Raw genomic sequence first — 61,620 nt, forward strand, 5'->3', positions numbered from 1 at the left:
TCATTGGACTAGGCGACAACTTCATCAAACCTGACGGAGTAATATCCCTACCGATCTCGGTAGGACAAACCCAAGGTCGAAGGTCGACAATGGCCGAGTTCGTGATCCTCCGAGATTCCACCGCCTATAACATTATCTTGGGAAGGAAGACGATAAATGATGTTGAAGCGGTAATCAACACAAAGCTGCTACTCATGAAGTTCGTTACTGATGATGGGTCTATAGGGTCCATAAGAGGGGATCTCGAGACGGCGGTCGCCTGCGACAATGCCAGCCTCTCCCTGAGAAAGAGATCAAAGGAGGCGTCTGGTGTGTTCCTGGCTGACCTGGACGTCAGGGTAGACGACAAACCCAGGCCGGAACCAGAAGGGGACCTGGAAAAGTTCAGAATCGGTGACACGGAGGAGAAATTCACGTTCATCAACAAGAACCTCCCACAAGAGTTAAAGGAGCCCTTGATCGAGATGATAAGGACCCACAAGGACTTGTTTGCATGGACGCCTGCCGACATGCAGGGTATAGACCCGAAAATCATGTCGCACTATCTGGCCGTCAGGCCGGGAACACTCCCGGTAACACAACGCAGAAGAAAAATGTCAACAGAAAGGGCGGAGGAAGTGGCCAGGCAGACGGCCAGCCTCCTAGAAGCAGGTTTCATACGAGAAGTGGACTACTCGACATAGCTATCAAATGTCGTTCTAGTAAAAAAGCACAACGGCAAATGGAGAATGTGTGTAGACTACTCTGACCTTAACAAGGCATGCTCTAAGGATTGTTTCCCCCTCCCCAACATAGATGCACTCGTCGACGCTGCGGCGGGCTACCGTTACCTGAGCTTCATGGACGCCTACTCCGGATATAACCAAATACCGATGCACCGTCCAGACGAAGACAAAACGGCGTTCATAACACCAGGGGGAACCTTCTGCTACAAGGTGATGCCGTTCGGCCTAAAAAACGCAGGAGCGACATACCAGAGGCTGATGAGCAAGATATTCCGGGATCTTATAGGCAAAACGGTGGAAGTCTACGTCGACGATGTCCTCGCGAAAACAGCGCGATCAGACGACCTCTTGAAGGATCTGGAGAACGTATTCGCATCTCTCCGGTAACACGGCATGAGGTTGAACCCCCTCAAATGTGCCTTCGCCATGGAAGCTGGCAAGTTCTTAGGATTTATGATAACTCAGAGAGGGGTAGAGGCCAACCCGGAGAAATGCCAGGCGGTACTCCAGATGAAGAGCCCAGGTTGCATTAAGGACGTCCAAAGATTGGCGGGGCGGCTGACCTCGTTATCCCGGTTTCTCGGAGCGTCGGCAGCAAAGGCCTTGCCATTCTTTAACCTCATGAAAAAGGGGATGGCGTTCAAGTGGACACCTGCATGTGAGGAAGCCTTTCAACACTTCAAGGAAATCCTGGCGGCACCACCTGTACTGGGGAAGCCAAAGGACGGAGAGCCGCTATACATGTACCTCGCCATAACGGGAGAAGCCCTGGCCGCAGTTCTGGTGCGGGGAGAAGGGAGGGCCCAACAGCTGGTTTATTTCATAAGCAGAGCCCTGCAAGGGGCAGAACTAAGATACAGCAAGCTAGAAAAGCTAGCTCTGGCGCTCTTGACTTCCTCACGAAGGTTGAAGCAATATTTCCAAAGTCACCAGGTTGTCGTAAGGACGGACCAAGGGATCCGGCAAGTGCTTCAAAAACCCGACTTAGCGGGGAGAATGATGACTTGGTCCATCGAACTCTCCCAATACGACATACGGTACGAACCCCGGCAAGCCATCAAGGCGCAGGCGATGGCGGATTTTCTGGTGGAAGTAACTGGGGACCCAACCGAAGAAACGAGCACACGGTGGAAGCTCCATGTGGACGGAGCTTCCAACCAGACGTCTGGAGGCGCCGGGATCATCCTGGAAAGCCCGGTTGGAGTCGTATACGAACAGTCGATCAGGTTCGAATTCCCCGTTTCGAACAACCAGGCAGAATACGAAGCCCTTATAGGGGGCTTGACCCTAGCAGCAGAAGTCGGGGCAACAAGGCTGGAAATATGCAGCGATTCTCAGGTCGTCACCTCCCAGGTAAACGGGAGCTACCAAGCCAAGGACTCGCTATTACAAAAGTACTTGGAAAAAGTCAAAAGCTTAAGCCAAAAGTTTGAGGAGGTCACGGTCCACCACGTGCCTAGAGAAAGGAACACACGGGCAGACCTCCTATCAAAGTTGGCCAGCACTAAACCGGGAGAAGGCAACCGATCTCTTATCCAAGGTATGGCGAGAGAGCCGGCAGTCACCCTGTACGTGACAAGACTGAGCCCTTCATGGCTAGATCCCATCACCGGTTTCCTGGAAAACGGCAAACTCCCTGACGACGAAAAGGACGCGGCGAAACTGAGAAGGGAAGCAGCCAAGTACGCCGTCATCCAGGGACAGCTGTTTAGGAAAGGGCTCAACCAACCCCTATTAAAGTGCTTACACCCCGACCAAACGGACTACGTCCTTAGGGAAGTCCATGAAGGTTGCTGCGGACACCACATAGGAGGCAAGGCCCTGGCAAGAAAATTAGTTCGAGCCGGATATTATTGGCCGTCAATGATGGCAGACTCCAAAGAGTTCGTCAAAAGATGCGTCAAGTGCCAAGAAAACGCCAATTTTCACAGGGCACCGGCCTCCGAGTTAAGCTTGTTAACGTCCTCCCGGCCATTCTCTCAATGGGGAATCGACCACTTGGGACCCTTCCCTGTTGGTCCTGGGCAGGTCAAGTACCTCATAGTTGCCATTGATTACTACACCAAATGGATAGAAGCTGAACCACTAGCTAGCATATCCTCATCCAATTGCAGGAAATTCTTATGGAGGCAGGTAATAACGCGATTCGGGGTCCCGGAGGTCGTCATCTCAGACAACGGCACGCAATTTACCGATAAAAAATTCATGGAATTCCTCACCGGCCTGGGTATAAGACAGAGGTTCTCCTCGGTGGAACACCCCCAGACAAACGGACAGGTGGAGTCCGCAAACAAGATCATCCTTTTAGGGCTGAAGAAGCGTTTGGATAATAAGAAGGGCGCTTGGGCCGACGAGCTAGCCTCGGTACTTTGGTCCTACCGAACAACCGAACAATCCTCCACTAAGGAGACTCCTTTCCGGCTAACGTACGGGTTGGACGCGGTAATACCCGTAGAGATCGGGGAACCGAGTCCCCGGCTACTTTTGAAGGGAGTAGAGGAAGCCGTGGAAAAGGACTTGATAGATGAAGTCAGAGAAATGGCCCATTTGACAGAAACCGCACTGAAACAAAGAATGGCCCTACGCTACAACACCAAAGTGCTCAAAAGGGAATTCGGACCAAACAACCTCGTTCTGAGGCGAAACGACATCGGCCCACCGACCCCCGGAGCGGGCAAGCTGGCGGCAAACTGGGAAGGCCCCTATAGAATCAAAGGAGAGATGGGTAGGGGCGCTTTCAAGTTGGAAAGGCTCGATGGCAAGGAAATCCCAAGGACATGGAACGCAAACAACTTGAGAAGGTTCTATTTCTGACATCCGGGGCGACGCGCCGGCCAACTAAGCTAAGTGGTTAGATCGTGAATTTAAAATTTCCGGTATAACCTGTGAGTCCTTTATGCAATTACCGAATAAGATATACTTGTGCAAATTTTCTCTCGTGTATTGTTCCCTTTCCTTTTTCCCAGGCAAATCACCCGGTCACAACCCAACAACGATGCGCGGCCCCGGGACTGATCACCCCGGGAGCCCGTCAACTATCGCGGTAAAAAACGGCCACGCCAAAGGCCACGACCTGTTAATATAAGCGACAGCTATAAACCAATAACGGTTAATAGAGACGATAACACGACCGGACGAATAAGAAAAAGTTAATTACATTAAAGCGGACAAACGACTAAGAAGTCAAATTGTTCACAAGCCAAAACAAAACGGCCACACTACAAAATTTTAATCATAAAGTTCATTTCTTGGGGACGTCAACAATCTTGCCGTCCTTAATGACCTTGAAAACACTGATTGCCGACGTGTCGAACTCGGGGGCAACAATTTTAACTTGAGCTTTGAGGGCCTCCTCGGTCGCCAAGATCGCACCCTTCCCTTGTTTGACGACGTCCTTATACTTGGCTTTCCATGTTGCTAGTTCGGCCTCCACAGCCTGCTTCTCTTGCTCGACTTCGGCCACCCGCTTCTGCGCCGCGCCGACCTGACTCTCCAAAGCCATTTCGCGCTCGACCAGACGTGAAACCGTCGCGTCCGACTCCTCCAGCTTTTTCTCAGCAGACATGGCCTTCTGCTCGGCAGCAGTAGCCTTCTATTCGGCAGCAGTAGCTTTCTTCTCGGTGGCGTCAAGCTTTTCCTGAGATTGGGCCAATTGCTCACGAAGGGTCTCAACTTCACTTTTTAGCCCGTTATTAGCCTTCCCGGCAGACTCCAACCTCCGGCGGAGGGACTCCATCTCAGACAGCTCGAACTCGGCCTTCCGAGCTATCACAGCGCCACGTAGGAGGGTACGGTACATCCACCTCGCCTGCCCGGCAAGGGATGACTCATGAAAGTACTCTTCAGTACCGGGAATTAGCTGGGAGTCTATAAAGTTCCCGGCGTCAAAGTTCCTCTCCATGACAGTAAGGACCCCCTCGGGACTAGACGACGCCTTCCTCTTCCTCTTGAAGCTGGGAACTTCCTCCACCTCTTCATCAACATCCGGGTTAGGCGTGGAACCCCCAGTGCCGATAACCTCCCGAAAAGGAGAAGCATGAACCGCTTGGTCACCTTCGGTCGCAGTGCCTTGAGCCGAGGTACCGGTCCCGTCAACCGATGCCCTCTGCTCGGGAGCAGCCTTGTCCTCCGGAGGAGCAGCCGGCTCCCCAGCGGCGGACTTCTCGTTCCCCTCCTCTTCGTCGCTACCACATAGGAAGGTTTGGAACAAGTCAGGAAGACCCGTCACCTCGGCAGACATCCCCACTGTAAAAAAGAGAGGGAGACAGAAGGAGAAGTCGGTTAGTCGCAACAAACTATTAACATAGGCAAGAAAAAATGAGGCGAAATGAGCTGAGGCTTCTCACAAATATAGTTACGACCGGCCTCCCGATCACCCATGAGAAGGTGGGGATTCACGTGATTCCTCCCGAAGACCGCCATCAACACGTCGGCGATCTTTCTATCCACCGCCGACATGCCCTTATAGGCTACCTTGACAAAAGCATTGGATCCCGCCCCGAAACTCCAATAGGTCGGGATGAGCCGTACCCCCTCCAATGACAACCAAAAGGGATGACGACCTTTGACAGGACGGACCTTGAAATATTTGTCCTTAAACCCATGGTAGGAGTCATCAAACAAACCAAAAATCCTCCGACCCTGGGCAGACCGGAAGGACATGAACCCCTTTTTGTGTTTCCCCTCCTTTGAAGGGTTTGTAAGGTTGAAGAAGAAAAGAAAAACATCTACGGACACCGGCAGCTCGAGGTATTCGCAAACCATCTCGAAACAGCGGATCGAGGCCCAACTGTTCGGATGCAACTACGACGGCGCCACGGAAATTCGACTTAAAAGCGCCATTTGGAAGGCTGAGAATGGAATACGAACCCCGACTTGGGTGAACATGGACTTGTAGAACCAAATCCAGTCGGCAACTCGGGGGTGTTGGAAGTTGATCTCATACAATCGTTCGTGAGGAGCCGGGACAAAAACGTCATAATTGGCTTCCTCATCAGTCCCTCCACACAAGTACTCGGCTTGTCGGAACTCTATGAGCTCCTTCTCGCCCATTTGGTTAGGCGAATCCTTCACGTCGGAAACGACCCAAGCATAGGGATCGTACACCGCGGGATTAGGGGAAGCCCGGGAAACCGTGCGAGCCATACCTACATGGGGGGACCATCCAGTCAGTCTAAGAGATCAGTTGCTCTGGCCGAATACAGACACTACCCCCCACGACTCCCCGACTAAGGCCAAACGAGACTAAAGCACGAAAAGAACAAGAAAAAACCCTACCCTGGAATGGTACTTCCCCCTAACACATCTAGACGCAATTAAAAGGCTACGCAACAACGACAAAAACCAAACAACAAACATGCAAGAACAATGCATAAAAGGGAGAATAGTTCGAAAATTACCTGAACTAGCGGAAGAAGGACGGAACAGTTGATAAGGAAAGATGCGAAGGGAGAGACGCGCAAGGGCACCACAAAGAGATGATGAGGTTTGGGAACAAGAAGAAGGCAGAAAAAGGGAGGTATGAAAGAAAGAAAAGAGTACCAAAACTGGCTGTTTAAAAACTACCTCCCAGGAAGCGCGAAACATCTGAGGGCAGAATGGTTTTTTCAGTCAGGGTTTTCCACCCCATTATGAGCATTTAATGCTCGGCGCTAGGAACGATGCGATCAAACGGTTGCTTGTGCAACCAAAGGACACACGCGTTGGGGGCATATCCTTCCCACGAACAGCCGATCAGACGAGCCCAAAAGAGAGGCAAGACGACGCACCATTGATAGCTCCCACGACTACCATTGGCGCGTGGGGACACTGTTGCGGCCTGGCCCAAGGAACCGACAGGTCGACCCGGCCCGAGCTCCACCCGGCCCGGCTCTGCGTCCTTCAAACGACCCGGACACGTGTCCTGTGCGGCTCACACACGGCTGCAGGACAGCGTCCTTGAGAATATGGGCCTGTCCCCATGAGGGGCCCACTACTGACATGTATATAAAGGGAAGATTGGCTCTTCCCCCGAGGTACGTCACCTTTCCATATCATTTTCCCCCGCCTGCGCACTGGCTGACTAGAGCGTCGGAGTGTCTTTGCAGGTGGCACCCCCTCCTTTCCCTCCAGAACGTGAGTTCGGCTACGTGGCAAATCCGGGCTTAGCACAACCGCGAACCAGGCATCCTCCCCCGATCTCATAACTACCCGACCTGTCCGGCAACCGACATCGAACAGATGCTATCCAAGAAGTGTTGATGAGAGAAGAGCAATTTTTATTTTATTTTATTTTAAGATTTTTAATGCAATATTATTTGATGAGAAGGAAATATGGTTTCAGATTGAGTAATTATAAAACCTCGGTGCTAAATTATTTTTTATAATTTTCTAGCACGTCGAAAAATTTAAGGGTTCCATAGTAGTTTGTTCTAGGTAGGCTGTTGGATAATCATTAGGCAAAGTCTTTGGTATAGATACCAAGAAAGTATCTACATGTGTAGATAATGGGTGGCAAGCTGTGGCGATGACATGTGGCATATGGAGGAGACAAAGTGATCAGGCATTAACAGGAGTTGCAGGAAAAGCTGATGGGAGCACGTGAGGGAAGGGGTTTGGTTAGATGGGGTAATTAGGTGTTAAAACTGATAATCACTTTTTGCTGATTAGGGGCCCAAGCATTGTGGCCCGTTTGGTGTTGTTGGACAAAAATATTTTGATCTATTGTGAATCTGCAAAAAAAAAAAGGATCCAGGTAAACCTGAAACCTCCCCGGTGACCCAACCCCGTAACCTTGTTCCCTGAAACAACAATTCATACACGTACAGGAGACAGACGATCCAAGAAAAACCCGACGGTGATGACCTCCGCCCAGCCCTGCATGGTCGCCGACTGACAGAGATCGTCCGCGCCGACGCCGTCCAACCTCGCAACCACTGCAGCTTCTTCCTCCATCCTCGCCGCGTAACCCAGATCCTCCATCGTCACCGCCTGACCCAGTAAGTCGGCAGGTCCTCGCCCGGTCATCATCTTTGCTGGCTTCTCGGCACGGACCCAGGTTAGTGGCTTATCGTCCTCATCTTCACTGTGGGTGTGGTCTTCTTCTTCGCTTTTGCCTTGCGTTTTTGTTCTTAAGTTCGGTTCTTGGATTCTTCTGCTTGGACCTTGGTTTGGGTCTTGGTTTGAAGATTGATTCCGTCTGTTATTTGAAATATTAGTACTGTGGAACTTTATATGTATGGTTGCTATGGGTGAAAACTGTGTTAGGCGGAGTTTACACTGTGAGGTTGCTGGAGGCAGAACCTTAGTCTTATACTAATGGTGGAAATTTGTATATTGTTGAATGCTATTAGCAGAATTTGAATGTCTCTAAAGTGCCTGGATCATTGGATTTGAATGTCTCTGATTCATTGAGTATTGAGTTGTGTTTTTCATATGAAATTCGGGATAAAAGATAACTGAGTTCTCGTGATAATGAAATTTGTGTTTTCCCTCTAGTTAATTTTGGTTAATGTGATTTAATTGCGGTTTAGGGCAGGAACCGAAGAGGTATTTTTAATTGGATTTGGAAGGTGAAATTTGGTTGACTTTTGGTTTAATTCGGTAACAGTGTTTATGATTGGGTTTATCTGGTTTTCATTCTCTTTGAAGTTGGTAATAGTGTGACTTCCCTTTGCTGTCTTGTAGTGTATGTTGTCGAATGATGGTTGTTCTCGCTTGCCTCTGTTTAGTAATGTTTATTGAAATTATGTACATGTTCAATGCATAGAGGTTAAGGCTGTTGTGGTTCTCTGTTTGTTAAATTGCTGTTGTGTAGAGGCTAAGGCTGTGTATGAATATAGCAACTTAAAAGTTTTCATTTAAAAAACCAAGTATTACAACTTAATAGATGGAGTGCTATGGTGGGATGGGCAAGGCAAACGGTGTGTCTCCAGATGAAAGTGAAAACGAGTTAGACTTTTCAAACAACAACGTTGTTGACGAGAATGAGTTAAGAAAGGCTAAGTTGTTGTCGGATGAAGATGGTCGTGAATATGGTTACATGACTGGGTTGACTACAGAGGACATAATGAAAAAGGTGTTTCGAAGTGAAGAGCATGCATATGAGTTTTATGGTAGGTTAGGGAAATGCAACGGATTTGGGGTCCGTAAGGGAGACTATGCAAAGGATGAAGATGGGAGTGTAGTGAGAAGGAGGTTCTTCTGTAATCGGGCTGGCCTAAGGGATGGAAAACACTACAACATGCTAGATACCAATGACGATTTAAGTGCATCGGTACAAATATCTGCGGGGAAAAAATATTTTTACTTTTGGCAGGGACATCTATAGATGGATGAAACCACAACTCAATAGTCATTTGGAATACAGGGGTATACCTTGGTGAGATCATCAGCCCAGCCCATGTAGTGTTCTCTGATGAAGGACAATGTCTCCTGACAGAATGCAACTGGGTTCAGGGCCACCTGCTGCAATATGAATGTTGTCCGTTATTTTCGATATTGGCACTCATGATTACAATATACACAAGAGAAGTTGAAGTTGTTGGTTAAGGGTTGCTAAAACATCGTTTAAAAACTTAATGTAGTCTAGCATGGTTAAAATAAATTCGGTCAGACAGATCCCATGTTTCGGGGCTGAGGCAACATACTGCAAATGTCGTTGGAAGCCACCAGATGCGCCTATCTGCTCGCTCAGCAGTCAACATAGTAGCCAGCAGAGTCAGCACCTGCACATAGCGTCACAGGTGACGTTAAAACTGATTTTTAAAACAAAGCTTATGAATACAACTGCTTAAACTAAGACAGGTAACACTGAGCATACTAAATAGTAGTTCAGAATACTTTACATCGTCCACTACTTCCTCTCCAGGTCGCAACGTCCACAAAGCCTGCCTGTCTCCCTGGCAGTGTTCATTGGGGATCAGGACCTCCCTGCAAGGTTCCATCAAGTGAAATCGGAATCAAGGAAACCAAACCGTAGGGTCGAATTGTTGGAAAATATAGCAGCAAAGTAAAGGGAATAAATTTATTCACACTTCAACGTAAAACTAGGATTGTTCTGAAACACATTAGAACGAATTACTCATGCTGGTTATTTATAATGCATGGTTTTGGTAATTATTATATGGCAAGTAGTTTTCTGTTGGACTTGATGAGTCTCTTAAGTTTTAATGGACTTGGGAATTTGAATGGACTGGATCAATCAAAAATCTAACTTTCTTGGGCTGCAGTATATGTAGTTTGGAAACGGGCCTAAGGCCTTTCTTTAATTTTCCATTTCTTACATAACTTGAATTTTTGGTGGGCTAAACATGCATGCTTCTTTGAGTTTGCCACTAATCGGAAAAAAAAAAGGGGAGCAGCATCACTAAACCATTTGGATTGAGCATAATACGGAAATATTTGGTTAGTAGCCATGGACAACGACCCAAACGTTACGAACTAATAAAACCTTCATGTAGTTTGCCAATAAGAAATACACAGTGCTAAACAGATGGCTTATTATGATACTTCATGAAAGACTCAAATTAATGACCAGCTTGAGGAATGAAGTCACCAAGTTAACATGCATACGGTGATGGCTAAAGCACCTTTACAAACCACAAGGACATGCAAGTAACAAGTTTTTTAAATCAAACTTTTAAGGTAAGTTGAAGAATGAAGGAACGTACTTCATTGACAACTTCCGACCGAAGACGTACGCTGCAACCGCTAACTCAACAGTCATAAACTTGACACCGGCGGGAGGGCGGAAGACGACCTCAATACACTGCACACGTTTCGGAAATGATATTATATTTCTGCCACTGACAAATGTGGTGTAAAGAACACAAACGCGAAACCAACGAAGGTTAAACGAATTACGTGTGGGAGGTCTCCACCGTCCATGAAGCCCGGTGCATCAACTCGATAAAAGAGAGGGACTTCGTTACGAGCATTGCCGCGAATGGGGAATGGACTGGAATCATTGCCAGAAACGAAGTCTAGCCGCCGCTACAAAAAAAAATTTTCAAACGATTCAAGGAAACAAATAAGCATTAGGTCGTCATAAAAAAAAATACATGTAAAGAACCTCCAAATAATACAGTGTTCATGTGAGAGACCATCCGTGAAGAGTATGCAGCATTGGTACCTTGAGTGGTTGTTGCTTCACAGTGCTAGACTGTGCGACTGGCCTTGTTCCGTTGTTGATGTCAGTATTTTCTGGAAGGTTGGGATTTGTTTCTACAGCATTCATCCCCGCACCGATCTTCGCTATTATAGCATCGACATCGTTGGTTAAATCCACCTCCTGCACATCGTCTGAGGTGAGATTCAGCTTTCGGTGCCGCTCCATCTTTTGCTTCTTTGAATCGTGAACACCAACACCTTTAGTTGCGCCATACCTCTCCTGGTGCGTTAGCGGCCTTTCTCGTCCTTTTGCATATTCCGACCACAGTATCTCCAGTAGGGTTCCGTGACCGTCAACCGTACGCTTAAGCTTCTTAATCTCCTCTGCCTGGGTCTCAACTACAGACCTAGTTGCTCCATCAGATCTGAGCAAAATCTGTTGACCCAACGAAAACAAATGTCATACAAACAAAATATACACACGGTTTAAATATAAAATCAACAAGATAGGACCATTTGGAACTGATCCTCATGCAACCCACCTCACGAACTTTGTTGAAGACGTCGACTACAAGATCATCTGATGTGGAAAATGCCTCCTCGGTCACAGCCGGCATCTGCTTTGCGTCTTCCACACCGGAGTCATCTTTTGAGGTCACAGGAGGAGCCCCAACCTTCCGCAAAGGAGCCTTCCCCTTGTTTTTCATGTCTGCCTCGAACGACCCAGAGCAAAGAAGATTGCAACAACGTACTTGGCGCCAAGTTTGCACGGTCCAAATAATGAGATTCTCAGTTGCAGTATTTTGGAGATATCAAATACCTCTTAACGAAAACGTTGATGTAATGGGCTTGTATATGATAGGGCCCATTTGTTGTAGGTTCAAGAAAATATTGGCTTCGACTACGACAGAGAAGTCACAGTCTAAAAGAAGCACATGGTAGGAGCAAAAAGCACTAAAGCAGGTCCATTTTAGAGAGAGAGGGTTTCAGAAATTGGATTATTGCTTCGCACACATTCCTAGGTATTCATTATGTGATGTTGCTTCCAAAACACCCTCTCATACTGCAACACTCAACCCTTCAAAAGATTGATTGATTGAATGGAAATGTCATTCATGAGGCCCACCTTGCAGGGCGGAGTAAAAACCTATATTTGTAAAGTAGTCAACAGAACCACAACCTTATGGCATTGTGATTTCTGCCCTCTGAGTTTAACGTTGATGTAAATATGAAACAAGTTGGACCCACGGATCTAGTAGACATTAACATATCTTAGGTTGGAAAAAATGTTGAGGCTGAAGCAACCTCTTAGAAAATACTAATTCCTTTTCAGCAAACAATTTTTCATTAGTATACCAATATGAAAGAGTTAAGTGGTCAGAATGGAATAAATTGTTATTAGGCCAAAAATTCAGAGATCCTCTTTTGTTCCACTCCTTTGGATATTACTTGTGCAACGACTTCAACATAAATTATCATGAAAACACAGTTCTATCTAACCCCAAAATCAAATGGCATAACATTGACGACTAGATTCAATATAAGTCATTACGCAAAACATGAACAACACAGCATTGGCCATAGTAATATTAGTCCCAATCGGATATTTACCAGCCACCCAGTAAGTCTAGCCAGCAACACAACTTTAACAAAATACAGCCAAATTACTAGTCATAAAATACACTAACATAGAAATCCTAAATACTAGAATACCTGCATCCAAAACATGCATTACATCCTCGAGCATGCAACCTATTCCTCTAACATCTCCCGAAACATTTCAATTTGTCCAGAAAGTTCCTGATTTTCTTTTTCTAGTATACGAATTCGCTCCCATAATCTACCCACTTCTTCAGCCCTCGACTTATTCAAACTTTCTTTGACCCAGGTCAGGATACGATAGTTGTAATCATGAATGGTATAACCAGTAGCAACAAGAAGTCTATTTAGCATTGTGAAGGAAACTTCTTGACGAGCAACACGTTCGTCATAACACAGAGGACCATGAGCCACGACATCTATACCTCTGCTGTTGTGAGGCAGGACCACGGTAAATCCGAACAGCACACGCTCATCGTTCGTGTTGATCTCCTCAGGAACAAATACCGGAGAACCGATTTGAAGAAAGGAACACGCCCTCATCAACATCAACTCCATATCTTCCAGATACACAAAACGGTCATCTGTCCCGGTATCCTTAACTGCACGAGCCAAACCAATTAGTTCATTTTACAGTAAATTAAAATCTACATCATTACCAAAACTCTGCATTTACAGGAGTGCTACATGAAAAAACCGATTCAAAATTGAAAATTATAAAATTAACGTCGTCCTCACCAGTCACTCCAGAGGGGTTGCTTCCACCACTACCATCTCCACGGTCCAAATTCTCAGCAGCCATGACGACGGATGAAGTTTTCTGAGACGATCGGAGTTCACAGAAAGCACCTTCTAGCAATTTTGACGGTTTCCTTGTCACCGATTGAGCATGTGGTGTTGGCCGACGAGCAGGAGGAGATTTCGCACTACGCAGCCAAGCCAAGGCTTCCGACAGATAATGGAAGCCACGGTGTTCATTGTTCCGGAACCCGTTCACCTGAAGCTCGCAATCCTCCCATGACTTGTAAATGCCTGGAACACGTCCTCTTCGAACAGCATAGAAGGGAAAATGACCACCTTCGGTCGCCATGAGCATTAACACATGCAACGGTTGACGTAACTTCCAGGATTGCAGAGGAAACCAAGAGTCCTGACACCACTACGAAAAGTAAGATGATGGCCTTTTATACTTCATAAAGTATGACGAAAGTATATTACACTTCTTCTTATCCATTACCACCCCCTCCCCCTCCCACCGGCCCAACCAAAATAAAAGTGAATCCAAATGCACATGTAACTTTAAACGAGTTATATAAAAAATAAAATGAAAAACCGATTTCTTCTTAAAATGTCTCCTAACTCACAATTAAAAATAGGCGTTATAAAAGATAAACTAATAATAAATTATAGATTATAAATACGACGACTTAATCAGCAAGTAAATTAAGAAATTAATTTTTAACTTCACAAAAAACGGAAATATTTTAAAAATATTAGACAAACACTCAATCCAGTAAAATTTATTACATTATCAATACACAAAAGTTTTAAAATGACAGCGACATAAAAACAAGAACATAATATTTTGTATTAATAACTAATAATGAAAATAAGAAAAAATAAACAAAAACATATAAATATATGTTCTTATATTTGTATACTTTTATTTCAGTTAATTAACAATAGGATAATAAGAATTTAACAGAAAACAAATGTGTGAAACTCTCTATATTCACTTGCATTTAATTTCATTAAAATTGCGAAGCATTTTTTTAGAGAAATATGTCACTTTGCATTCATTTTTTGGCCTTTCCTGTGTGCAAGAAAATTATACTTGTCTCTAGAATTGTCAACCAATCACACCTTAATCGTTTGGTTATTATTTTATGATATAAAATCATACAAAAAATACAACGTAGTGACTAACTCATGTAATTTTAACCAATTATTAATGTCACTTAGATACATGATTCAACTACTACTCAATTGAATAGGATAAATAGATATTTGCTTTCTTTTCCATCATATTTGTTTCTTTTTTCTTTATAAAAACCAATATATATGAATTAAAAACTGTATCAAGGACCATGATGACATGTTACTCTTCTCAAACAGTAACCAAAAGAAATTAAGAATTCTGAACTTTATTCATTAGGTATTCACCCAAAGAAATTAAGAATTCTGAACTTTATTCATTACGTATTCACCCCCAAAAATGTCCCCTCTAAACTTTCATCCTCATTTGTGCAACTAAAATTCTTCTGATGTCCTGTTTGACTCTTTTCATAACCCATCCAAATCTCCTCATATCTTTTCTGAGACCTAATCTCATGTATTTGAACTCACACTATAGATGCATCATTATAACAACCCAAAAACTCCCACAACTAATAATAATAATAATAATAATAATAATAATAATAATAATAATAATAATAATAATAATAATAAGAATGAAATTAATAATAACATCGTAATTAAATTAATAAATACTTGATTTCACCATAAATAGTTGACATGCTAACAATGTAATAATAACTATGGTTTTATAAGTGAACTGTTGTTACACTACTGAGTATCTAGTCCACCTACTTAGGTTGCTAGAGTAGTGACTCTGTTGTCCTACCACAAGTCGGCGATTAAACGATAACACTGCCACTCATGCTCAGAATTAGCTTAAAAACCACAACAATTACAGTTATTTATACAATTATTACATTACGTTTTACATGCGACCCATGCATGCAAAAGCAATACAAAACTTTGCAACAACGACACCAACCGATCCTCCTCCCTAATTGACTGCTTCTCCAGATAGTCTGTGCGTGACACCATTGCGTTTCACCGTCAGGGCTAATCATACTTAACAGCCATTGATTCCTTCATGACAAAGTGAACATCATCAATCGGAGCAAGCCAACCTTCGTGATACCACCTCACAAGCAACAACGATGAGCTGCTTCAGAATGCGCGACGATGAAGTTTTGAAAGCAGCAGCACCAACCAAATTTACAAAGTCACGTGTAACTGTCCTCACAACAGCGGCCTGGGATATTTACCTAATTGAAGAGAACAGCCATTACTACAAATCTCATACTAACTTTCACACCTACTTCCACACATAGTTTAAGAAAGAAATGATACCATGCAAAGAGGCTGCTTTCAATCGTACTCTTCTGACACAGCCAGATTCTGAATCCCCCAGTAACCAGTTCAATGGTAGCCATTCTTAGCCGGACATGTTCCACTATTCTTTGCAGCGTCCACAGCAGATGTTGTTGTTCCTCTGCCGCTACATGCAACACCAAGTAATTACCACACAGCATGACGTTGCCTCGTCCTCCTCGGTGTCCTCGTCAACAGTTAATGTCAGAAATTAACATAACTCATTTCAGATATTCTGTTAAAAAATTCGATATAACAGTTTTTTGCCGAGTAAAAATTAATTTACTATTCCACATTCAAAGAGAAAACGAGGTTCATCATCCATCCACTTAATAATCATTCTTCTTTCTCGCTTGTTAATATGTAGTTTACGACGTGTTGCCAGCTGCGTCAATTTTTCGGAGTTTTTTTTTTCATAATAACTGGAAAGGAATATCAAATCCGATATAGTCGTATTTTTTCTGCCGCGAATGGACTAAAAGCAAAATGGATCAACCAAGAACTCGATAATGTTTATTAGAATGCAGATTGGCATGGACTTGTGGAGCTATACAGCTTAAAGCACCAGTATTTTGTGATTTCTAAGTATAACGGTGAACCTAAATTTAATCTCCTCGCGATCTATTCAACTGCTTCAGATATTGATTACTCAAGTGTGATAGGTTTCCATAATGCTCGCCCCCTTATGATTCGGAAAATTATTTCCCACAAGTTGGTGAGCGTCATGGGAACCTGTCACACTCGAGTAATCGATATCCGAGTCACTCAAATGGATCACCGGGAAATTAAATTTAGGTCCTCCGGTACACTATAAAATCACAAAATACCAATGCCCTAGACCCAATAGCTTTACAATTCTGTACCAACATTCATTAAACCAAACACTAACATATCCTTCTTACTCCATTTTACCTTTATTCCTTCCCCGCCTGATGCCTTCACCTATATCGGATCCGACACCCCTCTCCAAAAATCCTTTAAAAATATACCTGACTTTACGGCAGCACGTACTCAACTAATTACTAACAACAGGTACAGAAATCTTAACCACACACCAGTATTGTCTGTTCTAACGACTTCTAATTTATGCAGTAATTTTCACTTTGATGAATGCAATCTATACAAGTCATGAGTGATTATTTCGCTTTTCTTTTTTTCCACAATACAAATGATCGTTTCGAACACAAAAATCTTTTCTACATCCAGGAAAGCTTTATACCCATGAAAACTAACTACATTACTAACCGATAGGTCTAGAGGTATAGAAGGAGGGAACCACGAGCCAGCAAAACAAATTTTTGTCTGCTCCTCTGTGTTGAAATTCTCGTTCCGTTCTCCTCTCGGGGCTGAGGCGAGGCATTCCAATGCGGGGGAACCGAGTAAGCAATCAAAAAATAGAAAATGAAATTAGATAGGACTATCAATAATCAGTCAGCCGATAAACATGGACATAAAATCCAACATCAACAGCAATCATGGTTCGTAAAAAAATCCTTCCATAATGCAATTCCCCCGACACAGATACCCTCCTTTAATGTTCGATTCCGTCACCCACGACTATCCTAACATTAATTAATTGTAGATGTTCGACTACACTCTTTATATATTTTATAAACAGATCTCTTGCTTTCTCAACTGGACAACATGCAAGCATCATCCAAACTGATTGCAAATCATAGATGCAAAAAAGTATGGTCACTCTTTTGAAAACACAGTTTCTACGTAAATTTAGGTTTACATTTGATTCTCTAACTCATACATAACATACTCACAAGAACAGTATGGAGTTGGTCACTTTAGTTGGATTCATCAACACTAACCTTTCAGTTGGTATCCGGTTGAAGTTAAAAAGCACCACCAACACAAACTCGATCGCGGTCTTCATCAGTCATAACCCCCGGAACAACAACATCCTATAATAAAGATAACTTATATAAAATAGGATAACTACATCAACTCGACAAACCTTTCACCTCCTTCGTTACCAAAATTCAGATATCAGAAAAAACATTGGTAATTCAACGTACCTTTTTTTTCGACATGTAGTTGACGCCACCTACACAAATCCCTCCTCATCGAACATACCAACGGTAATCGCCCCCGTGATAGCTCCGGATCTCTTCCTCCTTATCCCACGTTGTCTTTCTTTCAAGGTTATCCAGATCTCCCCCCCCCCCCACTCATAGCCCCACCTCACAATTAATCAAACACTGAATCAGAGCGACACACAGTGGCGTTACAATATATATAATTCAGAAATTCACACTTGTGAAATACCAAACGACAAGACCGACGACTTACCTTACAGACCTAACCGTTACATCCGTAACAATGGGTCGACGTTTCTGCTGCTAGGTTTCATTACCTGGGGTTAGGTTTCTCCTTCTTATAGAACGGCAGCTGCTGCACTCTCTTTAAACCTATCAAGTCTTACCCGTCTTGGCCTAAGCCCAAACAAAATTACCCCAACCCAATACCCTTTCAGCCCAATCCAAATCCAGCCTCATAGTCCGCGGATACTATACACGTCTCACACAGCCACTACTTTCCATTGTTGCTGGCACCAACGATGACCCCAAACCAAAAACCAAAGTACCACGGCCCAGCCCATTTTCATAATCCAATTCGGGTTCCATTAACTTTCTTGTCATTCTACCTTGTTTTCATTAGCCGGCTACAACCTCCGCAACCAAGGGAGTCAGGCTTACAGAGCTCTGCGGAGCCTGTTACCTCCAACCAACCTTCTTGCCACTTGTCATCAACTTATTCAATCTGCATCCATAATTCCGTTCCATATAATTGGCCATAACCAAATCATCATTCATTCAAAAATTCAAAACACAACATTCGAATTATTTGAGATGAAAACTTTTAAGTTGCTATATTCATACACAGCCTTAGCCTCTACACAACAGCAATTTAACAAACAGAGAACCACAACAGCCTTAACCTCTATGCATTGAACATGTACATAATTTCAATAAACATTACTAAACAGAGGCAAGCGAGAACAACCATCATTCGACAACATACACTACAAGACAGCAAAGGGAAGTCACACTATTACCAACTTCAAAGAGAATGAAAACCAGATAAACCCAATCATAAACACTGTTACCGAATTAAACCAAAAGTCAACCAAATTTCACCTTCCAAATCCAATTAAAAATACCTCTTCGGTTCCTGCCCTAAACCGCAATTAAATCACATTAACCAAAATTAACTAGAGGGAAAACACAAATTTCATTATCACGAGAACTCAGTTATCTTTTATCCCGAATTTCATATGAAAAACACAACTCAATACTCAATGAATCAGAGACATTCAAATCCAATGATCCAGGCACTTCAGAGACATTCAAATTCTGCTAATAGCATTCAACAATATACAAATTTCCACCATTAGCATAAGACTAAGGTTCTGCCTCCAGCAACCTCACAGTGTAAACTCCGCCTAACACTGTCAGTTTTCACCCATAGCAACCATACATATAAAGTTCCACAGTACTAATATTTCAAATAACAGACGGAATCAATCTTCAAACCAAGACCCAAACCAAGGTCCAAGCAGAAGAATCCAAGAACCGAACTTAAGAACAAAAACGCAAGGCAAAAGCGAAGAAGAAGACCACACCCACAGTGAAGATGAGGACGATAAGCCACTAACCTGGGTCCGTGCCGAGAAGCCAGCAAAGATGATGACCGGGCGAGGACCTGCCGACTTACTGGGTCAAGCGGTGACGATGGAGGATCTGGGTTACGCGGCGAGGATGGAGGAAGAAGCTGCAGTGGTTGCGAGGTTGGACGGCGTCGGCGCGGACGATCTCTGTCAGTCGGCGACCATGCAGGGCTGGGCGGAGGTCATCACCGTCGGGTTTTTCTTGGATCGTCTGTCTCCTGTACGTGTATGAATTGTTGTTTCAGGGAACAAGGTTACGGGGTTGGGTCACCGGGGAGGTTTCAGGTTTACCTGGATCCTTTTTTTTTTTTTGCAGATTCACAATAGATCAAAATATTTTTGTCCAACAACACCAAACGGGCCACAATGCTTGGGCCCCTAATCAGCAAAAAGTGATTACCAGTTTTAACACCTAATTACCCCATCTAACCAAACCCCTTCCCTCACGTGCTCCCATCAGCTTTTCCTGCAACTCCTGTTAATGCCTGATCACTTTGTCTCCTCCATATGCCACATGTCATCGCCACAGCTTGCCACCCATTATCTACACATGTAGATACTTTCTTGGTATCTATACCAAAGACTTTGCCTATAATGGGAAAAGATTGTCATAAATTTGAGACAAGTCTATGTCTATGTTGACAGTGATATATAACTTTGTTGAGGAAAAGCTTAAGCTTAATATTGTTTGGTCGAGAAAGAATGAGATATCACCAATGTTGAAGTTAGTTTGGGAGATATGTATTTATAAGTATGTTTGGTTGGCAGATAATAATGATGGAAAAAGATTATATATGTAGTTTTAAGATGGTTTGAGAAAATGGTTTGAAAAAACACTTCATCCGTAAAATATTGAACTCATAATACTTTATTTAAATTAGTTTTTTTTAAAGAAAATTGCATTTTTATTTTTTATTTTTTTGTTATTAATCATAATGTAACACAGATACGCTCAATTTTTTTTCTTTTTGTGTCTCTATATTTCTCAACCCAATAGATCAAAGACTAATTCATCGTGGATCAAAACTTTAATTTGTCGCATGCACAATACCGAATTCAAACTCTCGACACTTGTTTAAGCGGACTAATGAGCTAACCACTACTAATCCAACTTGGTTAAAGATATGCTCGGCTACGTTTGTTTACAGAGATATAACACTAAGACAGCAATACAAAGATACAAAATCGTGTTTGACAGATGAGATATAGACAAAGATATTGTATTTAAACTCTAAAAATACTGAATTAGTGTATTTTGTATTTATCCTGACAGAAAAAATGCATAGACATTAACAAAAAAAACAATATATTTTTTATTTTTTCTTTTATTATCCTTGTTAATTCTTTATAATTATATTTTTATTATTGTATTTTTCGTCTCAATTTTTTAAAATAAAAATAAAATAAATTAAATTTTTATAATTTATTATAATTTATTATCAAATAAAACATAAATTTTATTTTTAATATTTTGTCTTATTGTCAAGGACAAACGCAATCTTACACATGCTACTAAGGACCAAGAAGGACCCAATATCAAAAATTTATAATCAAAGTGGGCCTCGCAGGTCGGCAAGAGCAACAGTATCAATTTTACCTACAGAAGACCATTATGGCCCAAATGGCCCAATCATGACAGTTTTTAATGTAAAAAACAGTATTTCGTCCAAAAAGATAAAAAAAAATTAAATTTTTAATAATAATTTTATACTTATAGTATTGCACCAAAATAACAAATGAGTTTATAACTTAAATAATATATTTTTTTATATTTACCTAAAAAAGTCACAGAATTCGAATCACTGTATCTTCGAAAAAAAAAATATTGCACCAAAATAATAAGTTCGTAGTATTTGGATGCTCATGCTCAGTTTGTCAGTTTGATTTTGATGATCACACATTTGGGTCACTAGAGAGTCAGTGAAAGGATAAATGCATCATGATTGATTAATATCATAATCAACCATGTTACGTTTTTACGCTCAAAATTAATCACTAAAATAATTATTTGTATAAAATATATATTAAATATTAAATAATATATATATATATATATATATATATATATATTTAGTCACCAACAAAAAAAATATATATATTTATATACAAAACAAAATTAATAATTAATTTTTATTGTGTATATAAATTTTTTGATAAAATAAATACATATTATATTAGTTAATTTAGTTTAATTATCTAATTCAATTATATTTTTTGTAGAAAAAAAAATAAATAGGTCTTTAATTTTTTAATTTATGAACATTCAAATTTTTAGAGATTTAAAAATACATTTAAGTTTTTTATTTTTTTAAATTTAGATATGTTAATCTCTCATATTCACTTTGATGTGTTAGACCTAACGGTAAAATCAAATGTGACTCCTATTGTACTGACCTGATTGATATTACATGAGAATGGGACAAATTATACTCAGAAATCGATGTATGTAGATTTTTAAAAAGTCAATAATTTAAATATATTTTTAAATCTTCAAGACTTAAGACTTCTTTTGGTTGATGTATAGAATGAGATATAAACACAAAAACACAAACATTAAAGACATAGACATAATGAACGAGACACACAAATATTTAAAAGGGTTAAGTATGATTTTGGTCCCTAACGTAGGGGCTGAAAATTTATTTCGTCCCTCGACTTTTTTTCGCTCGAAAATGGTCCTCAAAGTTTCAGTTTATTGTAAAATGGTCCTTCGGACAAAAATACCCCTCTCTCTCTCCCCTCTTCTTCCTCAACCAGAAACAGAAGCAGAATCCCAAATGCAGGCAGAGGAGGAGCAGCGGCGTGGAGCGGTGACAGCGGCAGCGTGGAGCTGTTGCGACGGCGACCTTCTCTCTTCCCCCTTTCCCCTCTTCCCGAAACAACACCCCCTCCCCCTCCCCCCGTCTCGGCAGCGCTGTGTTTTCTCCCACCACCACCATCAGAACCCACCACCACCACCACATCATCATCATCATCATCATCATCATCATCATCATCAGAAGAAGAAGAACAGCACCTAAACCACCAGAATAAAACCACCACTAACACCAGAACCCACAACCACCACATCATCATCATCATCATCATCATCATCATCATCATCATCATCAGAAATCCACAACAATATTCCACAACAAATTTCAACAACAATATTCCACAACAAATTTTAAAAAAAATCCAAAAATTTCACAAACAAATCAAGTTCACATAAGAAGAAGAAAGAAGAAGAAGAAGAATTGGTGGTGCGGTGGTGAGGCGGATGGTGGTGGTGCGGCAGGGGCGATGGTGCGGTGGAAGAAGAAGAAGAAGAAGAAGAAGAAGAAGAAGAAGAAGAAGAAGGTGGTGGTGGTGGTGGCGGCGCGGTGCGGTGCGGGAGGAGAAGAAGAAGAAGAAGTGGCGGACGGCGGTGGGTGTCGGACGGCGGTGCGGCGACGGGAAGAAGAAGAAGCGGCGGGCGAGCGCGGCGGTGCGGCGGCGATGCGGCGGCATGGATCCCCTTTCTCTCCCCCCTCCACCCTCCCCCTCCCCTCCCTTTTCTCTCCCCCCCCTTTTCTCCCACCCACCCCACTTCTGTATCCCCCCCTCTCTTTTCTTTCTTTTTTTCTTTTTTTATTTATTTATTTTATATTTATTTTATTTTATAATTTTTTAATAAAGGGTAATTTGGTAATAAAAAAAATATAATTGATAAAAAGGACGATTTTAAAACAAACTGAAACTTTGGGGACCATTTTAAAGCGAAAAAAGTCGAGGGACGAAAGAAATTTTCAGCCCCTACATTAGGGACCAAAATCATACTTAACCCTATTTAAAAAAGATTAAGTTACCCCTCATTCAACCACAAGTTTTACTACCACCACTGTACATTTATCACTCTAAACACTACATATCATTACCATTGAATCTTTATTTGATTCAATATCATTTTAAATTATCATTTAAATATTAAAAATACAATTTTTTTGATAAAAAATAAAAAACCAAAGATCAAAATTTATCAAATATTAATCAAAATTTAAATAAAAAAATTAAATGTACAATTTTTTCTTGAAGAAAACAAGAAGGCAAATTTAGTTATAGAATAAAAAAGAGAAAGAAGAAGAATAAAGATTTAGGAAGATGGACAAAATTTAAAAATTTAAAAATTGAATAAAGGTAAAAAAGTAAAAAATTAGTGTTTCACTAAATTGAGGTATACAAATTTAGTGTTTTTATGTCTATTCGTGTCCTTCGAAAATTTGAGTCTCATCAAACCAAACAACAGAATATGTGTAATGAGACATGAATATCAACTAATACATAGATACGGTAATACACGTTCATCGTTTGTTTGCTAAGACACAGATTTTCGAAGGACACGGTGACACACAAACATACATAAAATACATGTATTTGGTGTCCTTCAAAAAAGATGAGACACGGAGACACATTGATGAGACACAAATATTTACTCTTTTATCCTTAGTAATTTACTCTTGTCTTTATTCCATTGGTGATAATATAAGGGTAAAATTGATATTTTGTTTATATTGTGTGTCTTGTCCAATATCACCAAACACAATAAAAAATTTGTGTATCTTTGTATATATGTCTCTTTGTGTATTTGTGTCTGTGTCCATGTATTTGAAAGACAATAAACAAACGCAACCTAAATATTCGTAGACTGACTCCAATTTATAAAAAAGTTAAAACTTAAATATATTTTTAAATTTTTAAAAATTTAGATGTCCACAAACATTAATTTGTTCTTTTCTTTGTTTTATGATAAAAAGATAAATAAATCCTTGATTTTTTAATTTCAAGACATATAAATTTTTTATTAATTGAAAATACAAAAACATCTCTTACTTTCTAAAATACAAGATATTTAAATTCATTCGTTCAAAATATATAAAGATAAATTTCTCCTCTAAAAAAATTTAAATATTTTATATTTTAAAAAATAAAAAAAATTTTGTATTTTTAATTAATGAAAGACCTATTTACCTTCGAGATAGAGATAAAAAATCAGGTACCGTTGTTTACTCATTTTTTTAAACAAATCTTAGTAGGCCTTAATAAATACCAAATAAATAAAATTTTATATTTCTTTGCATTTTGCCACATCGACATGGGAATGAGAAAAGCAAGAAGGCGCAATGGAAGGTGGGGATCAATGGAAGCATTGCACACGATGGGGAAAACCAACACTCTGATGCTGCTTCTGATACACATTTTCTACTTTTCACCCACAACAATCACCGCTATCAGAAAAGACATTGGGTTTGAACCTTCCCATCGTCCCTGCAACACCACCGTTCAAGGAAGATACTTTCTCACTGATGATAACGGTCTCTCATTCTTTTCTAGGGTTCCAATTTCTATATTCATTTCATTTCATTTCTTAATTCTTTTTGTCAGATACCTTTGCTTATATGCTTTAATTTTGTATCTCTCATGAACTTGGATTGGATTAGATTAGATTAGATTAGATTCTTAAGTGAGCTAAGAAAATGAAAATTGTTCTATGGTTCATTCATATAGTTCAGCAACTCAGCTATTGTGGTGTAAATTATAGCAGGTTTTCTGTTCTTACTCCAGGAGCTCCTAAGAATTTATGAACTTATTGCTGTTGCTTTTCTATAAATGGATTTTGAATTTGGTAGGTTATGTGTGCAATGCTATGTCCGTGGATCCGCAGACTCGGTGCTGCCCTGAAACTGGGGAGAAATTCTCTTGTCAGTGAGTTCTCCCTTCGTTTTGTTTACATGGAAACTGCTTTGTTTTGATTCCATAAGACATTGACTCAGCCATCTCATGCTGTGAAATTATGTTTGGTACGCAGAGGATGCAATGTTCTTTCACAGTGTTGCAACTCTTACGAATATTGTGTTTCGTGCTGCCTAAACCCTGTGCAGGTAAATGTAAAATCTCTTGCATGATATTTACCCCCCCCTCTCTCTCTCTCTCTCTCTCTCTCTCTCTCTTCTTATATGGGACATTATCCAGTTGAAGAAGGAACTAAGTAAGCGTTCATGGGTTTAATTGAACAGACAAGTAAGGAACAAATTCTGAAGGTGAAGGTTGCAAAACCAGCTACTGCAAGTAAAGTTTCTGCCTCGTTACTTTGCATGGATATTTGCCTTGGCCATGGATTTATTTGAAATTAAGGAATGCCTTGATAGACATAGGAATTAAGAAATGCAATTTTTTCCCTATCCCAATTTTTATTAGGTCGTATGGCTGGTGATTGGTTCTTATGTACCACAGGTCTCCTGTGTAAGATTAATTAATTCCAACACATGCATCCTTTTATATTTTGTTAGGGACTTATACAAGTGTTTTTGACTACTGTGCTGGGAGATGCCGTCATAGTTCTGAGAGTGTGGTGAGCATACTTTATGCCTTCCTGCTTTCTTCTTGTTCTTGAAGTTGTATCCCCTCAACTCAGCCATTTATTCTTACACCTTTTACACTTGATATTAGCAAATCCCTTAATTACGGAACTAATTCCTTGCTTACACAATTGCACTTACAACATGCTTTTAAAAGGTCTGCCCTTTCTTCCCATGTCTCCTATCTAATAGGAGCTCTCATGGTTGTTATTTTCTTTTTGAAGGTTTATGAACTATGAATCATACATACCACCACGGACTGGCTCTTTTGCTTACTTTATAATATGTCTCTAATAAGGATAAATGAACATATTTTTCTTTTAACTTCTTTATATTTTTGTAGCTGTTTAACATTTACAGTGAGTTATAATGTTTCAGGTTCATGAAAACGCTTATGTTAGTGATTTCCACCACTGCTTTTCTCTCCCATCTAATTCTTCTGGTAAGTGTGATGAGGGAACTAATTGTATTAGTCAGTGCCCAGTGACTGAGTTAAGTCTCTAAATTCTAATTTTTTTTAACTCCGAAGGTGTGGGTTCTGAAATCCCATCAGACATCAATTTTGTTGCAGATATGGATTTTGTCTAGACAGAAGTTGTTAAATATACTTAGCAGTTGTTGGTAGTTGATTAGCATCCATAATCTATTTCAAAACACGTTGTACTTTGCAGTCTAAAAGATCTTTATATATATATTACTAGCATATCCTTGTTATGGAAGGGTTTGTATGTATGTCTTATTTACAATTATGTTCTGGTTCTGTTGTTTATGGCTATTTCATTAAAACCTGTTTGTTTTTTGTCCATTGAAGCGGGGACAAATAGTACACTCCTTGAAGCAAGACTGAATGGCATCAATGTTGTTGTTGGCAGGTGAATTATACTGAAATTGTTTCTTTTCATTAAGTCTTGCTTTTCCTTGCTTTATCTTTGCAGTTTAACTTCTGGCCATTTTGACAGGCAAGGTGAATCATGTAATTCAGTTTGCAAGTTAAGAGGGAAATTATGCGTACCAAATAAACTTGTGGTTCTTAATCATTGTGATATGTAAGTGGTGCATTGGAGTTTTTGGTGCTCTTATTTTGTGTAGTTTATAAACATTGGGCATGAAACATATAATTTGATTAACTCATGTGGTTATGATCTACCCAAGGAGTAATTATATTCATCTAGAGCCCCTTTTTTTGTTTCCCCTTTAGATAAATAATCTATAATTGATGGTTAATTCTAACATGCATGCCATGGATGTATAATTTCTTGACTCAAAAAGCATTATTGAGAAAGAAAGGAAGATCATATATGACTACAGATATTTGTTTCTTTTCTTTTAATGTACTGTTCTTATCAAGTGTTCTTTAATTGTTTGAGCAGTATTCAGAAATATATGAGCTGCAAAGGAGCTTGCTTTTCAAGTGTAGGAACAGATCAACCTGCTGAAGTTGTTGATGATGCCCCCAAGCATATGGTAATATGCTATGTTTTGTGTTGTTTTACTAACACAAGAAATATGTCACATTCCAGAAACTGATGAACAGTGGTTTACTAATATTGTACTTTTCCCATCGAAATCATTTGTTGATAGTCAACGGAAATTAAAGTATCTGGGATCTGTGTGTGACTTAAATATTTAAATAGTTTGAATTTCTGCTAGACAGATGAAACTTATATGAAGGATAAATGATAATAATCTTTCTTTGTTTTTGGTTGTTTTCAGAATCCAGGATCATGTTTATACACTCAGACACAGTCTATGCTTTCTTGTGATGGTTCACATCAGCATACAAGGAGATTGTGCCCCTGTGCTTAGGGGTTTTTTCCTGCCTGGTAAGTATTGGTCCCCTTAACAATGTTGGATTGCTCAACACAATGCCAAGAATTAGAAATAGCTTTCTTTATCAGTTAATGAAGGAACAAAAAAAGAATTATGTGGAACTAAAGCAATTGCAGAACATTTTCCTTTGTGATGCAGAGTTCTGTGACTATTCTAGAAGGTGGAAAGCATCTAGTTGTGTTTCAATACAAACTTTGCTTTCTGTTACACTGCTGTACTAGATTTTGTAGCACTAGTAGATATGGTATCAGTGGAGGCAACTCTTGTAAATCATCAACCTTTAGAAATTCTAATATCATTCTATGTTGTAAATTTTCTTTTTCCCCCCTCATTGCTGTCTCTTTCTAAAATTTGTTAAGAGTTAAGCTAGCTTAGGTCATATTTGAAAGCTAGAGAGAATGGATGGAAATAGAAAGACATGAGGAAATACCTAGATATATTTCTATGCACTGGCATCTATATTGTTGTTTCGTACATACAATTGATTTCTTTTTTATATTGTTGATGTAGAAGTTAATTACTTTTGTCTATATAAATAACATTTGCTTAAAGTGTGTGGAAGAGTTTTACATTGAAGTGCGTATGAATCAACCTGATATCTTAACATAAAAGTTTAATTTTGAAATAGTTTATATATTTCAATTGCTCGTGTAATAGATCTATTAATTTCCTTTCAAACAATTTCTTGGTTATTGTATCATCTAATTTCCAGTGTAACAAGCCAAAAAAAGAAACACATTATGCACCGACTACATCTGTGTCTTCAATGGCTGAAGTTGGAGCAATAAAGTTACATTGGTGAAAAAATCCAAAAATGAAATTGAGCAGATAAATCATTATGTAGTGGAATATTATGTTTGAAATAATTAAAAATAGTCTATATATAGTTTATATACAATACACAAGTTGTAGCAGTCATTTTTTGTCTATGCAATAGATTTCTTCTGCAAGTTGCAACTGAATAAGCAAACAAGAAAAACAACAAAGGTAGGCTTCACTGTTATTTTGTCCTTTTCATAATTTCATATGCACACTGATTGATTTACATAACATTTTTACCTTTTCACTCTATGAATTTTGACAAATGCACTTAAGCCTTAAAATAACCTACAAAAGATGATGTAAAATTACATTTGCAAATTGAAAAAAAAGAACAAACAAACAAATAGAAGCTACCACTTTCATAATAATTAATTAGTGATTACCATATTATATATATAGGTAAATTCAAAATTCAAAACCCAAATTACATTATCTGTTCACTAAACTTGTCTGTGGTAGTAGTAATTTTTTTTTTTTTTTGGGTAGAACTCAGAAGCTATAATTTGGTTTGAAGACCCTCTTAGCCAATGAACTATCATCCTTTTCCTTCAACCCCTTGTCCTCAACAGCAGCAACAACATCATCACCCTCTTCTTGTTCTTGTTCTTCATCAAATGCTGGATGGTTAAAGATGTTGTATAGCAGCTGTGTCCCTCTGAGAGCATTTGTGAGAGGCAAATGGCCTTCTGGGGTGTCACCATTGAGCTCCCAAATGAACTCAGTAGGGAAAGATCTATAGTTATACTGTTCCATTTCAGTGTCAAGCTTCTTCATCCAACCAACTTTGATGAAGAACTTGGTGAAGTCTTCATTGGATTTCTCAAATATCTTCTTCTGAACACTGTATCCAAACTTGTTGTCACTGTGGATCCTCCAGAGTTCATCAATGGTTTTGAGGTCAGATTCTGATATGAACTGAACCTCAGAGAAGAAGACATATCCACGTTTCTGAGCAGCTTCACCAGCTAGAACTATGAGGAGCCTCCTTGTTTCTTCATCAGCTTTTTGATACTCTTCTGCTGTGAGATGCTGCTTTAAGACTTCAAAGGAAACTGATTCTTGTGAGGTTGATGATGGGGTGGTGGAAGTAGCTTGAGAGAGTGAGAATGTAACACATGAAAATGAAGAAGAACCAGAAGAAGAATGTGAAAGAGTGATGTTGTTGGTAATGTTAGAGGGTTTAAGGAAGAGTTGTGAAGCAGAAAAAGTAGTTGGAGGTTGGAATTTGATATGGAAATGATGGTTATGGTGTTGTTGAATTGAACAGTGAAGAGAGTTTGTGGCCATTTTTGTTTTCTTTGAATCAAAATGAATGAATGTAATGATACTATATTTTGTTTTTCTTCTAAGATTTTGAGTCTTGAAGGTTTGATATGATATGAGACAATGTGGTGTTAATGTTGTTATTTGTGTGGTGAAAGATAAGGAATATGTGGGGAGAGAGTTGAACACTGAATAGGCTCATCTCAAAAGGAATACAATACTAGTTTGTGATTGGTTGGTTTGGGTATGGCTAAGATAACACTACCTTCTGTGTCCCTACCTCTTTCTCTTTCTCACTCTTTCTCAGCACAATTAATTTCTTTACCCCCATGAAATTGACTTGTTATTTTTCTTAGTAACGAAAATTAAATGTGCTAGTATGCTGTGTAAGGTGTAACATTTCTGGAATTTTCTTGGCTGCAATTTTACAATTTTAGTAACCAAGGTAGATGACTTTATATATATATATAATAGATTATAAAGTTTACATGATTCTTGGACATCATTAGATACACACTAGTGACAGGATGTAAATAAGATATTTAAAAAAAAAAATGTTCAGCAGCCCTCTTAAAATATGAAGAAAAACATTGCCTCCCATTTTTTTAGCACTTCTAGAACCTACACCATAGAGTTATCATTTTTATCTGCTTTTATGCACAAAAACTGCCGTTCTTATAGGAAGATATTGATTGTACAATTTACATATCCCTGAACAAAGGACACACAACAATTTGTGTTTTGTAGTCTTTTAATGGTTTTATGTGGTGGCAAAGTTTCTTCTTGGATTTTATGTATGCTCTTCTAACTTCTAACTTCTAACTTCTAAGCATATTCTAAACGATTAAAAAACCAAAAAATAACGAAAATAGTTAAAAATTGTCTTATTTTATATTCATTAATTATCTGTAAAATGAATACATAATATTAGATGAAACAAATATATCATTTTAGATGTTATATATATATATATATATATATATATATATATATATATATATTGATGTTAAATTAAATAAAATAATTTTAAATTGTTATCTTTCTTGCATGATAATAAATTAAAAAGTATACATATTTTCTATATATTAATTGAGATGAACTAGTAGAGGCGAAAAAAATTGAGATGAACTAGTAGTTTACGTGGTCACATTTTTTCATTTTTTGGACAATTATTTCGATATTTCTGAAAATTATGGAATGAATTATTCTTCTGGTGTATTATTACATAATAAGTCTATTTTGAATTTTTTATCACTTTTAACATATGAAATATTAGAACACGCATTAAATATATTATAAATTATGTATATATTTTTCAAGTTTTATATTCTATGAAATAGAAACAATGTAATAATAAGTTAATTATCTAGAATTTAATTTAAATATATTCAAATAAAATAAAAAATAGTTCATGAAAGAGGGTAATTTCCTCCTAGTTTTCAGAAGGTACCTGAGCAGTTGACTTTTATTCTTTTCGGCTATATTTTTTTTTTTGTTTCCCACGGTATCCCCCAACCCGACAGGTCAAGGACTAATCTGCCGCGGTACTGAGCTCCATTTAAGGGTTTGTCACTGGCCAATGGATTGCTGCATGCACAAGGCGGGATTCGAACCCCCGACACTTGCTTAAGCGGACTAATGAGCTAACCACTAGACCAACCCAACTTGGTTTCCGGCTATATTTTTAATGGATATCTCCAATTCTCTTTCTAACGAGAAAACATAACGTACCCAATATAAGTGGGCCGAGACCATTGTTTTTCTGGAATTAATCCATGCGGTTCAGCATAGCTTGCACGGTATTGGGCTTATAAGGCCCCAAGCAAGAGTTTCATACTTTCATTCATACATGAACTTTTTAAAAATTAAAAACTAATGTAGTAGCAGACTGGCAGTAAAAAAAAAATGTGGAGTAGTCCATGTCAAAAATTTAAGCAGAAACAAATTTTGATTGATTTAGTAGTTAGCTCATTAGTTTATTTAAAAAGTGTCGGGTTAACCAACTTGTGTTGGCCGAGTGGTCAACTCACTCGTCTGTTTAAAAAAGTGTCGGGAGTTCGAATTCTGCCTTGTGCATGCAACAATTCATTGACCAACGACAGGCTTTTAAATGGAGTTCAAATTCACGGCGGATTAGTCCTTGGTCTGCCAAGTTGAAAAATATATTGGGTAACAAACAAAAAAAAAGTATCAAAGTTTAACACTTTGTTTGGATAGATAATAGAAAATGGAAGGAAAGAAAATAAGAGGAAAGAAAATGAGAGGAATGAAAATAGAAGGAAAAATGGATTGTTTTATATGTTGTTTGGATAAAGAGAAAATGGATGAAAAGAAAATAGAGAGAAAAATTTCTTTTGTTTGAATGGAAAGAAAAGTGAGAGGAGAGAAAATTATAATAAAAAATTACATTAATACCCTTATATCTTTTATTTTTTTAATTAATCAAAAGATAAATTGGTAATTTTACACTTATTACACATTTTTCTTCCATTTTCATCTCATCTTTGAGAAGAAAACATTTTTATGGGTCCCACATCAATTTTTTTTTCTTTTCACTCTATTTTCCTTCCTCATCCAAATAACAAAAAACTCACATTTTCATCCATTTTCTTTCTTCACAATTTCTTTCCTTCCATATTCACCCCATCCAAACAATGTGTAAATGACGTCTTGCACATGCCAAGACTATGCCACCTTGGATAAAAGTATGTGTTATATTATTTATAACCGTTATAGTCATTCATTACAATATTACATAATAGACAATTATGTTGATTTTACAATTATTCTCCGTATACAAGTCATTTTACCCTAATTTATCTCACGCACTTCTTAATTTAACTAACTTTCAATCAATGCGCGAATATATAACTGCCTTTTACGAAAGGATTTCGTTTCCATTTTCGAATTTTCTCAACATTTTTTATCTACGTTCTCTTTCATCTCTGCGTTCTCTGTGTTTTTCTTTGTTCGTTCTCTACGTTTTTGAAATCAAGCTCTAAAATCAAATTTGAACAGTTATCTCATTGTTGAAGATAATGAATAATTGAACTTCAGATTGTCAATTGAATCATAACGAAATTGATTATTATTTTGAATCCAATCAAGTGGCTGAGGTGTGGTTGAATTCTAGTTAATATTTTCATTAGTAGTTTATGATTCTGTAGGTGAATAATGTTGTTTTTGTTTGTGAAAATTGTTGTTCATCATTGATGATTTGAATTGAATGTAATGTAAAAGTTCTGCATTAAAGAAGATATTTTTCTATATTTGCAGCAAATTTTGATATAACACAAAGATATTTGAGTGTATTGTTTAAGAATCTTCGGTGTATGTATTCTGATAAGTTATGCATAATTCAAAACTCTTCTTTTCCCTCATCCTCATCTTCTACTGCTTTTTCTTCTTCTTTTTCATTATCATCATCATCATCATCATCTTTTTTTCTTGTTCATATTTTTTTCTTATTTTTTCTTCTTAACTTTCTTCTTGTTTTACTCTCTTAACAAGAATAAAAACAAAAAATATCAAACAAAGAAGAAGAAGAAACACATGATGGTACAAAATTACTTGGAATATGATGAACTTACATTCATTCAACTAAAAGAAATAAAGAAATAAAGAAAAGAAGAAGAAAAAAATGCAGCATTAGAAGAAATATTTTTCTGTATTTGCAGCAAATTTGAATGTAACACCAAGATATTTAGATGTAACACAAAGATATTTAAGTATATTATTTAAGAATTTTCGATTTATGTGTGTTGATAAGCTCTACATAATTCAAAACTCTTATCCCTCATCCTCATCTTCTTTTGCTGCTTTTTCTTCTTTTTCATCATCATCATCATCATTTTTTTTATTCGTCTTTTTTTTCTTGTTTTACTCTCTTAACAATAGTAAAAAAACCAAACAAAGAAGAAGAAGAAACACATAATGTTACAAAATTACTTGGAAGAGGATGAACTTACATTCATTTAACTAAAAGAAATAAATAAATAAGAAAAAAGAAGAAAAAATGCAGTATTAGAGAAAAAAGTTTTTCTGTATTTGCAGCAAATTTGGGGACTAAATCCCCATAGTGGTCCCTTAGATTCGGCTCGTGCACCAATTTAGCCCCTAAGATTCCAATTGCACTATGTTGATCCTCGAGATTGTGCTCCGGACTACATACTGGCCCTTCACTCGAATTTCGGCATGAGCCAGCAACTGACTTGCTGATGTGGCACAACCACTGCCTCCTAGGATCTACATACTGGCCCTTCACTCGAATTTCTGCTTCCTCTCATTTTGGTTCTCTCCATCGACGTCTCGTTCTTTATCTCTTGTCTACATCAATAGTGGTCCTCCATGATAGGAATTGGAAGCCACGTTGTTGGAAGATCGAACCGGTCATCATCGATGGAGAACTGGACAAGAAGCACAACGCGAAGGAGGTATGGGCAGGTTTTGGAGTGATGCGACTGTGGTTGTCGCCCTGTGCTTAGGTGGTCAGCGACGGAGACACATCCTAACAAGCCCTTCTTTGGTTGTCCCAATTATAATGTGAGTGAAGGTAACTTCTTTTTAATTTAAATTTTTTGTGGTTGTCACATTAATCTGTATATCAGTCCTGACACCCCTAACAAATCCGATATCAACTTCTTCATCGGAAACGTCCTCCACAAATGTATCATCATCAATACAAACCTTATTCTTTCCTTTTTCTTTTCCACTCTTCTCCTGAACCTTCTTGCTCACATTGTATTTTCTTGCTTTCTTCTTGGATGAAGAAATTTTGTCTCCAATGCCTGATTCACCTGAACTATCTTCCTGCGACACGGGCTTGTATGCCTTGTCCTCAATACTCTCGTAGCTGTCATGAGAGTCTGAGTTAAAGGACAGCACTACAGCGTCACCTTCATCTACCTTTGTTTTTGAAAAAGCTTTTTCTAAAGCCTTGGGGTGAAAGATTTCAAACAGTATCTCCTAGTCTTGATCACTTTGTTTTGTGTGGGTGTGCATTTGGAGACTGTTTTAGACTTAGGCTTCAGTTTCAAATTAAAATTGATTTTCCTTGGTACTATTTCTTTAGCTTGAGGAGTATTGGTTATTATGCTCAAACTCAACGGAGGTGGCTTCTCGGTAGTAGTTTTGGGAAAAGGGTTTAGGATAGTGGTGGCACAATAACACCACTTGGTCATCAAGGTGCACAATAACATCTTGCCCTTGTAGTATCTCAAGTTCTGAAATTTCATGTTCAATGTACACATCAATAACACCATTATTTTTTCCACCATGAAAACACATCTCCCTCAACTCATTATTAGAGTTTAAACACCTTAACCCCACTTCCAGGCTTCTTTGTAGAACTTGCCACCAAACTTTCTTAATTTTCTCATATCCTAACTCTTTGAAGTAGTTTCTCAGGTAGAATACATCCAACCTATCAACATCAACCTCACCCAAACAGTGCTTATTGTCAGGATAATATGTCAATCTTCCATCTTTATCCTTCTCAAAATTTTCCCATGATGAAATATTATATCTAATACTTCGGCGTCCATCTGCAACACAAAAAAAGAAGAAAAAAAATTTAAAATGCATGCAACCCAAAAAGAATAAATAACAAACACACATTGCACAATCAGAGATAGCCCTTGTTCTATTCAAAAGAAACAGAGCATCCAGTAGCAGTTCGATCATATCAACAACAAAAATCCTAACAACCTATCATTTCCAACAAAATCTGAATACAAACAAAAAGAGTAACTTAAACAACCTCTCATCGAAAGAATGAAAAATGTGCCAAAAACATTTTTGGAAAAAAGAAAACTGACCTTCAAGATAGCTTAAACGGTTTTTCGCCCTTTGCTTCAATAGCTTCCCACAAAACTTCCTCCAACTTTAGCGCAACGACTGGAAGAAATCAGCCACCAAGTAGCACTGCTCTAATCTATCGCCATTGTCTCTAGCTATGGAGGAGGAGACTAAGCGTTGATGTCATTGAGAAACTGTGAAGAAGATGTAACGAATGACCAACCCTTCACTCAAACAACTATTTCATTCTACTGGGAGCAAAACGGCGACGTCTTAATTTCAAAACGTTTCAACCATGAAACGACGTCGTTTTGTAGATCCTAGGTGGCAGTGCTTGTGCCACACCAGCAAGCGATTGCTGACTCACACCAGAATTCGAGTGAAGGCCCAATATGTAGCCCAGAGCATAATCTCGAGGACCAGAATAGTGCAATTAGAATTTCAATGGCTAAATTGGTACACGAGTCGAATATGAGGACCACTATGGGGATTTAGTCCAAATTTGGGTATAACACGAAGATATTTAAGTGTATTGTTTAAGAATTTTCAGTGTATGTGTGCTGATAAGTTCAGCATAATTCAAAATTCTTCATCTTCTTCTTCCTCATCTTTTGCTACTTTTTCTTCATCTTCTTATTTTATTTTATCATAATTCTTTTCGAATTTATCTTCGCAACTTTTTTCACTTTTCGCGATGATTTTCAGATATTTTTAAGAGCTTTTGATGTTTGTTTGAATTTTGAGCATTGCAGTTTTGATTGAAGGAAAAGAACTGTTTGTGTTGTTCAAGAGTTAGGAAAATGCGTGTTTATACGCAATCTACACTGAAGGTCGTTTTTGTTCGATTTCAGTCAATTTGTATAAATTTGTATACCAAAAAAACTTATATATATAATAAATCTCTTAATTTTAATTGCATTTAAAATCTATATTATTTGTTTGTAGTTGGTTATTGTCCTTCGATACACAATAGACAATTATGTTGTTGTTAATTGTCTTTGAAAATTAATATTACAATTGATAAATTGTGAGAATGATAACAACTACCTTTTATTGTTTGAATTACATTTATTTTTTTCCAAAAGAATTTAAAAGTAATTCAATTAGAAACAAAAATATTAAAAATTAATTCAATTACATAAATAGTAAATAAATTATGTCAATTAGAAGAATATCTTGGAATTTTTTTTCTGACAAACAAAATATTAATCTGTCATAAATTAAAATTCTATTTAAGGATTGTTACATCTAATACTAAACCAACCCAACTTACTTATCTTAAATTCTATTTTAATATATTATAAATACATAGAAAAATAGATTTTCAATAAAATTTTAAGTAAAATTATATTAATTAATTAATTAATTAATTAATTAATTAATGCAAAATAAAATTGCTCACATTAAATAGTCTGTTTTTTTAGGGGTGGTAAAATGGGTCGAGCCCGTCGGGTCGATCTGTAAAACCCGCTAAAAAGGCGGGTTAAACTAGGATTTGGAGCCCGTCAAATTAAAAAAATTTGCCAAATCCGTACCGCTAAATTGGTGGGTTTTGGCTGGGCAGGGCGGGCCGGTCCGCCGGGTCGAAGATTTTTATTTTTCTTTCTTTTTTATTAAATAAAAGAGTGATTACTATTATAAAATTTAATTATAGAATTTTTAAACACTTTTTTTTCAATTTTTGTTTTTATCCTTCTTTTAGTTATTAACTTTTTTTTATTTTATTTTACAATTTCGTATATATGCTCAAATTATGTGACTTATTTTTTAAAATAGAAATGATTCTATTGACAAATATTATTTTGAACAATTTATTAAAGTTAAAAATAAAAAAAGAAAAAAAATTATATTATAATTTGATTATTTTTTATTTGTATTTGATTTTTTAATTATTCATTTTTAGTTAATTTTAATAAATTTTATTTTAAAAAAAAAGTCAAACAGGTTAACCCGCCAACCCGCCAAACCGCCAATTCATTATAAAACGAGGACTAACATTTTAAACCCATTTTAATTGGTAGAACGGGTCGGTCTGCCACGTTTATAGACGGGTCTAGACAGGGCGGGCGAGTTGGGGCGGACGACCCGCTTTGCCACCTCATTACGTGCTGCCATTTGCATCCTTTTCAGTTTACTTCATTTTCATTTGATATTTTAGCTGAGGTTAGCTAGATTTTCTAAAACGGTGCGTTTAGCTCCGCTGAGTGTTTCCTAATTCTTATAGTTGCTGCATCAGTATCAAACTTCAAAGAGAATCAGAGTGAGTTGAATGAATTGAATGGGACACAGCTCGAAGAAGAAGAAGCGCGGCGGCGGTGGCGGCAGGAGCAAGGGAAGAGCCCCTTCCAAAGATCACACTTCTCAATCCGCCAATGATGATATTGAACTCTCCGAAGAAATCACTGCTCTGTAATGAATCATATGCTAACTCTTCATTTCGGAATTTCTGCATTCGTTGTTGATTATTGCGGTTTTTGTTTTACGTTTCTATATGACTATTCTTATTATTATGGTGCATTGGTGTTTGTTGTTTTGTTTTAGATGTGCGATTTTCCAAGAAGATTGCAAGGTTCTTCCTGGCTCACCTCCTCAAATACTTATTAAGATCAGGTAATAGAGTTTAATTTTGACGCTGACAGTGTAAACACGCCGTCATCTAATCTAATCAGATTCATGCGTTTAGATTTTTTAACTAGTTTAATTTTTAGCTGATATGTTGATATGTCAATATACGATTGTAAACTCTTTTACACTCAGTTCATGCATGAAAGTTAAATTCTAATTTATGTCGTTTCCTTGGTTATGAATTTGGATGATGAGGGCCGTGTTTCGTAACTAGCAGCGTGTGTTCATTGAAATATTGCATTTTAATATTTTTAAGCTGTTTTGAACGTGAAGTAAGTTATTGAAATGTGTTGTTTGGTTTGTGCTTGGAATTGACTAGGCCTTACTCTAAGGACATGGGTTATGAGGACTTGGATGTTTCTGCTCTTCTTCACGTCAGGTATCAAACTCTGACTCTTTTGCACCTTTGTTGTCAATTCATATGTAGATGTTAATGGTTTGGCATTCAACAGGATTTAAGATAGCTTTTGTTTATTTTTTAATTTTTTAAATTGTGAATTGATATTGAATTGGCCCTTCTGTGTCTTTCTCTTTATAGATGCTTACCTGGGTATCCCTTCAAGTGTCCCAAGCTGCAGATTACTCCTGAGAATGGCTTATTAGAGAGTGACACTGATAAACTATTGTCACTCCTCCATGATCAGGTATGATCCAAATTTATACCTCAGTATATGTCTCTACTCGTACACTTCAATGTTGTTGAATTGTTAACCGTTGGTGCATTTATTGTGTTGTAGGTAGTGTTGTGTTAATATTTATGGCTAGGATGAAATATTGGTTAGCAATAGAATGCTTTGATGTTTTTGGTTTCTTGGTGTCAATGCTGAGAGCAATTGAGAGCAAGCATGTCTTATGATGCCCAAGTTGGTAGAAAGGGAGCCACAAGGTGGAAGAAGTATCAAGTATGTATTATTGAATTAAAAGATTCTGAAAAACATGATTTGTACATTATCTAAAGAAAATTGAGGTAGGATTCAATATTGAGGTAGTTGAGACCTGAATGGCAAGAACAAGTTACTAAACCAAGCATATTTCTATGTGATCTTATTTTGAATTCTCCATGTGTTCCTCTTTCTTTTAATTCTTTGAATGTAATTACTGATCTTTCTTGGTACCCAGGAGTTTACTAGACATGTTTCAGTCATCTTGTCATTTGCTTTCTTAGTCTAATTGGATACACTTCTGTGTTATATTTATGGCTTCTTTTTTATGTTGAGTCCATTTCTCACTCTCTTTATAAAGATATTATAATTTTTGTGAGAACTACTATTCATCCCTTGGAGCCTCTAAGTTGTTTACATTGGATGAACTAAATGTATTTATGTTTTGCTTTGTATTTTTTTACTGTCCTTTTCAGGCTACTTTAAATGCTAGGGAGGGCCGAGTAATGATCTTTAATTTGGTTGAGGCTGCTCAAGAATTTCTGTCTGGAATTGAGCCAATTGCTAAACCAACTGAATCTGTGAGCTTTTCATTCTGTATTTTGTATTACTCTATAATAACTATTCAGTATTTTTATTCATTCATTCTTGTAATGCATAAAAAAATTGTCATAAAAAGAACATTGTTAGATATTAGAACAATAAGATTGGCAATGCTGTTGTTGTTGATGATGATTTTCCTTTATTTGAATATTTATTGGAGCATTACTTCATTACTGCTAAATGCTTGATTATCTTTTATCGTTGATGGTATTTCGCTGATGCTTTCATGTAGTTTTTAATAACCTATTTCAAAGGGCAAGTTATTATGCTTATTAAGCTGATGTTCGTATATTTTTGTTCTCCTTCTGTAGAAGCCTTTGCACTCAACTAAGGAAAGCAATGAAGAATTGTTTCTCAAGGATATAGCACCGTCAAACAAAAATATATCTTTTGTTTATGGTTTCATAGACCTTTTCAGTGGTTATGGAGAGTCTTGGAATTGGGAAATTGGAATGGATGAAACTGCCGGAAAAAGTTCTTCTTTTCCTCCCTCTAAGTTAGACACCTCAAAATATGATTCTGAGGCCCGCGAAAAGAAATCTGACAGTAAGGAAAAACCATTAATAAAGCAAGAGCTCCCTGCTAAATTAGATACAGTTGGAGAAGTTAGTGAAGACGGCAATAAGAATACATCCTCGACTAGTTCAAGTGGAAATCTGGTGGACGATCTTGTGGGGAATGACATTGAAGGTGAGAAAGAGGTAATATAAATGATATATTTTGCTTCTTTTAAGTATCTGTGTACTGTTTGTTTGCTTTTTGTGTATTTTATTGTCTTATATCTGTTTAAGATATTTGATTATGTTAACCCGCTTATCTTCTATTGATGCATATTCAGGATTTTGTCTTTGCTGAGTATGCACCAGAAGATGACGAACAAACGTATGAAAGTGTGTCTTCAGAATCTTTTTCTTCTGCCACTTCTCAACATCAAACATCCCAAACAGTTGAAAAGGATCTTATAATGGTAAAGGTCAAGTTTATCATTATGATTTAATCACGAGACAATTGCTAAGCAATGATTAAGCTTCACTCCTTTTGAGTAGGTTCACCTGCTTCGTCTATGTGCTTCTAAAGGAACACTGGTTGACTCTTTGCCACAAGTAGCAGAAGAGCTATACAATTTTGGGGTATCAAAATATAGATTGCCACTTCACCAAAATAGAAAAGACTAATTTTAATTTTCAACTGATGTCCGTTTCAAAGGGATCCTAATTTTTCGTGTTACCTTCCCAGATATTTTCTGATTGGGCTCGTGATATGGCATCTAAACCTCCCTCCCTTTTTAACAAAACATTTGATAATGTTTTTCAGAAACATGTGGTTAGTAATCTCTTTCTGGGTGGATTAGATCATCTCTTTCTCACCACTAAACTTGTTAATTATCCTTTTATTTGCTTGTTTTTGTCCAGGCTTCAACCAGAATATCTCAGTTTTGGAAACCTTCTGATCTTGGTGGTTCAAATACGATTCCCCATAGTTCTCGATATCTGAATGATTTTGAGGAGCTACGGCCTCTTGGTAAAGGAGTTTCATGAGTTTCTTTTTGCATTTTATATGTTTATGTATGATATATGATTCTGTAATTCTGTAATGTCTTTCTTTAAGGTGTATACCATGATGATATTGAAGTATTATAATTTCATTTTTAGTTGATGATTTTGATTTCTTCTCCTTTGTGTTATTGATATTTTGGTAATTGGAAAATATTGGAAGCATTCCTAATTTTATCTTTTTCGCTATATAGAATTTGTATTGGATGTGATCTTTCCACTCTGTTACATTTTTTATGCCATCAATTTTTTTAACAGAATAGGTATTAGGCAGGTTGTTTTTGTCACTAATTCTCATTTGCTGTTTGTTTGCTAATCATTCATTCCTTGTTGTGCTAAAATCCTCATAGAAAGCCCATGGAATTGGATCTCACCATGAACTTCCATTTAGCTAGTGATATAGAAGAGAAACCTCAAGTCAATCTTTGCTCTGCCTATTGATAAGCCCACCTCTGGAGGTTTATTAGTAATATGGATTTGTGCTCCTTTATGTAAGGAATGGCAAACACCTGTTTATTTTGTTTGTTTTGGAAATTATGCTTTCAAATATGTTAGATGGAACCTTCATCAAACTTTGCGTGACCTTCTTGCTCTGAAGACACTAGGAAATTGTTGAAGGCCAGATTCTATATTTCTTCATTACCTGCTTAATTCCTGTTTGCTGTTCTTTCCTTTTTTTGGGTGATTTGAAATTTGGGTTGCAACTTTCTTAGTAATGTGTAAGTAGCACTTTCTTTTTCTTTTTCTTCTTTTTTATATATTTACTCCCCCCTCCCTCCTCTCCCTGTTTTAATTTTAATGTAAACAAAATTTCAGTTAGTTATGGTTTAGCTGTTTCTTTTGAAATAATACATCAGTATTGAGAAGTATTTGATGAAGTATTTCAGTGAGTATAAGAGTTTTTACTTGGCATTTGAAACAGGACATGGTGGTTTTGGCCATGTTGTGCTGTGCAAAAATAAGCTTGATGGAAGGCAGTATGCTGTAAAGAAGATTCGCCTTAAGGACAAAACCATGCCCGAAAGAATATTAAGGTAATTTTGTTGTTACCTTTGCGAAACGAACTATCACTTTTTAGTGTGCAATTATGTAATTAATGTCTATAGTTTGGTGCATAAATAAGAAACCATTCACTTTGTTCTCGATTTATTTTTTTGTTGGAGCAAATTGATTTCAGTATGGAGTTATAAGGCTTTATTGTTCTTGTTGTGGTCCTTATCATTTCTTTCTGTTTCCTTGTATACTCTCTTTTTACTTTATTTTATTTTTACCACTTCTTACTTGTTTATCCATCAATGTAATGCGAGAAAACCAGAGAAGTAGCCACACTTTCTCGTTTGCAGCATCAACATGTTGTTAGGTATTATCAGGTATAAGCCATCTTATTTTTCTATGCACCATTTTTTGGTTACTGAAACTTTCTCATTTTGCTTCTGCATTAACTGTGTATTCTATTGTATTGACCATCCTGGATGCCTTGTTCTTCTTTGTTTGCATTGAAGAGGGACAGAGTTTCTCGAAGAGTACATGAGTAGATATGCAAAATAAATAAATAAATAAATAAATAAAGAAGATTTATGTCCTCATATAATGATTCTGATCAATGCAAAACTCCCAGGCATGGTTTGAAACCGGAATCACAAACTCTGAAAATGATGCGGCTTGGAGTTCAAGGACTACACTGAGCTCTTCTTTCAGCTATACCTATAAAGCTGCAAGCTCCAATAATGCCCTTGGGCATGAAAATCAGCTTGAATCAACGTACCTTTATATACAAATGGAGTACTGTCCCAGGTAAGATTTTCAGTTATTTGTATTCTTTATGAGCAGACTGCAGACTTACTTATGGGACAATGCTTAATAACATGGACTTTACTATTGTAGTGTATGTCTTTTAAATAGAGATAATTTGAAAATGTCTAGCTTTAGCTTCTCTCTCTCTCTCTCTCTCTCCTTCTTCTTTGCTGTTTATTTTTTTTTCCCAATTTATATTTTTGCAGATAACTTATCTTCCAAATTCTCTATAATTATCTTCTTGTCTTCAAGACTTGGTGCATTTACTTGTGATCAGGCATATAGAATGTATAGTTACCATGAACATGGTGAATATGGTTTGGTTTTATATATATGTAAAAGAAGAATAGCAGTATCATTAAGGATGAGAGTGATAATGTAAGAAAAACGGAGGATAAGAGATCCTCTTTGTAAGAGCAAAAAGGCAATCAGAAGAAAAAAGCTATCTATGAAGTATAGCAATCCAATCTTTCAACAAGGAAAATGAATAAAATATTAGTTGAATTCTGGCCTTGCCTGACTCTGTTTAGATTAATGGATTCCTCTCTGGATAACTTCATCCACATAATTTTCTTTATTTATTTTCTTTTGATATTGTTCTGTAATTATTCATTTATTTGAATTCGAAAACTACTATCAACAATCAATATTGTGGATGAAACTCCTTGGATACTGTATATGCATGCAGGCACATGTGCATAAACACAACCAATTGTCCCATATTTATATTCGCCATATGTCATTCATCTGTTTTTTTTCTTGTTTGGGGGTTGGGTTCTCGGATTTAAAGGACTCTTCACCAGGTGTTTGAATCATATAATCATTTCGACAAAGAGCTGGCATGGCATTTGTTTCGTCAAATAGTGGAAGGTTTGGCACATATACATGGACAAGGAATAATTCATCGGGATTTGACACCAAATAACATATTCTTTGATGCTCGCAATGATATTAAAATTGGTGATTTTGGTCTTGGTAAGATCCTGATTCCATTAACTTTTCATTTTGGGTAAAGTACTATTTTGATTCCCCACGTTTGGGCCTAATCCTAATTTGATCTCTAACGTTTCAAACCTCCTATTTTAACCCCCAAAAGTTTCAAACAGATTCAATGTTATCCCACCGTTAAATCTGACTCGAATAATTAACGGAAACTTTTACATTAGTGATCATTTATAGGTCGATTTTACTTACATACTGAAATCAAACGTTGGCTTTTAAATATGCTAATTGTTCATGTCAAATTTAACTGTGGGACAACATTGAACCTGTTTGAAACTTTTGGGACTAAAATAGGACTTTCGAAACGTTAGAAACCAAATCAGAATTTGGCCCAAATGTTGGGAACCAAAATAATACTTTACCCTTTCATTTTATTCATACTTTCTCTTTGTATAATAATTCAACCCCGTCTAGCTTGTTGACTCAGTAGATAGCTTACTAGATATGAAAGGTTCTGTTGTATTTAACTATTTATCAGAGGATATGATAAAGCTTATCAATCTATTGGCTGCCAAGTGTTCTGGTTGTATTTGTGATTTGTTTTGCTTGTTCAAAGTTTGTCCATCAATGTATTGCATTTATATTTTCATTTGAGGTCAATGGTAAAAAGGGTTGAGGATGCCCATTAGCTCAACTTCACTGATAATAGTTTGATACTTTGATGGTGGTTATTTCCCCTTCAAAGAGACAAAAAGTAGGCTTCCATTTGTGTTTGTCAAACTTGGTTCTCAATTATTGTCCTTTGAGCAAATTGGCAGGCTTTATTGTTTTCGCATATTCAAATGGTTTTTGTCTCCTCTATTTTGTTTTTTGCTATGTTAATATTCCCTCTACTTTCCTGTTTTACCTTAACAGAAGTTGTTTCCACTCTCTCACTTTCTTGATCTTCACTGTGAGCATGAGTATAAAATATTTAGTTATTTTTATCTTGTTTGGGATGCCTGCAAATGGATGTGCATTTTGCTGGGTTCTTGTTCCATGTGCCTGCTCAGTAACATTAAGATCTTAGTGTGGTTTCTTTGTTAGAGTGTAAGCCAGATACTGATGATATTAGTAAAATTACTACCTCTTTTTCAAATTAAATGTCTATTTCACTTTTTTTATTAATTGAAAACTTCATGTATTTAGATAAAAGTTTGTCCAAATATATCAATTTTTCAGTGAACCCAAAAATAGGTTTTACAGTTAATTTGAGGAGGGAGTATAATGTAAGCATTCTGATTGAGTGATGTTAATGCTTGTTCTTTTCATATTACCAAGGAAATGGTTATTTGTGGATGCAGTATCAAATTTTATATTGCTAATTTAATTTTTTAACTTATTTTTGATAAAACTAATTATTTTAATCTCTAATCTTTCCCAGCCAAGTTCTTGAAGTTGGACAAGCTTGATCATGATCTTAGCCTTCCAGTTGATCCACCTGGAGTTTCTACAGATGGCACTGGACAAGTGGGGACTTATTTCTATACGGCTCCTGAAATTGAACAAGGATGGCCTAAGATTGATGAGAAGGTGTAAAAGATTCACCATTATATGATTCCGACCATTTATTTTATACTTTTTCATAACCTCTGTTGCATATAATCTGTTTGAAACCATTTTATGTAATTCTCGGGTTTACTTTTGCTGCAGGCGGATATGTACAGCCTAGGTGTTGTTTTCTTTGAGCTTTGGCACCCATTTGGGACAGCCATGGAGAGACATATTGTGTTGTCTGATCTGAAACAGAAGGGAGAACTTCCTCCGGCATGGGTTGCTCAGTTTCCAGAACAGGAATCCATAGTACGAAAGTTGATGTCTCCAGGTCCTTCTGATCGGCCTTCTGCCACAGAGCTTCTACATAATGCCTTTCCCCCCAGAATGGAATCTGAATTGTTGGATGGTAAGTGATCAAGACCTTTTTGCATTCTGATATTGTGTTGTTGAATTGCACCTACATAGTACATGTATTATCCATTTAAAGGAAGCATTATCTTATCAACTTATCTGAGGTTAATTATTTGCATAAATATGGCTATCAGAAGAAACCACTGAAAAATTGATTAATCACAACTCATGAATCACATGTGAACTGTAATTTCTCCCCGACATTGTGTAACTCATGAACTTTAATGTGTTTCAGAAGTTCACAAGTGGTCCAAAACTTTTCTTAGGGAAGTTAATAACTTAAAAATCACATGCATCTAGCAATTTATGATTATAATCATAATTATTGGAAGGTGTTGAATTCCAATTTGGTGAGAACTTGTTTGTAAAATATTGTTGTCACGGTATAACATATTTACATGTTTTCATCAGCACTAGTGTATGATATGTAATATGTTAGGTATAAAACTATTCATGACTCTTCATCTAATGGCTTGAACTTTTAGAAAAACTAGACTATAACATCCTGTCAGAGCCTTGGGGAAAACAATAGGCTTTCGCATGAGGAAGTGCTAGATACAAAAATATGTATGAAGTCTTCCTAGTCTAGTGACTATTGTTTTTAAAGATATCTCAGCAAGGTACATATTTCACTGTCTTGATGGGTATTCTATTATGTTTTGTGAAGATAAAACTTTTTTGTTAGACTGACAAGGAGTATAAATTCAGGAACAATCAGCCTTGATAACTAGCGGTAGTAATGAGAATCTAAATGCCATGGTATCTTGAATAAGTGATAATTGTCTTTTTCAGATATCCTCCGAACAATGAAGAAATCAGAGGATACAAGCATATATGACAAAGTTGTAAATGCCATCTTTGACCAAGAGATGTTAACTTCAAAACATATTCATCAAGCTGGAAGCTTGGGGACAGTTGGAGATAGTTCTTCATCTATTCAGTACACAGATCTTGAAACTGAGGTTCGAGATTATGTTGTAGATGTGAGCAGGGAAATTTTCAGACAGCATTGTGCAAAGCATCTAGAAGTATTAACAATGCGATTGTTGGATGATTGTCCACAGTTTAACAGGTCAGTATTTGAAACTCAAATTCTTTGCTTTTGTTTACATATTTTTGACATAATGCTTCATGACCTTGACAAACTAGACGAAAGATTTCTGGTTTTGTTTTGTTTTTTGGAGTAGAAATGCAGTTAAACTTCTGACCCATGGAGGAGACATGCTCGAACTTTGCCATGAGCTGCGCTTGCCTTTTGTGAATTGGATCATATCAAATCAGGTATTGCATATATCAGCTTGATTTTATTTATTTCTTTATTCCTTAATTATATTCATCATGTTAATATTTGACATCAATTGTATATAAAATTGTTATTATAATAATGGTTTCATTGAAAAACAGAATTCTACTTCTAGTTATGATTTTAATATTTTATACATATGGATGTATAGTCTTTAACTTCTTTGTGCCTTGGAATGTACAAATGATGCTCTTCAAATAGAACATTTGGAAAAAAAAAAAACTATCGCATGATCCTTCAATTCTCTTTGATGAAAGAAGATATTCTGAACTATTCTTAGTAGATGGTATGACTTTGTCAGTGCAGCAAGCCATGAGGATAAAATTTGATACATAATTCTACATTGTGTGTAGAAATCTTCATTCAAAAGATATGAGATATCAAGTGTATACAGAAGAGCAGTTGGACATTCGTCACCAAATCGCTACCTTCAGGTACTATTCTAGTGAATTTTTCCAGTGCTTTTATTCTTTCTTGTCTTTGAATTGATCCGAGGGAACAAAGAACAATATGAATGATAAATAAAATTATCCATAGCTGGTATTTGGTGGGAGAAAAATGTAAATGGTCTTGAGTATTTTTACCCTGTATTCATTGAATAATCTGTTTGGAGCTTCTGCAATGCTTTTCTTGAAAGTCTACTCTATCATTTCAATGCATCTTATGACCCTTCATTATGAAATCATTTCTCGCAGGGAGATTTTGACATTATTGGTGGTACCTCAGCATTGACAGAGGCAGAGGTCATAAAGGTGATGTTTTCTACCTTAGCATTAAGTTCTGAATTTTGCTATGAATAGTTATCTGGGATCTGGCTTTATAACAGCTGGTAGTTAGAGTTATACATGAAACGAACTGGTTCTGGCAATAGAAGGACAAGTAATTGACTTTATTAGCATGGTACATAAGTAAAAGTATTGTTCTTAAAATGCAATATGGAGGGATAAAATCTTCACTACTCAACCTATGATTTATTTCATTCTGCGTCTCTTAAATCTTTTGGAATTGTGTCTTATGAAGGTGATCATTAATCGGTATTTAATTTGCGAGTTTTACCAATTTTATTACAGGTGACAAGGGACATAGTCACTTGCTTTTTCCATGCAGATTCATGTGACATTCATCTAAACCATGGTGAGTTACTGGATGCAATTTGGTCGTGGGTTGGAGTCAAAGTAGAACACAGGCTTAAAGTTGCAGAGGTATGTTGGTTGCACAATCATGACATTGGCATTATTAAGTGCATAATATCTAGTATGACAGTTTTAATTTTCTGAAGATTCTTTCCATGATGGGTTCTTTGCGTCCACAATCTTCAAAAAGGAAATCAAAATGGGGAGTGATAAGGCGGCAGCTTTTGCAGGTGAGAAAATTTATTTAGAAATGTTTTTTGTCTGTAATAGCTATTGTTGTGGTCATAGTAGTGCATAAGGAAAAGATTCATCAGATAGATTTATTAGTATCATCAAATGCTTTTACAGGAACTAAAATTAGCAGAAGCTACTGTAAACAGACTGCAGACAGTTGGTTTAAGGTTCTGTGATTCTGCAAATCAGGCACTTCCTAGATTAAGAGGAGCTCTTCGATCTGGTATACTATTCTTACAGTTGTATCAGAATATATGTCTACGCATAATAGAAGGAACGTCATGGTTATTAGAAAATAATAAACTAATGCAGATAAACGCACATGCAAGGCACTTGATGAATTGTCTGAACTCTTCAGTCTCTTGAGAATTTGGAAGATTGACCAAAACGTCTATATTGATGCATTGATGCCACCAACTGAAAGTTATCATAGAGATTTATTTTTTCAGGTAACCTAGAGTCGTCTTTTTATAGACATATTAATCTCGCATTGGGTTTATTTAAATCCTACAAAGCCTTTCATTGTCTTTCTTTCTCTGTTTATACATCTTTTACTCTTCCATTCTGTTCTGTCTAGTTTTCCCAATACTTTTGGAATGAACAATTCTATAAAGCTTCACTTCAACATACAGGAGAATTAATTCTGACACTAATACCAAGTTATTGAGTTGGCTGCTGATTAAAAGGTTTAAAGAGATTATCTATTCATTGCTTTATGTGAAATAAGATTGATTGAACTAGAGCATACCAGTTTACTAAACATATTTTTTCGGTCACCAACTATATATGTGCCCCTGCTTGGTGCTTACTGGAAATTTCGTGCATGAGTTTTTGGGATAAAAAGTTTCAGGGTGATGATTTCTTGGAATTGCATATCAAATACACATACATTGATACAAGCTAGAAGTGTATGTTGTTCATTCTCATGAAGTTAACTTATTCCTGGCAGGTGTACTTAAGGAAGGAGAACAATCCTGGATCACTCTCTGATGGTGCCTTGCTAGCTGTTGGTGGTCGTTATGACTATTTGCTTCATCAGTTATGCAGTCACAACTATGTAGGTTATGCATACACATTTATTTCTTCTTATTACCATTTTCATGGAATGTATCTGCATACTTATTTGTCTCTGACTTTATATATGTTAGAATATATTAGGATCAATTAACTTTTATTAGAATTATTTAGCATATCTGAATATTTATTATAAGATATTATGTCATTATTATTTCGATTTTCTTAACACCTATAAATACTGTTTTATATTGTATCATTCTATACAATCTGAATACACACAAATCTTTTTTCTATTGCTCTCTCTTACCTTAATCTAGATAAGTCAGGTTCGCCTGTGATGCTAATCTTTTCTGTGAGTAATGATTAACTGTCCACATTGATTATCTTACATGTTTCAATTGTATATATATACCTGTTACAGTGGTTTTTGTTTCCTCCTTATTGCTGTCCTAGACAAACATAATGCTTCTTTTTCTCTGAGGTACTAGATTGTATACTGTTACTAATTGATTGTCTTCTTTGTTGGTCAGAAAGGAAATCCCCCCAGTGGTGTAGGGAGTAGCCTTGCATTAGAGACAATAATTCAGAATTGTCCTGTGGATTTTAAGCCCCTTAGGTTGGTGTCCTACTCATACCTTTTTTTTTTAATTATTATTTTAACTTTTGATACAGTCCTTGCCTCCAGCACTAAGTTATTGTCTTCTCAGTTAGGCATTTTGTTTTTGCAAATCTTCTCGACTGTTTCAGAAATGAAGCCAGCACCAGTGTTCTTGTCTGTTCAAGAGGAGGAGGTGGTCTTTTGATGGAGCGGATGGAACTAGTTGCTGAATTATGGGAAGAGAATTTTAAGGTCGAGATTTTTTAAATGATTTTGATATCCATATAATTTAGTGTTATAACTCAAGCCTCTGCTCACTTGCTCTTCATGTTTTCAGGCTGGATTTGTTCCCATCCCCGATCCAAGTCTTACAGAGCAGTATGAGTATGCTAATGAGCATGATATCAAATGTCTCGTCATCATAACGGATGCAGGTGTCTCACAGACAGGTTCTGTTAAGGTAATTTGTAATGTTCTCCAATCCTATTCCGAGTTTTGGACTCACCCAGATAAGGATCTACATTTATATCACATTCCCGCAAATAAATCCAGGCAAATATTTTGATCCAAGCATTTTCTAGGTGCTACTTGTTAGTTCAGCTGGTTATCACTTGTGGTTTTTTCTTAGAATCTCTCTTACAAAATTTTCTTTAAGCAATTATAAGTTTAGCAATGATTGGATTGTTTATTTGTAGTCGCTAGGGTTCATGAGGAACAATCTTGGGATAAGGAAAGCAATCTTGTCCTAAGTTTATTGCTCATGAACTTGAGAATCTTACTGGAATGTGATTATACGATACTGTTATTAAGGGATTTCAATTGCCTCCAGGTTCGACACCTTGAATATAAGAGGGAGAAAAATGTTGAGAGAGAAAATCTAGTCAAGTTTCTGTCAGATGCTATGGCAACACAATTCAGAAACCCTTCGATTTGGTTTTAATATGACGTTTTTAGAAGCTCAACAACATCTCCTTCATACATAAATAGATGATAGATTCGATGGCCTTTCCAAGTTCCAACATAACACAGTAGACTCTGACAAGATTATCAGCGGATGCCTTCTTTTTTTTCACACAAATGTTGAGGAATTCGTACATATACCGGTTTTGCAGGTTTATCTGATTGTCATCTTTCTTCTTTTACTCTTTTTTTCTTCTATTTTTTAAAAAATTTTTTTTGGCCTAAGAGAAAGTTTTGTTTTAGGCTTTTCTGTGCATAGTTGTGATTTTGTAAATGTGTAAATAGTATATGGATGATTTTAATTCATAGAGCTGGATAGTGTAGCCATTAAGGAGCTATTTCCTGTGTGTTTATCTTGTAACATGACGTAAGTATTAAACATCTAATCATTGTAGCTTCTTTTCTTTTCTTTTGTTTTATCGTCTTAATTTTTAACCCATTTGGATGAGCGACCTATAAAATTACATTATAGTGAGATTCTTAGAATTAAAGCTCAACGACTAGTGTATATAATTTTGAAAAAGAAAACACAGAACTTGGATTAGATAGTGAGAAGATTGATTTATAGTCATGGATTGGATGGTAAATTGACAAAGGTGAAGTTTGAAAAGATAATGAAAGTAACAGTTTCTAGTACATAAATCTTTTTTTCAATTCTGCTAGGTAAATAATGAGAAATCTGAACAATGTGAATAATTGGCTGATTTTTTAGTCTACTGAAGATTAAAAAAAATACCCCAGTTCAAGTTAAAAAAGTTATTTTAACCTTACCATTAGAAATTTTAACCATCCATTCTCTTTTAATCTTAATTACACTCTCTTCTAATCCAAACTCCCTTCCGAGTGCTGTTATCGTTTGTCGTTACCAACTTCGAATGTTGTATTAAGAACAAACATCCCATTTGTATTAAGAATAAACATCTCATTTGCATGAAAAATAAACATCGGCAAAGGTGGCGGAAGGAGGGAAGGAAGAAGCGAGAACCGCCATGAAATCTTGTGGTCGAGGCTGTGGAAGGCAAGAGAATAAAGTGGAGATTCTGCATGGCTTTGAACAATGCGTTGGCGTCGAGGTGGTCGTTGTTGTCGACAGTAGTCGTGAGCTGCGACGGTAAAGGTGGGGGCGGGGTCTGCACGGCCGGTGGCGGGGCAGCGGGAAGAAAGATGCACGGGGCTGTTGCAGCGCGATTTGAGGTTGCTACAGAGTGCAAGCAGGACGAAGAGATGCTTCGGCAACGGCGCCAGAGTGAGTCTACGGCAGCAAACAAGTTGCCGATCGGAGTTTGCAAACAGAAAATGAGAAGTTAGCGTGATATTGAGAGCAACAGTATCAACGGTGATTTGGTTTAATTACTAATTCTTATTTTTTAAAATTTAAAATTTAAAATTAAAAATAATTAATTAATAATCTAATTTATAATTTTAATTTTTTTTTTACTCTATTGTTCTTATTGTTTATAATTATTATCGTGTCTTCTTTAGTTGGTCATGACATAAAGCTATGTAAAATTCATTCTGCAAAAAAACACCCGAAGGGAAAAAACAAATTGGTTTACTTAAATGACATCCGTATCAAATATGTTTCTCAAATAGTTTATCAGTTTATCTAAATGCAGAATTTTATTTTTCTCTAAAAAGTAAAACTTTAAGTTCAACGAAAAATTCTTGAAAAATGAACCATTTATCTCCCTACTAGTTAGTTGTTACAGATGAATCAACTTCCATCCAACACATTGTCTAGCGAGCTCTTTAATACTTTTTCACAAAAGAACAGTGGATCATATAATAGTTGAGGACTCTAAAGTTCTAGCAAACTTATTTCTGTATGAAAAATCTTTTAGATTTGCTATAAAAATAATAAGTAAGGACTTGAATATCAACAAGCCCTTATAGCTCAGTGGTAGAGCGTCAGTCTTGTAAACTGAAGGTCCGTAGTTCGATCCTGCGTGAGGGCATTTTCTTGATTATATATATACATAATAAAAGAAAAATATACAAGCAAAATAATATATTTTAATAAAAAATTATATTAATATTTTTTGTTTTATTAAACTTCTCTTTTTAAATGTGTGAAAAAAAAATACTAATTCTTCTACTTTTTTAACCTAACCTATTTTGTCATGCATACGAGTATATGCATCAAATATTTAAAATAAAAATTTTGTAAAACTTTGTCATGACAAAAGATGTACATTGTGAAAAAAAATACTAATTATATTAATATTTTTTGTTTTATTAAACTTCTCTTTTTAAAAGTGTGAAAAAAAAATACTAATTCTTCTATTTTTTAACATAACCTATTTTGTCATGCATATGAGTATATGCATCAAATATTTAAAATAAAAATTTTGTAAAACTTTGTCATGACAAAAGATGTACATTGTGAAAAAAAAATACTAATTCTTCTATTTTTTATTAGTTTTTTTAAAACAAATTAATAAGATATGTAACACACTTAATTGATTTTATCTTTTTATGCATATATTTTTTTAACAAAAATTATAAATAATATGAATGTAAATTCAAATGCTTTTGTGCATGACAAGTGCTTTTAGCCTTTCGTACTTGTAAAATAATATAATTTAAACAATAAATTTGTCATTAAAAAAATATTTTTATCAATTTATTTAATGTTTTAACTATTCAATTTGCTATTGATTTTTACAACTCATCAATAATTTTTTTATTGATTGTTCTGTAATTGATGTTTAAATTCAACTATATTTTGTCAAATATATAACAATTTCTTTATTAACCTAATTGAACTCAGCAATCTAATCCAAATTTAAAAATAAAGAATTAAAATTCAAAACAGTAAATAAAATTTAATTAATATTATATTTTTTTTATAATAAATTACGATATGGATACTACATAAATATTATAAATAAATGAAACAATTTTTTTTACTAAAATATTCATTAATAGAAACGAAATGAGATGTCCACGTTATAAGACTACTAAAATTAAATATCTAATTTATTTTAACTTCACAAAGATTTTACAAAATGATTTAACATGTCTTAAACATGGGATAACTACAATTCAACAAATTTTAACTTTTAAATGAAGTTTTAGAATTATTGTTATAGTCTTTTTGAACTACTTACTATATTGTTTAATTTTATGTTATTGATTGGTATCATATCAATTTCGACGAACTTAACCGACAAAAATTGGTTAGAGATGTTACTTTATATATTCAATGTTTAATTTACAGAAAACATTATTTATGTGGGGAGTAGTTCTAAAATTTATATGAAAATATAATTATTATTAATTAAGAATTCGATCATCAACAAGCCCTTATAGCTCAGTGGTAGAGCGTCAGTCTTGTAAACTGAAGGTCCGCAGTTCGATCCTGCGTGAGGGCATTTTTTCAATTATACCTTGGCTTTTTTCGGTTAGCTTCAATATCCAAAACACATGTAACATATAACTTTAGTAAACATTAGTGGTAGAATCACTTTGTTCTCTAGCAAAATTAACTCAATTTTTCTTTCCATACACATTTTCATCTTCCCCAACAAGTATCTAAACAAATACAAAGAACAAGATCATCTAAGAAATGAAACCAAATTAAAAGTTTCCTCCAAGAAGATATATATGGTTGGTTAGAACTTAGAAGTTATGTTGCAAGAACAACCTCTCTCTAGGAGAAGCAGGTCCAATCTCTTCCTCAAGACTCTTCAAACCATCACCACCAACACCAACAACATTTCCCAAATTCTTATTCACTTCTGCATTATTACTAATGTTATTGTTGTTGTTCTTCCCTCCTTCAACATCAGCATCTGACACTGAAGACTTCCTCCTCTGAGAAGATGTAACACTTGGGAATGTTATCCATGATGGTGCCCTGAACTCAATCCTTTGATCCTCAGTTTCTGCTACCTCAGTGGTCTCAGAAGCTGATCTATTTGATGATCTTTGTGATGATTTCTTGTGCAACCTATTGCTTCCCAAAACAACCTCAGTTGGCAAAATTGGTTGCTCAATGCAAGGACTTCCCATTAGCATTGCTAACCCTCTTTCCAATGCTGTTGTTACTTTGTCCATTGAAGGTCTTTCTTTCCCTCTCATCCTCACACATTTGCATGCCACATTTGCAATCCTTTTCAAGGCCTCAAGATCACTAGGAGGTTTCAAAACTGGGTCTAATATTGCAGCTATGTCACCTATGTTGCACCAATAAGGATATGAGTATTGGATACAAATAAATATGACAACTTTACTAAAAAATATGATGTGGGAACAACAATATGTATATTTTCACGGTATATCCCAACCGACAAGTCAAAGATTAATTTGTTGTGTGTCTGCGCTGACTAATGAGTTGCTGTATATATAAGGTAAAATTTAAATCCTTGACAATTTTTTAAGCAAACAAGTGAGCTAACTACTTGATTAACCCAAGTTGGTTCAATATATATATTATATAACAAGTATAAATAAATTTGCAGAGTTAAAATATATCATAAGTTACCTGACTTGATCAATGGCACTGCCCATTCAACAATGTTCCCTTCTTCATATTGCATGTCAATGGCTTTTCTACCACTTAGAATCTCCAATAACAGAACACCAAAGCTATATACATCAGATTTTGTGGTGAGGTAGTGAAGCCTATAGTACTCTGGATCAAGATAACCAAGAGTACCAGCTGGTAATTCAGCAAGTGGTGAACCACTGTCTGCAGGGCCTAACAATGACAAGCCAAAATCAGCAACTCTTGCATTGTGTTCTTCATCAATGAGAATGTTTGATGATTTTATGTCTCTGTGAATCACTGGTGGACATGCATATCCATGCAAATACTCAATTCCTCTTGCTGCTTGGACTGCAATTGTTACTCTCCTTATCCAATCTAGCTGCTCCTTTAACACCTATATTGCATTAATACGAATACAGGTATTGAATACGATAATTGTTCTAAGAAATTAGAGAGTAAACTACCAATTTAGCTCCACCAAAAAGTTGAATGCTGACAATTTAATTCTCGAAAGAACAGAAGCTATGGTACACTAGCTTATTTAGTTCTTTCGAAGTTAAATTGTCAGCGTTTAAATCTTTCAAAACTAAACTACTATAGTCTAATTAGTCATGGAAATGTAACACAAAAAAGTGAAGTATTTGTGTTATTATAGTTTTCAGCACCTTATTTGGTCCATGAAGGTGTTGATGCAAGGAACCATGGGCCATGAACTCATAGACAAGAAGCCTTTCATTTCCTTCTTCACAATATCCTAATAGGTTCAGCAAATGTGCATGGTTCAACCTTGATAGCAAGTCAAGTTCTGTGTGAAACTCCTTTGAATTCTTCTGCATGTTTGTGGAAACTATGGCCCTCTTAACAGCAACAACAGTGCCATCTTTCAGAACACCCTTGAACACACAAGAGAAGCTTCCTTTCCCAACAATGGATTCTTCTTTGAATCCATTAGTTGCAGTTTCAAGCTCCTCATAGGTGAACATTTGGGCCCTCCTAATCTTGAACTCCTCCAAATTTGTCCTGTTCTTGCTGCTAGAACCACCATTGAGTTTCTTCACCTTTGACCTTACTGAAGAACACTCACAATCTCTTAGCTTGTATTTAACATACAAAACTGAAGTCAACGACACAATACAAACCAAGAACACTGCAAAAGCAATCTCAGCAATAACAACTGGTAACTGCAAAGCCCAAAACTTATCATCATTTTTCTTCTTCTCAGAATTAGAAGATGAGCAATTTGATAAGCACTTAGATGAAAAACATGAAGAACAATTATATTCACATATTCTATCAGAATTCACACCACAAGAACTCTTCTGGTACATCTCAGAAGGACAATCACCACTGCTGCAATGAACGCAAATTCTTGAATCTGTTGACTTGCAAAGACCCTTTTGGAGATCAATCTCATAGAATCCAGGAGGACATGGATTTGACTTGCACATTCCTGGTGAAACAGCCAAAGGTAGTGTTTTTGGAAAACCAACACCCCAGCAAACAGGCATAAGAGATCTTTCAGCAAGAACACCACAAGAGAAGTAATCACCACCAGCAATCTCAAACACCTTGGTTCCACTTGGTGGTGGTGTGCTTGGTTTGATGATGAATCCCCAACAAATCACTTCCCTATCATAGCTCTTGATTCCACATGCATGAAACTTTCCTCCAACAACAGATAGCATTGGATCACTTGGTGCCAAATCAACATTACCTTGACCATAACTACCAGCATGTTGTTTCACTGAAACTGAGATTTCTTCTTCTATATCCAAGCTTCTTCCCCAACAAACAGCTCTTGAATTCTTCACACCTTCCAATATTCCACAAACATGGTATCCACCAGCTGAGATTCTCTGGAATCTTTTGTCATCTGGAATCAAAGTAATGACCCTGCTACTAGTCTCATCACCCCAGCAGAACACACTCCTATTCTGAGAGAAAAGGCCACAGTTGAATCCAGAACCTGCTGAAATTGACTGAAACATTCCATCAAACACATAGTTCCTAGTCATGTTGTAACCCCAACAATCAACAAATGAAGTGTTCCTGAATCTTCCAGTTAATGGCTTCCTCAATCCACATACATGGTGATCACCAGCACTGATGTCTATGTATTCAGCTTCCTTGATCATTGGTTGAGGCACCCCCATTTCAATGTAGCCACTGCTACCCCAACAATAGGGTTGGTTTGAATCCATTAAAAGTCCACATATAAAGCCATCACCAGCAGTTAGACCAATGAATGAGAAATGTGATGGTGTTTCATAGATTATGGCTGTGTTGGATCCATAACAGGTAACAGTATGGGACCCATCAAGCTTCAAACCACAAAAGACTGAACCTTGTTCTCCATAAGATATTGCAATGGAAGACATGGATCCAAGACTTGTAACTTGTGACCACAAGTATGATAGAACCATCACATGAAAAAATAACCACATTTGCATGTTCAAACCATAGATTAACAAGTATCTCACTGAGAACCCCATGATGATGCACACCCAATCCAAATATCATATACAATAAAGTCTAGAATCTTCACTGCTCAGCATTGTGAATAAATAAACATAGAACACCACAATGCTATTGTTGCCATTACCTCAAACTTCAGTTCCTTCAATCTCCATGTCTTTGTATAGCTAGCTAGAAATGCATGAAAACACAATAGCAATGGATCTTCGCATTCTGAAGTTTTCTCTTAACACAAGTTATCATCTTTCTAGCTAGCTATGCATGATGCAACACAAAACAAAACAAATAGCTAAGAAATGTAGTGGATTTTCTTCTGCCCACTTTGTTTCTATGAATGCTTATTAGGGTAAGCAAGTAAAACCTTGCATATTGCTGATGATGACTTGGTGAGAAGAAGAAAGATAAACTTGCCATCTCAAAAGCTTACAAGCAACCATAGCTAGAGCTAGCTGCTTCAATGAACTTTGATTTGAACTCATCACTAGATCAACAACTAACTAACTGGTGGAAACTATGCATTGATGAGTCCTTTAAAGAAAGCTCTATATAGTATATAGTTAATGAAGTGTATGTGAACTCACATTTTTGTTAAGAATAGTCAGAAACCTTTTCTTCAAAATGCAAGTATTTAGCAATTGGCAGTTGAAGTTGAAGTTGATCATCAAAGGGAAGTAGAAGATGGATGGATTGTTGTTGAAGAAGGGTAAAGAGAGTGAGGGAGAGACGGTGGTGCAATAAATGAGAGAAAACTGCTACTTGTGTACGTTATGGGCAAAGTGTTGGTGAACACATTTATTGTCAAACATAAATGCAAAAATGACCTTTTCATGCCCAAAATATAGTGCCATAATACACCACTTACCATTCTCTCTTTCTTTCTTTCTTTCTTTCTATTCATCTACTTATATGGTTTTGGAAAAAAACATTGATTTATTGTGTTTTAAGGTTATATTTAAAAAGTATAATAATAAACTATTTTAAAATTGTTCATATATCTAATATATTAAAAATATAAAAATATTATTTTTTCAGTAATTTTTAGTAAACAAAATTTTTTATAGTATTTTTAAAATATGTGTTCAGGATATATATATATATATATATATCATTGAAAAAAAATAAAATTTCAGTTAAAAATAATAATTACAAATAGAATTTTATTTTCTTATTGTATAAAAGAATTTTAGACAGATAACCAATAATATATTATCGTATCACCAAAAATAAAATAAAAAATTCAAATTCAATACTTCAAAAATCAATCATTTAAACGTATAAATCTTATTGAATAACCATGAAATTTGTTTTATATTATTAACATATCAAATTAAATTTATAAAAAATTAAATAAATAATTTTTTTGGTGTCAAATATATATAAAAAATAGCACATAAATTTTTTATTTTATTTTATTTTTCTGTATCAAGTTATTTTAAAATTTAAATACCTGAATATAATGTATTGATATTTCAGTATATTAATAAAAAAATAACAGAATATATATGTGGGTGGGGGATGTCTCATAAAGACGCGTAAAACGTCTTTTTGTAAAGACGCTTACGTGTCATATTATTATTGAATTTGTTATTTTTAAATTTTTTAACAAATTAGAATAAAATTAATTTTTTTATAATAATAACAATAAATTCAATTCTTTTTTAGGGATCTAATTGTATTTTTAAATTTTTAGTAATTTAAATGTCCGCAAAACAAAAAGTTAGGGATAAATTTATCTTTTTATAAAAAAATTTAAAGATATTCAATTTAAATTGTGTAATTTAATCGAATTAAACCGAGTCTAATAATTATAAGGGCAAATCACAATAATAATCCAAGGGGAGCAAAATTTTACACGAATCAGCCAAAACAAAAATTGCTTCATGAATCCACCAATGCATGTTTATATGTAGTTCGAACCAGCTAAATTCGAACTCCATTTCTACATCATTCGAACCAGCTGGGTTCGAATTATACACAAACACATGTACACATTAATTCGAACTTCGAATTATATACAAATACACGCACACACTAATTCGAACTAGCTGGGTTCGAATTACACGCACAGTAATTCCTATGCTGTTAAAAAATTAATAATTTATTAAAAAAATTTTATTAAAAATTTTATTAAAAAATTAATAATTTAAAAATAAAAAAATATATATTTTATTTCATACATTAAAAAAAACTAACAAAATATTTAATTACGAGACTTCTTTAAAATATTTGTGATCTATCAATTCGAATTCCATACAATACTGTTTTGTCTATTTTTAATAGCTCATAAATATTTTTTAATAAATTTATTTAAATTATACTACAAAAAATATTTTATCCTCTGCAAAATAATTTAAAAAAATGGCTTAAAAAATGTTAGGAGTATTATAAAAATTTGTAATGTTCTAATAATTTAGGTAAATACATGCATGTACTCAAATTTTAAATAAAATACTCTACATAGTCAATAATAATTTAGAAATAAAAGAAAATATTTTATTCCATACAAAATAATTAAAAAATATATTTTATTCTAATACAAAATAATTTTAAAAAATGGCTTAAAAGATGTTATGAGTATTATAAAAATTTGTAATATTCTAGTGATTTAGATAAATATATAATAAAAATATTTTTTCTTTAAGATCTAAATTATTATTTTTAAATGTTGTTATAATAAATTAATTTTATTCTAATTTATTAAAATATAAATTATTAATCGATTTAATAAAAATATATAATAATAACATGATACATATAAATATCTTTAAAAAAAAGATATTTTTAATATTTTTATTAAAGTAGTTTCCATGTGGGTTTAGCTTGGTACAATAATATATACCAAACCTCACACCTCAAGACTCAACGTATTTGATATGTGTCCCTACTACATTTAAATTCTTTCATGTACCAAGTGACAAGTGTATCATCACTTATTTTTTCATTCATTTCCTGCTTTTTTTTCCTCCACTCTTTTGCTTTGGTGTATGGACTGGTTAATGAATCTTCTCTGAGCATGTTCTTCTTATGCCCTTAATGGATGCTATTAAACTTTAGCTTAGAGGTAATACTGTTATTGTAAATTACTTTCTATAACTCTTATAAAGACTGACTTACACTTACAATATTTCTTTTTTTTGTTTCTTTTTGGTATTTTTTCATTATTTATTGGTAAAATTATTTCTTCTTTAATACTACATTTTACACTTTTTTTTTTTTAAGGAAAAAGATAAATTAAGCCAAGGTAGGTACCATGACAATGAAATAATGAGTTAGTTAGGGCATGGCGCGTCCAAAACTAGGGATTAGGGAATTATAAACTGCCCATAAATGACAAATCACTGCAAAAAGAAAAAGAAAAGGGACCGCAATTTAAACTAAATTTAATGTCTCCTAATTATCAATGATAAAATTTTATATTGACATCTACATTGTTAGGAGTGTATATAACGTGAATGAAATTGAATTTGTCTTGATCTAAATTTGATCTTAAATAATGATTAGATTTATTTTTGAGATCCTTATTTGATTTTAAATTCGGTGAAAATATATTATTTTTGGATTACACTAAAACCAGATTTAGATCGGTAAAATTTGAATTTTGATAAATTTTATGTTAAAAAATTATGATGCACTTATTTATAAAGAAGAAAAAAACATATTTGTTACCGTGAAATTGATATTTATATTTGAACTTGAATTTGTTTATAAATTCTAATTTTAT

General features: G+C 36.1%; 4 protein-coding genes and 2 non-coding genes across 8 annotated transcripts; 4 read left to right on the forward strand and 2 right to left on the reverse strand.

The window, feature by feature from the left end:
• The first annotated feature begins 24,364 nt into the window (after nt 1–24,364).
• Nucleotides 24,365–27,783, forward strand: LOC130969598 (uncharacterized). Of its 2 annotated transcripts, none has more exons than XM_057895392.1 (11): nt 24,365–24,587; nt 24,903–24,978; nt 25,082–25,154; nt 25,290–25,341; nt 25,563–25,624; nt 26,010–26,073; nt 26,443–26,503; nt 26,591–26,677; nt 27,002–27,095; nt 27,345–27,454; nt 27,578–27,783. In XM_057895392.1, the coding sequence occupies exons 1-10, from the start codon at nt 24,368–24,370 to the stop codon at nt 27,435–27,437; spliced, it is 882 nt and encodes a 293-aa protein (XP_057751375.1). In that variant the 5' UTR covers nt 24,365–24,367; the 3' UTR covers nt 27,438–27,454; nt 27,578–27,783. The 2 variants fall into 2 exon arrangements, with proteins under 2 accessions (XP_057751375.1, XP_057751374.1); XM_057895391.1 differs by having other exon boundaries at nt 27,600–27,783.
• A 529-nt stretch (nt 27,784–28,312) lies between these two features.
• On the reverse strand, nt 28,313–29,697 carry LOC130969599 (tetrapyrrole-binding protein, chloroplastic). Its single transcript, XM_057895393.1, has one exon. It carries the CDS (start codon nt 29,568–29,570, stop codon nt 28,773–28,775), a length of 798 nt encoding a protein of 265 aa, XP_057751376.1. The 5' UTR covers nt 29,571–29,697; the 3' UTR covers nt 28,313–28,772.
• A 7,802-nt stretch (nt 29,698–37,499) lies between these two features.
• On the forward strand, nt 37,500–51,339 carry LOC130968707 (eIF-2-alpha kinase GCN2). 2 transcript variants are annotated; one of them, XM_057894117.1, is made up of 29 exons: nt 37,500–37,751; nt 37,884–37,952; nt 38,287–38,346; nt 38,506–38,611; nt 39,325–39,429; nt 39,763–40,152; nt 40,290–40,418; nt 40,498–40,581; nt 40,688–40,774; nt 40,864–40,972; nt 41,927–42,038; nt 42,320–42,374; nt 42,623–42,798; nt 43,589–43,773; nt 45,164–45,312; nt 45,433–45,682; nt 46,480–46,759; nt 46,875–46,968; nt 47,344–47,424; nt 47,686–47,742; nt 48,061–48,192; nt 48,270–48,353; nt 48,472–48,580; nt 48,670–48,806; nt 49,307–49,414; nt 49,905–49,990; nt 50,122–50,224; nt 50,310–50,432; nt 50,802–51,339. In XM_057894117.1, the coding sequence occupies exons 1-29, from the start codon at nt 37,621–37,623 to the stop codon at nt 50,910–50,912; spliced, it is 3,702 nt and encodes a 1,233-aa protein (XP_057750100.1). In that variant the 5' UTR covers nt 37,500–37,620; the 3' UTR covers nt 50,913–51,339. The 2 variants fall into 2 exon arrangements, 1 of the variants encoding a protein (XP_057750100.1); XR_009081726.1 differs by lacking the exons at nt 49,905–49,990; nt 50,122–50,224; nt 50,310–50,432; nt 50,802–51,339 and having other exon boundaries at nt 48,687–48,806.
• Nucleotides 51,340–52,815: 1,476 nt separating this feature from the next.
• On the forward strand, nt 52,816–52,887 carry TRNAT-UGU (transfer RNA threonine (anticodon UGU)). Its single transcript has one exon. It is a non-coding gene; the product is annotated as a tRNA-Thr (tRNA).
• Nucleotides 52,888–54,234: 1,347 nt separating this feature from the next.
• On the forward strand, nt 54,235–54,306 carry TRNAT-UGU (transfer RNA threonine (anticodon UGU)). The gene has a single exon. It is a non-coding gene; the product is annotated as a tRNA-Thr (tRNA).
• A 153-nt stretch (nt 54,307–54,459) lies between these two features.
• LOC130965791 (serine/threonine-protein kinase-like protein ACR4) lies at nt 54,460–57,916 on the reverse strand. Its single transcript, XM_057890550.1, has 3 exons — nt 56,090–57,916; nt 55,419–55,818; nt 54,460–55,110 (listed from the first exon to the last, which is right to left on the reverse strand). The coding sequence occupies exons 1-3, from the start codon at nt 57,914–57,916 to the stop codon at nt 54,554–54,556; spliced, it is 2,784 nt and encodes a 927-aa protein (XP_057746533.1). The 3' UTR covers nt 54,460–54,553.
• Nucleotides 57,917–61,620: the final 3,704 nt, after the last annotated feature.

This window comes from Arachis stenosperma, chromosome 3 (genome assembly GCF_014773155.1).
Source record: "Arachis stenosperma cultivar V10309 chromosome 3, arast.V10309.gnm1.PFL2, whole genome shotgun sequence".
NCBI classification, from domain to species: domain Eukaryota; kingdom Viridiplantae; phylum Streptophyta; class Magnoliopsida; order Fabales; family Fabaceae; genus Arachis; species Arachis stenosperma.

Excerpts from the sequence above, each read along its gene's own strand:
- LOC130965791 (XM_057890550.1), bottom strand. The coding sequence starts at position 57,916 with ATGGGGTTCTCAGTGAGATACTTGTTAATCTATGGTTTGAACATGCAA. Across the intron at positions 55,819-56,089 it reads ACCTTCATGGACCAAATAAG|GTGTTAAAGGAGCAGCTAGA; the intron begins GTGCTGAAAACT and ends AATGCAATATAG. Across the intron at positions 55,111-55,418 it reads AGTGCCATTGATCAAGTCAG|GTGACATAGCTGCAATATTA; the intron begins GTAACTTATGAT and ends GGTGCAACATAG.
- LOC130968707 (XM_057894117.1), top strand. The coding sequence starts at position 37,621 with ATGGGACACAGCTCGAAGAAGAAGAAGCGCGGCGGCGGTGGCGGCAGG. Across the intron at positions 48,581-48,669 it reads AAGAGGAGCTCTTCGATCTG|ATAAACGCACATGCAAGGCA; the intron begins GTATACTATTCT and ends AAACTAATGCAG. Across the intron at positions 50,433-50,801 it reads CACAGACAGGTTCTGTTAAG|GTTCGACACCTTGAATATAA; the intron begins GTAATTTGTAAT and ends AATTGCCTCCAG.
- LOC130969599 (XM_057895393.1), bottom strand. The coding sequence starts at position 29,570 with ATGGCCACAAACTCTCTTCACTGTTCAATTCAACAACACCATAACCAT.
- LOC130969598 (XM_057895392.1), top strand. The coding sequence starts at position 24,368 with ATGGGAATGAGAAAAGCAAGAAGGCGCAATGGAAGGTGGGGATCAATG. Across the intron at positions 26,074-26,442 it reads TCTCCCATCTAATTCTTCTG|CGGGGACAAATAGTACACTC; the intron begins GTAAGTGTGATG and ends TGTCCATTGAAG. Across the intron at positions 27,096-27,344 it reads ATGATGCCCCCAAGCATATG|AATCCAGGATCATGTTTATA; the intron begins GTAATATGCTAT and ends GGTTGTTTTCAG.